The 72,089-nt window shown below is 41.1% G+C and overlaps 2 protein-coding genes and 1 non-coding gene across 4 annotated transcripts; 1 reads left to right on the plus strand and 2 right to left on the minus strand.

The window, feature by feature from the left end:
• Positions 1-1,221: 1,221 nt before the first annotated feature.
• Positions 1,222-1,294, minus strand: trnar-ccu (transfer RNA arginine (anticodon CCU)). Its single transcript has one exon. It is a non-coding gene; the product is annotated as a tRNA-Arg (tRNA).
• Positions 1,295-10,821: 9,527 nt separating this feature from the next.
• Positions 10,822-40,803, plus strand: bmp2k (BMP2 inducible kinase). 2 transcript variants are annotated; one of them, XM_076149500.1, is made up of 16 exons: positions 10,822-11,782; positions 20,951-21,069; positions 22,029-22,134; positions 22,658-22,800; positions 24,149-24,270; positions 25,024-25,105; positions 25,758-25,890; positions 26,561-26,664; positions 26,754-26,833; positions 27,214-27,362; positions 27,695-27,882; positions 28,518-28,646; positions 29,175-29,395; positions 29,643-29,812; positions 30,810-30,932; positions 36,802-40,803. In XM_076149500.1, exons 1-16 carry the CDS (start codon positions 11,632-11,634, stop codon positions 38,241-38,243), a joined length of 3,462 nt encoding a protein of 1,153 aa, XP_076005615.1. In that variant the 5' UTR covers positions 10,822-11,631; the 3' UTR covers positions 38,244-40,803. The 2 variants fall into 2 exon arrangements, with proteins under 2 accessions (XP_076005615.1, XP_076005616.1); XM_076149501.1 differs by having other exon boundaries at positions 29,646-29,812.
• Positions 40,804-40,896: 93 nt separating this feature from the next.
• On the minus strand, positions 40,897-46,889 carry paqr3a (progestin and adipoQ receptor family member IIIa). The gene is made up of 8 exons (XM_076149502.1): positions 46,317-46,889; positions 45,516-45,748; positions 45,227-45,389; positions 44,902-45,057; positions 42,704-42,901; positions 42,357-42,447; positions 41,979-42,167; positions 40,897-41,895 (listed from the first exon to the last, which is right to left on the minus strand). Exons 2-7 carry the CDS (start codon positions 45,707-45,709, stop codon positions 42,025-42,027), a joined length of 945 nt encoding a protein of 314 aa, XP_076005617.1. The 5' UTR covers positions 45,710-45,748; positions 46,317-46,889; the 3' UTR covers positions 40,897-41,895; positions 41,979-42,024.
• Between the last annotated feature and the right edge of the window lie 25,200 nt (positions 46,890-72,089).

Genomic DNA, 72,089 nt, shown 5'->3' on the forward strand with positions numbered 1-72,089 from the left:
ATTTTTTCTCAAAGAACAAAAGCCAGCCGTTGATTTTTGAATTTAGCAGGATCCCCCACTATTTCCACCCAGGTGCGAAACCACCCATGGACCATCATTGGTCGAGTGTGGCTACCAACCTATGATGTCATCATGCCCATAAAACCGGTGGAAAATTGCAAGGGAATATCAATTTTGATATCACTGATAGCCATAACTGCTAACGTAACAGGGAAGGTCTTGCTCCTTGCAAGAGCTCGCTGAATTGACTCTTGCCTCTTAGCGCTAGAATGGCAAGCCAACTCATCCTTGCTTGTCTTGCAGCTGACAACCTTAGCTGCATAGATTGCAGATTTAACAGAAACAGCTTCCTGTATGACATAACGTTTAGTCCAGCCAGGCCATGTGGTTGACACATTGCTTGAACATATTGAACCCTGTATAAAACCTGATTTGATTTAGTGAATACATATAATAGAGCCAAATCGGAATGCTTCTGTTCCAGTTCCATAACATCTAATGCGATGCAGATTCTGAATCTTTTGAAGCATTTTATGTAGTGTATTAATCTGGCCTGTGGACATTTTTTATTATTATTTGTCTTGTTCTTAAGTCCACCGAAGTGTGGAAATTGTATGAACTGCCATTATACCAATACAATTGTCATTCAATCAGCATTTCTGTTTCTTTCTGCTGGTTTCTGCTGTCCGCTCCAACAGAGGCCCAGCAGTGGGAAGGTGACACCCAGGGTAAAATTGCATGGAAGTGAAAGGAGTGAGAGACAGCCGGCTCAGCAGTGCTAAGAGGAGCCAGGAGACCAAAGGGGAGCTTGATTAGACTGGAAACGACATCAGAGTGTAGAGCTTCTCTCAGCTGTTATTGGAGAGGTCCACTAAGAGAAAAAACAGGTGAGTGAATCACACTGGAGAAGCTCTGTGTTACTTGTTCTGTATACTGTCTGGTAAATCAGCTATACATGGGCATGTCTTATCTTGTGTCTCTGAAACCCACAGGTTGTGAATAAAGATCATTGTTACTTGTTACTTAACTCAGACTCATTTTATATTCAATGCTTTGTTTGGTGTGCTCAGCTGACTGTGATCACGCTCAACAGTTTATGGGGGGCTTGGTGGGCAAGGGAAGCTGGCAAATCTCGGCCTGCCAGTCCACTTGGACTTGAAAGGGTGCTCCGGTTACTCTTAGAGTCCCTATGGACTGAGCTACTGCTGCTCCAAAAGAACCCACCCCAGATGGGACTCGAACCCACAATCCCTGGCTTAGGAGGCCAGTGCCTTATCCATTAGGCCACTGGGGCATCTATCAGTGCTTTTAGCAGCAGGATATTTTCGATCCATCGCTCTCTGGGTTATGGGCCCGCTGCACCACTCTGCTCCTTCCTCCCACTAATTGAACCAAGTCTGTTTACACTAAAGTCAAGTTTGATCTGTGTTTGACTGTGGCGGTTTTTGAGATTCCTGATTTTGGGAGACTGAACTAGAATCTGTTAGTGTGTCATGTTGCTGGTGTGGCCAATACAGTAATGGATTGCACGTACAGTATGTTTGCTGCATTTATGTTGAACTACAGTGAATGAATTCATGAAGTCATATGATAGTGTTTTCACTATTACTTACTTACTATTACTTACTTATTTCAGCTCTGCAGAAGCAGCTGGCAGAAGTGTCTCAAAACATTGAAATACTGCTCATATTAAAGACACCTGTCAAATTCTTGTATATCTTGTTTTCTCGGGGAAATCATAGCATCCATGACCGTCTCAGAGGTAGAAGGAGGATCAGATGTGATTTCTAATAAAAGGACACTGGCCTTTATTTATGACTACAGCACCTATTTGGCTCAAACATGCACTCATACTAAATTCACACTAGTAATGACTAAAAAGTCCTTTCTGATCAACACACACCCACACGCATACAACAACGAGTTTCATCTGTCTGCAGACCCCTGTAGTCATACCCAGGCCACATGCATGGAGGCTTTTTTGGTCTTCTGGGCACGAACATTTGCTATGACTGAAACAAATTATCCAATTTCAATGTCAATTGACATGAAAGTTACTCTTTCACAATCTCAGTATGTTTTTGCTGCAGTTCGGGTACTTCCTTCATGGATATCCTCAGATGATAACCACACACACTTATTGAGATGTAGCCATGCGCAATATAATACGCTGACCATGCAATGACCAAAGTATAGTTTTCCGATTTTTGCCAAGCTGTGAAAGACATCTGCAGTGTGGTGTTGACCAAATTCAAAGCAACTTTCAACTCTGTTCCTTACAGAAGCAGCTCTCTGTGACGAACACAGAAATGGACAGCACAGCACCGGGAAGGTTTCAGAACTGCAGAGTTGCCCACTGTCAGTCAGGATAACTTAATTTAGAATACTATAGTTTACAGCACTGACGGAGACTGCCAATCTGTCAAAATACTGCCCAAATATTCACACCATACTGAAAATCCTTCTTATGATGCCAGGGTCTACTGCCTCGTCCCAGCGCTCAATCATTGTTTGAGACGTCTAAAAACAAACTGGAACAACATGACTAAGATTGGATTATATAGGCAGTAATCGACATTCACAATGTTCTTGTGAGGTCTCTCTGGTTTTCCTTTAACGTAGGCTAAGCATGATTTAAATGTGAAAAACTGGGTTAGATCATCAGAATTTCGTATGACTTGACTTGATTTGCTGTCCAAACTGGATCTGTTTCACTGTCGGAATAATTCCATGCATCAAAACGGTCAATGCGGATGATGTTACGGAATGCTCAAATAATGTTCTGTGAAACATCAGCAGTCGAATTCCAATGCTTCCATTCATTCATACAATATGGGGTGTAGTGTAGTGGAGGAGACGTCAAATGTTTGAGAGAGACAGAGCTGAACTGTTTATAAAAACAATCTCTGAAATGTTTCATAACTGAATGCTCAATGTCACGTCAAATGCTTTCTTCAATAAAAATATTCAGCAAACAAAACCAGAACAGAGCAGATTCCAGATAATAGATAAGACAATGTTGTTGTTTTCTGGCCCCCAAAACAAAGCAAAGGGGAAGCACTGATAAGGCCGGCACATGCAGGACCCCCACACTGGTTAAAGACCAGAGGTTCTCTACTATGTCTTTGTTTTGCAGGGGCCCTATGGGCTACAGGGGGTTGAAGTGTGTTTGTACTATAGGGACACTTCTGAATACAGCCTGGGGGCATCAGAGGGGTGGAATACAAAGGAAGCTTAACAAACCTAGGCCTGCATTAGCTGGCTAGACAAAGCTTAAGCGCCGCAATCAGGCTTAATCGGTATCACAACTCTGGTAATCGTTTAGTTAACACCGGCTTTCGTTATGTGGCTACCCTGTGTGCTCCCTGTCTGCGAGTACAAGCCTGTAGGAGAACAATATCGTATGGTCACGTGGAGCATATTACATTTCTGCGGTGCTTAGAATAATAGAATTTGTCATTACAGTATTACCAGAATACAATTGGCCCCCTCCTCCGCTACAGTGTAGACACTTATTCTCTTGCTCTTTGCTTTGCTCTGTATCTTGGAAATCTTGGAAATCAAAAGAGGAAGCAATATCTGATAAGAATGGAGAGAGAGCTCACAAAGAGAAACTCTAACAGATGGGAAAAGGTTGGAAAAACACACACAAGAAGAATCAAATTGAAATTAACCCACCTGAGCAAGCAGTTATCGTGATTGTGGGGGACTCCAATATCAGAAACATAAGCGGCAGGACAATTAAAATGTATTGAAGTTATCGTACATGTGGGGACCAATGACATCTGCAGAAGTGCTAAAGCAGGATTATACTGAACTGTTTGATATTCTGGGAGATCTGGAACCTCTGCCAATAGTTGACAATAAGGTCACCACATTCAGCAGACCTTTGGGACAGTCTGAATGGAATCAACTTCATTGATAACTTTGATCTGTTGTGGGGATACAGGACCCTCTTCAGAACAGATGGCCTCCACCCTCATCCATCTAGAGGCACATTATTAATGTACAATTTTTGTTACAGATATTGTTTTTATCAAGCTTAGTCTTTAGTCCTGTAATTAATTATAATAGGTAGTATGTAGTAGGAATTCATGTGGGTGTCAATAATGGAAGGGACATGGACGGGAAACAGAACATGGAATTCACAGGCAAAAGGGAAACATGGAGGAAGTACAACACCAGTACAGGAATTAGAGCAACAAGGAGTTTGTGACCAAACCAGACAAGAACCAGGGAACAAGAGACGTGGAACAGACAGGGAAATGGCAAGGGGCCCCTCTGTGTGTCTGTCTCTCTCTTTTCTATCTTTCTCTCTCTCTCTCTTTCTCAGATGGAGAATAGCCCAGAATCACATATTTATTAATTTTAATTCATTAATTTTAATTCATTATTTGTGTTTTGGTAGCTAATGTTGCTCTGTCAGATTACTCTTGGATCCATCATCTGCCAGGACCTCAAGTGGGAGCTCAACATCAGCTCCCTCACTAAAATAGCCCAGCAGAGGATGTTCTTCCTGTGGCAGCTGAAGAAGTTTAACCTGCCAAAGACAATGATGGTGCACTTCTACTCTGCCATCATTGAGTCACTCACCATCTGCATATCATCCGCTGCGCAGAGAAGGGGATCGGCTGCGACCTGCCGTCCCTCCAGGACCTGTACGCCTCCCGGACCCTGAGGTGGGCAGGCAAGATTGTGGTCGACCCCTCCCACCCCGGACACAAACTGTTTGAAACCCTCCCCTCTGGCAGGAGGCTGAGGTCCATCAGGACCAAAACCTCACGCCACAAAAACTTTCTTTCCCCTCCGCAGTGGGCCTCATCAACAAGGCCCGGGTCTTCCACTGACCGAACAATCAGAACTAAATTTATTTGTATCCTTGCTCATTTTGGTTTCTTGCATCCATGGATCCTCTGAGACAGCAATGGATCCATTTTTGCATTCTGACCCACTCAATTACAACTACCATACCAAATTCCTTGTATGTGAAAAGCTACTCAGCAATAAAGCTCTTTTGGTTCTGATTCTGATATGTTAGTGCTACAGTTGTATGTTTTGTGGTACTAAAATCCACTGAATGTGTTACAGATGACGTTTAAGCAAAGTGTGGCAATGTCTTCTTTATTCAAGAAAGAAAAGTTGATTGTTAAAATGTCACTAACACTATCATGTTGTATACTTAATGTGTTACAGTCAGAAAGTGAGGAACATCTGATGAAAATAAAACATGTTTTCAAAGTCATTGTTGGAAATGGAATGCTTTTATTAAGTGCTCCTATCTTAACCCGGCTTGTACCCAAATGACAGAACTTGTGTACTTGTACCTGGTCAGAAAAAATGGTATCGTTGCGTAGGTACTTTCAAGATTTGGTCAATCTAGGAAACATTTCAAATTTGTAGCTGCATCTCCTTTAGGTCCGTTGTGTTACGATCACCTCCAGACTCCGCAACCAACTCCAGACCTCTCCGCTCATCTGGTTCTTGTCTACTTTCTGTTCCCAGAAGCAGAACAAAGCATGGTGAGGCAGCCTTTAGTTTCTCTATTTCACAAATATGGAACAAACCTCCGGAAGATCTTACAACTGTAAACTCTTTTGCAATTGTGTTTTTATCTATTTTCAAATAGATAAATTAAAAAATGCTGTGCTGCTTTATTAGCTGAGAACAATATCTTTATAAAAATCAACTGGATTATCTCAAACATGCCCTATCACACGTCTTTGTCTTTGTTGATGAACACACTAATGATGGATTAGATACATTTTCAATACAATTCAGCAAAGGTGTAATGATTTCTATGCAAAATCAAGCAAACCAAGAATACATTCACACTATGCTTAGCTGATATAGAGCTGCTATACAGTGGCCAAAGCCTCACTGTGTGACATGTCTTTATACTGTCTTCTTGCTGGCCTTCTCTCTGTGCAGAGGTAACATATCATACACCACACACTTGGCTCTGGAGAAATCTGGACTCCACTGCTGCCCCGAAACGGCCTCAGTGCACAGGAACCTGTCAGCAAAGTAAATAAGGCTTTAGTGATGTGGATACTGAAATACCACATTCTTCTGAAATGGAATACATAGTAAATAACACGTGGATAGAATATGGAAATAAGTGGATCAAATAAAGAAAGTGACATTTGTATAATCAGTCTAATCACTGAAAATTACAATGTACAGGTGTACTCGAATTTTGGACACCGCATAGGCTTCCCTCTGGCGCCATCCTCTGGCCTCAGACGGTAAACTGCACTCAGGCAATTTTAATGGCTTGGTTGGCATGAAATCAAATAATTCATGGTGCCCTGAACATTCTATTTTATCCTTAACAGACAAGCGAACTGAAATGAAATACAATGAATAATAACTGTCAGTAGCTCTGAACAAGCTTTGTACTAATTCAATGTAAAACAACTATCTTATCGACCAGTATTAGGATCTCATTGAACATATTGTGTTGCAAAAATGTCAATGGAAAATAATGCAGTCTACTAAAAAAGTAATCTGTAGTAACATTTCATTTCTAAGACCGAAGAAGAATTAAGGTCCTCAGCTTCACTCGAAATGTGAGTTTTGGTGAAAAAGTATGGTATCATTGAGACTGCTGACCCCTAGTGGTGTTCATGGTGAATTGATGATTGAATGATCAGATTCTTGGATCTAAACAGTTTACAGTGTGCAGGGCCTAGTTTCAACACAAGCAGGATACCATCTATCCTCCATTTATATTTTCATTTGCACTGCGCTCATTACCAAGGACGAAGTAGGCAGCGGCACTGACAGCAAGGACGATGAGGAAGATGTTGCCAAAACCTAAATCTCCCATGGCACAGGCATTTGGACAAGCACATGGGCTCTCCACCCACATCTGCAGAGGCTTGTCTGGGCTGAGGCTGTGGTCTCTAATAAAAGACACAGACTGATTTGGATTGCAATGGTAATGGACCACTGTCAGCGGCTTTGTGTCGGAAGCTGGAACAGAACAGAACAATTGGTATCAGCAACAAAACAAACACTGACTTGGATCATATGAATTTAGTTTATTCTTACCAAAGTATGAGACTGACAGCATTTTCATAGTGTCATTATAGTGGAATTTATTCTCTTCATGTCTTCCATAGTTGATGTAGCGGGTAAAGTATCTGCTGAACCTGTGATACCTATCACACAAGTAAGACGTCAAATATAAAGACTGACAACTCAAACTTTAACAAACAGGGACAACAACTTCACCTTTCAGTTTGTTTGGATGGCCCCCTGCTGGCCATACTGTACCAAGCAAGGTACAAAGAGATGACGTCAAAGGCCGAGCTGGCTCAAACAACATTGCTCAGCTGCATTAAACTATATCATAGTTAACACCAGACATTCAGTGATTTAATTTTAAATGAGATTACAAGCCAGATGCAAGTAAACTCTTAAGGAAACCCTTTACACTTGACAAACTTATGACTGAATACAAACTAAGTGAACGGAAGGCTCCTCAGCTATTTTATTGAAGCGAATGCAAAACAAAAAGCTGAACAAAGACGTCAACTATAATTCATTTTTGTTTTGTGTATTTCTTAGAACAATTACAACGAACAAAGAGATGAAGAAACTGTATGCAGTATAATAAAGTATTGAAAAGTCCACAAATATCCATTAAAGTCAGTGAAGAGCCTGAAAGTAAACACAGAATAATAATAGAAAGTAAAGTTGCCTCTACACTACCTGACGATGAGACATGCAGCCACGTTGGTACAATCACTCCCAACCAGATCCTCTGGTTGGGAGAAGGGCTGACAGGGGCTGAAAGACAGGAGGCTCTCTGCATAAGCTGGCATATGTTCCACCGAAATAGGTTTCATGAGCCCCAGGAAACCATCTGCATCTCCCATAGCTCTCAGGTTTATCACGCCGGTCCCGTCCTTCATGATGCATTTACAGTTGTTGACCTTAAAGCAGCCCATCTTTTTAGCCGAGTGCAAGGAGAGAGATGAAGACACCATGCTGAAACAAACGGAGAGATTGAGGAGAACAGTTTGGAAGCTCATGGTGACGGTGGACACCAGCGTGTAGGCGAGTGACAAGTTCTGTCTTTCGGGTTAATTACACAGCAGCCAACAGCATGGTGATGATGGGAAAGTAATTAGAATCAAGGTGATTCTCATTCCAGGCATTCCCAAGGCTCACTGTGCTCAGATCAGTGTCTTACCAGTCACAACAATACACAGGCCTTGGTGGTCAAAACATTATACAATACTGGAACAACCTGAATCTTCGGGAATGAAGCCTATAATAAGGCCTTATACCGTATAAGTCTGCTGATTCAGACATGAACAGTACCATATTGTGATATTCTTGTTGATTGGAGGGGCAATACCTTAAGACTATCAGTTCAAATATGATCTAAACATAACCAGTAGGTAGACTTGGTACTCCTTCTTCCAGTGCAGACATTTTTGCACTTTTTTTTGCCCACATGTTGTTGTTGTTGTGGCACGTCTCGCTTCCTCTTCTCCATATGTGTCAACTCTTGGGTAAGCCTGGTAAACGGTTTGTCACGTGCACAATGAGACTAGGTTATTTTCTTTTATATTAGGCAACACACAATTACAAAGTCAAAAGTACATTCTAATGAATGATCCAACGTCGCTTGGAACAGTATTAGACTCAAAAGTTTGTTAAATAAACGATAGAGCTAGAGTGGGCATACGGCAGAGCTCATGTGATACATTTAAAGAGTGGAGAAAGGCAACATGAGCGTCTCCCACTATCTGATAATCTACACTGTTATATATATTGCTATTGATGTCAGCGGAGTAAGTCGCTGTGTAATGTCCTGAGGTTATCTTATACATTTTCCCAGGTGTGAAACACAATTTTTCTGCTATTCTTCCTTTAAATGTTATAGTGACCCCCAAAAACCACGTGGAAAAATAAACCCGATTTGTAATATTGTAAGGATATGTGGCTTGTGGCATCCAGGGGAATACATCTTGAATTAAATTTCACTACTCTGGCCAGAGAGTTGTAATATTCCATGGATAAAGATTTAAAAAAATGTCTAATTTGTTTGTGAATCATACACTGACATAGGCTGTGGTGAAATTAGCCCAAACTCTGGGATATTGGAATTCAATCATCCCCACTTTATAAGGTTCATTTAGTGATCGATTTCACTAATTTCGTCGGTTGTTGTCACATTTTGTTATCTGGATAATTTTGTTTTGAAGCATTGCTAGGTAATGTGATCTAGAATCTGCTTTTCTCCACTTTTCTCCATCAACACTGTCTTTTTTAAAAACTCATCTGTAAATGAGTGTTTGCATCCTTTTCTAAGCACTCATCTGAGTTTTGATATTCTCCACTCGTTTCAGAGACATCAGTTTGTTGTGACTCAGGCCTTCTGATGTCACGGACGGATGGGGTGGTTAGGTTGTGATCTTCAAAGATGGAGGAGGCAGGGAGGTGGGAGGCTCCAGGTTTAGGAGGGCTGGAAGCAAATCATTGTCATTGTCATTCAATCCTAAAAACACACACACATACACACTAAAACGGATAATATACATATACAATGTACCATCTGATATCAATACTTAGGCTGCCTTATGATTTCCAGTGATTGAATGATGATGGTGATTTCTACACAGGGAAGGGAGGAGACCAACTTGCACACTGGGCTATAAATCGCCAAAACAAGGCGTTTCCTAACACAACAAGCGTTGATTCTTTTTCTTTTGGTAGGTTCACAGGTTAGACACTCTGCTGAGCTCGCCAGTCACCCCACTGTATGATACCTGTCTATATGTGGGATCATACATATGTGAATGAGAGGTCGCAGTAGAATGTGTCCTGCCTCTTCTGTGACTAAATTACCTCGCACACACACACAAGCTGCTTTGTTGATGCTCATTCACATGACACAGATACAGGAGGAATCGAGACATGGTCTTTATGGTAGAGTCATGAGACGTATATAGTACATGTCATGTGATTCTCCCTGCTCCTCCTCATCTGTGTTTCCTTTATGTTCATTCGACCTGATTGTGTCTACTGTGATCACTTATTAGCAGAAATATATTCCTCCCACTTTTTTGATGATGGTCCACATAATTTATGCCATAAATGAATGAATCATGTAAGATACGATACGATTGGACGTTTGTTGATCTCACTGATGAGAAATTCAGTCGCCACAGTAGCACAGAAGAAGAAATACAAGATAAATACACACAATACACATAACACACACAAGAATACCAGTATACACAATATACAATGTACACATTATACACAATACACCTTTATATGTATGCGTAGAAAGAGAACAGACTATTATGTTGTTATTATGGTCATTATTATTATGCATATATATATATACATATATATACATACATATTTCACCGTGGAAGTAAAACATGATAATTTCCTCAGCATCCATTCACACAACCTGGACTTCAGAACCAAGCTGGTGTCGCTGGTGTTTCCTTGCAGGTGATATTTAAGGTTAAAGGTTAAACTGATACAGAAATCAATTTACAGAGGATAAACAGTCATAACCCATGCCTTTGGAAAAAATTTTATCTCCAGAGTATGCAACAAAGATATATATGAAATCATGTATGTAAATAATGAATTAACCGTAAGCTGTACTAGCGTTCATTGTGTGATCTCTGCATGCATGCATGCCCCGCATTCTTTACAGTCTGTTTGATGATATTCCTCAACCGAACCGCTCTGACTGTCACTCACGGGTCCCTTCGTCCCATTTTACACCAATCATGACACTACGAGGGGGCGGGGCCATACAGTGTCAGGTTAGGTTGTCACTCTCATTGGGTAAATAACAAACCACCCACTTATTTTGGGCTGCTAGCGAGTCACGAGAGTCCCAAGTTTAACGTCCGAAAATGGGACCCGGGACAGCGGAAATTAGGACGCTGCACTGACGGGGACATTAGCTCTCAAACGTCTTTTTGTGATAAGCAGCGGGTTAATTAATTATCCAGTGACGGTGCTGTTACTTTGTCAACCCACCTGCATTCGGTGTCGCTAGCGAAAGCTCGTTAGCCAGCTACTGCAGTCAGCTAGCATACGTTAACCGCCTGCGGGAACGACGGGAACGAGAATAATTGGGGAAAAGATAAGGACAAAAATTTATCCGATTGGGTTTCGGAGAGCCAACGAGCTCGCTGCCGTCGGGTGATGTGCTTCTCCCCTTGCCCTCAATCGTTGTTGATGTTTCCGGATTGCACACCGCTTCCTTTTAACGTATGCTAGCCGAAGAAATGTGTGATTTAATCTAAAGAAGCCAACTCGTATTTTTGTTTTTATGTTGGCGAGATTTCGTCACAGTGGGTCCTGTCATCGGTGAGACTTTTGGAATAGACTTCCCCAACCGGGACGTGACGTCCTCTTCTTGCAGTACATTCACTGTCATGTCACCCGACAGCAAGTAGCCTCTCCCCAGAGAAGAACCAGAAGAACCAGGCGCAGAGCATGCAGAAAAAGAAGTTATACCAGAGAAGAAGATAGGGGGGACGTGAGACACAGAAAGACGAGTTTCAGTTGGACTGCGTGGGTTCATTTGCACCGAATAAGGATTTGTATTTGGTGGCCTGGTGGACGTAGCCGGAGTGAAGAATGAAGAAGTTTTCCCGAATGCCAAAGTCCGAGAGCGGTGGGCTCGGAGGGGCGTCCGGCGCCAGCTCCAGCTCCGGAGTCAGCAACTACTTCGGAAAAGTGTTTGCAGTCGGGCGATATCAGGTCACCGTGGAGGAGCTCATAGCAGAGGGTACGTGAAGTAGCACAACAGGAAAATGGCACATTTCTGCTGTACACTCTTTGCACTGTACTTATGGCTGAAACAATTCCTTCATCGTCTGTTTATGGGCTGGAAAATGCATTGTCCGGGCACAAAAGTGTTTTTTCCATGTAATTTGTAACTTTCTTCTTGGAGGCTATGGTTGAAATGAGGACACTATGTATTGTTCATCGTAAAACGTATTGGTATTTTCTCATTTAGGTGCGTTGTTGTGTGTTTATGGCCCAAACCACTCAACCGTGGCCCTGCCCTCAGAATAACAACTGTTTAACTCTGCCATGTCAATATGGAACATCAGTTACAGCCATTATGTTCAGTCATACTTTGTCACACAACATACCTATTGAAGTACTTCTGCACTCTGTTCAGTGATGTTTTTTTTGAGAATATATATATATATATATATATATATATAATAATTCTGCTCTCCAGGACATTGAAATGTGATGTTAGCTCTTCTGCCACAGATGGTTTGTGTAATAAGTTTTTGCATTAAAATTAACCACTTTGAGGGGATTTAAGGTTTAAAATGTGACAAAAGTTCATACCAGCTTGATGGCATAATTATGACTTCTGCAATGAACAGTTAGTTTTAGCCCTTCTTTCAGTGCCTTCTATGTACAGTCAGAAATGCATATAATGTCAATTTTATGGTCTGTTTAACCAAAACGAGCTCAAACTTAGTATAGTCCTTAGGTTCATGCTATAGAAGGGAATGGCGTGCTTCCTGAAGTGCTGCAACAGTGTAAATATGCAGTAGTCAATAGTAAACTTGATGTCCCAAGGCAGAAAAGGCAGGACTTCCCACAAACAGTCATGTGTCATGTGCTGTGTCATCAAAAAATCATGTGAAATGTCCGACCACAAACAACACAGGGTTGTATTGTGACTTTTGCTCTGCAGTCTGTTCCAAGGTTACCACATACCTCTATAGGTGCAATATTCAGGGATTTTGTTTGCTGCAGTCAGGAATCGACATTATGGTGAAGTTACATTCCCCAATTAGAATAATTCCTTCGTATTGATTGGACTCAGTTGATCTAATAACTGTGATATGAAGTAAGCATGATGAGACATCGATGAGTTTTTCTCTTGTGTGAAAGTTACCTTGATTCAACCTGTGTGTGTGTGTGTGGGTGTGGGTGTGCGCGTGTGTGTAGTTTAGCAGTCTTAATGCAAACTCTGTCTGGCTACATTCAAGTTTGAGATACTGAGACTTTTCATTTAATTTCATCTTTTTCTTAAAGACCTGCTGTATTCATGCAGTTGACATTTTGAAAGAAACCGCCTTCATCCAGATCAGTTACTTAAACGCCAGCAATTTCCTATGGTAATGTGTACAAACAAGTAAATCAATTGTGTTACTACTGCAGTAATAGTTCCAAAACTGTTCCCATAATTTCAGTGTTGAATTGAGAATTGTTTTTGAATCAAGAAACATTTTTGAATTGAATCGTGTCCGCAAGAATCGGACTCGAATTGATAATTCCCAGAAAAATTCCCAGCCTTACCAACATGAAAATCCTGGATGTTTTTATATATAGAGTTCATAGGTATACCTACTGATATGTGTCCCACGTGTGACCCATTTAACTATACAGGGCCACCAACAATCAACTAACCTGTGATGATTCTTGGAGGACATACTCTTTTAATGTTTTACTTCACTGGTAAAGTATGTGATGGTCCTGTCAAGAAAATGTGCCTTCAGCCTTAATTTAAATTAGAAAACTGGTTTGTCCAGATCTTCTGATTTTAGAATACAACCTCCACATGCGCACTACTTATTAAGTTTAACAGATTGGAATGGAGCAAATATCCTAGGATAAAGAAAAAAAAAAAATCCTTTTCTAGCCAAGTATTTCAGCATTAGTCCAACAGAAAATTGTAACAACATTTGGGTTCTCATGCAGCTTTTTGTGAAATAAATCCAAATTATATTTTACAAATATATTACTGAATGAATTCGACAAGAAAATTACAATTTGCTCAGCTGAGCAATTTCAGTAATTCAGTTTTTGGAAGCTAATATAAGCTAATATAAGACTGAGTAATAGACTGAGGGATGCTATTGTGCTATTATTTATGTTAAAAATGTCTATCTATTGTGTGGTAAGATCTTTTGTTCAATGCACTTGACTAGGAACTTTGGAATTTCCCTTGAGTTCACTTTACTCTAATTTCAGTAGTTTCTCTTGTGCTCCATGTCATGGTTTCTAAAAGAGGAAGACAAAATGACACCGGCTATTGGAACAGGAAGCATCTGTGAATGTTCCCTACTGATCTAATTTTTCCTGTTCTGCCAAGGTTCCTCTTCAGTGTACTGAGGTTTCGGCAATGTATGGAAAAGACATTTCACAATTACATCTTTAAATGTATGAAACATAATTTCAATTGTTTTTTTCCACTCATAAGCCCCAAACTGCAATATGTGGGAGCCTTAAGTCTCAGGCTGAGGAGATCAAGGCAAGACTATCAAGTTGTAGTTGTAGAGCTTTCCTGACTATTACAAGCCACAAATCATGTATACATTAGAAATGCAAACACTGTTTCCATGCAAACAGCTGCTGTGTACACAGTGAACATGTTCCCCTTTTTACCTTGTCCTTTGCCACTTGCACACTCTGGACAGACGGCATGCATTCACCAAACAAGCTTTGTGGAACATAATCACTCCAAATGAGATTATAGCTCATCTTTCTCTCATTATGTGGTATGATAAACCAATTTGAAAAGAAAGCCATAATGTCCTCAGCAGTGATGGCTTCATTCGAATAAACAGAACTGCTCAAAAATAATTCATAAGCTAGGTTTCATAAAGACACAGTATGTCTGCTACAATATAGCCAAGTCCACAATGATGTAAAGTTTAGATAAACTGCTAAGCAGCAAGCAATGTTTTCATCTCATTTCAATTTGAAATCACACCAAAAAATGGAATTTGAATGAAAAAAACTTCTGATTTAAAAAATGGGGGTGCAAAAGAAAAAGTTTGGGAACCACTGCCTAATATACAGTACATATGCAATTATATATTTGATCCCTCCACTCTGCCAGGGGAGCAAGCAAGAATGCATCCCATCTACATTATTAGCATACTGTATTGGTGATGAATAGATGGATTGTGCCCCTTTTGTTGTCTTGTTCTTGAACCCTAGAAAGAATGCTGGTACAACGCAGCACTAGGTCCGCAGCCTTTATGCTTGCTCATTGAGGCCTCTCTGCGTGACCATCCCTCCCCTCCTTTGTGTGTGTGTTTGTACTTATTTAACTGAAAACTTGGCATTTTCACATCATTTGGGAGCACAAGCATTACCACATTTGTGAAATAGGAAGACTTTGATTAATCCCCTGTTGCGTACATGTTATGTTTCATAGTCCAGCGGCATTGGTAAAAACATGTTTGCAGTGAATCTATTAGGTTATTTTTTTTATAACCAGGAACTCCAACCCTAGGTGCTCAGCAAACCACAGTCGTCTCTGCTGCGAGTACACCCCATAAGAAATTGAGAAATGAATCATCAATTACAGCTGTAACACAACAACTCGGATGATACTGAAATGGACACTTCTAGATCTGACAGCCCATTATTCCAAAACTCTAATCGCTAAACCTCCAATTTGACCAAATGCCCATATGTTCTTGCAAGATGTGGTCTGCTAGTAGGTAAGAGTCTGAGGCGACATCCAAACTAGTGCAGATACTTTTGAAAACTCAGTTTAGGCGTTAAAACGTTTCGTCCACTCACACATTTTTGCAGTGTGTTAAAGAAGCTGGCCATCCACACAAAAATGCCTAAAAAGGCAGAATTCCCCTCCTCCTCTTGCACTACGGCAGTCAGGTACAGACTGGCTGTGGTCCATCCTGGCTGAACTTGGCACAATTGGCACAGCAGAAGTGTAATTGGCAATTGGCAGATGCTTTTATCAAAAGCAACCTAAATGATGTGAACACTATGCAAGCAAAGATCTAGTCTGGAGCGATCAACCAGAGTATGTGCCAAGAATCAAGTGGAACAACTGGACATAGATGCCAAGAGGCAGTGCCTGGAGGCAGGTATAGATGAAGAGATATTTTTGTTTGTTTTTAAAATAAGTAGACATGAAGGTGTTAACGAAAGAGTTGGGTCTTTAAAACTGACAGAGTGGATTCATTCCATCACGTCAGAACCACAAAAGAGAAGTGTCACAGAGATTTTAGGCCTCTTTGTGGTGACACCAGGTGCCTTTCGAGAGCAGAGTGGAGTGAGAGAGCATGAACCAGAATGAGAGAATTGAGAGAGGGACTGATGTTGTAGAAGGCAAATCTCCATGACGGAGAGACTCAGGCAATGTGTTGTTTGAAGGTTATTTGGTTATCAATCAAGACACCAAACTTCCTGGCAGACACTGGCGACTCTAAAGGAATCAAGCTGGATGCTCATTGATGGTTGTTTACAAGTATTGGATAAGAAGGAGCTCGGTCTTTGATAAGCTCCTGTATTCAGAATTCCCAGGGGTGTTAAACACCTCTCCTTGGTTATTTTTAATTACATGTGGCCCTCTTCGTCATGTTCCCACCATATATACAGTATATGGCTTATTGACAGTCTGCACAAAATGTTTTATTAGGGCAAATGCAGAAGCACAGGCTGGGAAGCAGTGTGCAAATGTAGTGTTATTGCTTTCGCTGGTTTCCCAAACATGATGGGTGCAATTGATTGTACATACCAGCGGACACTGAAAATGTCATTCTCCATTCTTCCCAGTTAGGGCAAAACATGGAATAGGTGTTTCTGTGTTAATCCATGTGGTATTTGGTGTCATTTTAATGTTCGATTCTCCGCAAAATATGGCATATTGTAAAGAAAAGAAACACAAGGAAGGTTGCTATCAAATCCGGAAGTACGTGCAACATGTTCCACCTCCTCAAACAGGATCCTTTGCATTACAGAGAATGCATGAGACTGCATGGGTCATTGTCTATTCATTTTGAGATGCATTGGTTGAATATCAATGCATATAATAAGGAATGAAAAATATTATGCAGAAACTTTGTCTTTATTTACTTTATAATCTTTTTTGCTATCAAAAGGTAGCCTATATCTTTCTGTAACAGCAATGCTTCATATCATTGTATCATGGCTTAGATAAATGTTGTAATGTGAATATAATCCTCTGTATGTACCATGCCAGATCAAGCATTAGTTATGGTAGAGACATGACTCAAAAGCAGGCCTGCACGATTTGATTATTGTCACAGACACTGAGATTTGATATACAGTGCATCAGTTAAACTCATCCATGCAGTGTAGCGACAGTGCTGTGAAAAATGATTTGCCTGTACCTGATTTCTTCTATTTTTGCACATTTGTCACACCTACTTGTTTCAGATCTTCAAATTCAACTTACCGGTAGTATAAGACAACCTATTAAATGAGCATCTAATTTATAGAAGGAAACAAGTAATTAGTTATTATCTTTCTTACATCTACTAAGTTTCTTCTCTCCTCTGGAATTGCTGAAATTGTTCTATTCTTTGTCTTTTATTCATTTCTGTCTCATCATTCAGATTATAAAAACAACAGTAATCCAGACCAGCGTTTCGATTTTTTTTTTAATGCAAACTAATGCAAACTAAACTAATCTGAAGTTTATGCGAACTAAACTAATCTGAAGGAAGAAGTCAATATTTAAAATGCAGTACTTGCATAGGCTACTTAAATGACGCTCTTAAGGCTTTACACATTTGGAGACTTGAAGGAGGAAGTGTAGTGTTGTATGAGGTAAGGGGGCCCCCGAGGAGGACATGCCTTCGTTTGTTTGAAATGCTCCCTAGAAAAAAATCATTCTCCACTATAGTTAGAGGGGGCACATAACATTGAGCGAGGCTGGATGCTGAACACCTGGACTTCTTGCTTGCTTTATAATGGAACAAAGGCAGCAATACTAACATTGAAAGTGACACATAAAAGATACAGCACAAAGAGGCAGTCAGTCAGAGTGGGAGGGGGTCTGTTATCGGAGATGACATCATACTGCGCAGGGAGAACATCTGCACTATAAATAAACAAATCTCTGTCCGCTGCACATTTTTAAATCTTCTACTTTTCTTCCAGTTATGATCCTTTCCCCCCATCTTTAAAATACACATTTCTTGCTGGATCTCTTTTGTAAAAACATTCATTTTCAAAGCTTTCCACAGGCTGCCTGTGACTGTTATAGACAGCCTTTGCAGAAACCGTTAAAATCTTGCCTTAATATCTCTTCTCTCTCATTTGTTTTCCAAATTAAGTTGTGCTTACGTTTGTCCTTTGCTTTAGTTAAACAATTCTTAACCAAATCACTGTTGCAGCCTAAGAACATACAACAGCATAGCCTCAAGACTGATTTTGTTCAGTAACTATAATGATGATGACTGTACCAAACAGACCACTTGTATAGTATAGCTGTTATACTTCTTTGTTATGCCCTCCTCATCACCTTCAATGAAGACTTTCACGTTGCTGTCTCTCTTTCCCCTAAAGAAGGCTGTGTAGAGCAGGCCATAAGCTAACACAGGGTGAGGAAGGTTGATGTCAACTCGGCCATTCTCTTGACCCTGACCTTTTCTAATGACTGCTAAAGCCACCTTAAGGGAGAACTGCCCCCTGACCAGGGTTAAGAGGAGCTCATCATTTGTCATGTTGGGGAATCCCCTGGCCCTACAACAATCCCACACTCAATCAGCCTGTCTATCATTTGCCCCACCACCACCCTTGTCCCGTTCTTGAGAGGAACAAGGGTAGTGCCGGCTCTCTGTGCATAGCTTGCAGGTTGCTAAGCAGCATGACTGAGCTCCTATGTTCATTTCATGGCCAGGTATTCCAGAGGGTGTGTGTTGGTAATTTCTTAAATAACCCGACGTAGCACTTGAGCCCGATTCATACATGCAGAATGTGCCTGCTTTATGCTGGACCAAGCTCCACCGATATGCCGGGTTATTTTAAACCCAGCTTCACCAGCTCAAGACCAACTAACAATACTGGGATAATGCTGGCATAGGTCTGTTGTGAATGAGGGAAGGAAATGTGCTGGCACATGGTTATGCCTTTAGAACCAATTGGAACCGTGAGTCGTTTGCAGCCATTCTTGTTTCTTCTTCTTCTGTTGTTTTTTTTGGTGGTTGAATATCCACTCAGTATTACGTTTAGTTTGAACTCATGGGAAAAAAGCATTCAAATGATCAGAACTAGCTTCAACCATTGCACGATAATCAGCGGAATTGTTTACACCAGCCCAATTAATATACCCACCAACACCACTAGATTCCCCCAGAGATTGTTTATGAATGCTCTGGTGTGGAATCTCTTGAGGGATGATGGTCATAGGGGATAGCAGTTTCACAGGTGCATACAGGTCGGTGGGCAGGGAACTACAGGACACATGGAATCAGATAACGCGGAGCACATGTTATGTTCAGTGGACATGGACGAACAGCTTTTACAGTCTCTCCTGACTCCTTCCTCCACCCTAACCCCCCTTCCAAGTATTGTTAATTAATGTTAACAAATTCACTCCTAACCCCAGCTTCCCCTGACCCTCCTTCGTCCCTCTTGCCCCACTCCTTAAAAGCGACCTTTGGATGTTTCTACCTTTTCTTGCGAACCCTCCTGTAACATTTTCCCCCTGAGATTTCACCCTCTTCACCCCAGCCCAACACGCCTCCCCTGACCTTCCTTCCTCACCCTGAAGTAGTGTTTACATTAGCAAATCCACCACTAACCCCAGTCTCCCCTGCCCCATCCTTCCTCCCCTACTCGTCATCCCTTAATAGTGGCCTTTGACCTTCTCTTGCCGACCCTCCCGTACCATCTTCTCCAGCCTAACAGGAATCAAACCCTGCCCTCCCGTTTGCTGTTCCGGTATTCTACCCGTTGTGCCGTTGCTGCTGTGTGTTATTTGCTATAACCCAGCCTCATTGGTGGTTATTGAGAGTTTACAGAGAACCAGCTGTGTCTTGTTTTCTGAAAGGATCCCCTTGAACCTGATCGTCAAGTACTCTTCCATGGATTGCTTTATTGTGATCAACTGAGTGGTCACTGCTATTGAAGGACAGGTATCTGTTGATGGGATCTTGGTTGTGGTGATAGTGGTTAGAATGTTAAGTTTAAGTCTTCAGTATGTTTTCCTTCTCTTCTTGGAAATTTTGGTTTTATTGTTTTGTTTTTGAGCCCTGCTCTCATTTGTTTTCTGTTTGAATAAATGGGGGTTTCCCCTGTGAAATTGAGACTGACCTGCTCCCATATGTCCTGGGCTCCATTCTTGCCAAAAGTTTGTACTTTGCAACAGTTTTCAGTCTTAGCAGTACAAAAGGTTTTAGATCTGCATAAGATGACTCACTGGTGACTCTGTACATAGTAATATCATCAAGCTGACTCTGCATCTGATTTAAAATTTCTGTTCACTGTCCGTCTCTTAGATGGCACTGCACTCCTCTGTCTTGTTACAGGAAATCTATTTAAGACACTCCCAGCTGTTCAATATGCCCTACTGACTGTATCATGCAGGGCATAGCTGCATAACACACAGTGTACACACAATGTTGTTGCTTGGAGAGTTTCTCTGTTCAGTTTCCCCTATTGTTAGAGAACCCAAGTACTTTTTGTCTTGACACTCGAGTTCAAAAGTACAGCTGTGCTGATGGTTACTTGAGCTACATGTACAAGTTATAGAGAAGTAATACATATTGTTTAACTTGACCTCAGTTAATGCATCATTTTCAGTCATACATTGACATTGTGTGCAATCGGTGCAGAACACTTTGTGGACAGAACAGAGTCCATAGTCTATTGGAGCTCACTCACCTTTCCTCCCTTGTCCTCCCTCTTGTGGCAGTGGAAAACAAAATGAAGCATTGTAGATATTATCAAACACTTTGCAGTAAGGCCCTTCTTTGTGTTTCCTTTAAACATTGTAGATCATCACTTTTTATCACGCATCATTTGTTTTTATCTAATTAGCTGGCTGTTGACCGCTCTGTTTTGGATACAGGACACCTGTCATCTAATCATAATATCCCCTACCTTATCCAAATCATTTGTTAAGTGTGGACCACTATGTTTAAGTGTGGTGTAAGTGTGTTGATATAACAGTTCTTGCTATCTTTTGTTTTTCCAGGAGGTTTCTCAGTGGTGTTCTTGGCTCGCACACACAGTGGCATTCGCTGTGCTCTTAAAAGGATGTATGTCAACAATGTTCCAGACCTCAACATCTACAAGAGGGAGATCACTATAATGGTGAGTGTGTACACTCAGATAACATTTTAAAACTCTGTACACAGGATTTTTCCTACATAGAGAACCGATGGCACGTGTCATAGAAAGGGAAGCAACTACAAATGACAAAGGAAAGGGCAGAACTAGTGGCATTTAATACATGCTAACATGACGCTAACCAACATATCATATGTATACATATCTGATAACTAAGATAGCAGATGGCTTTAGTAGTAACCCGTGAGAGTCTTAAGATAAATATTATGTTTTTAAGATAGTTTATTTATCATGTTGCATGCAATTCTGTGCATTAAGTTTGTTATTTACAGAGCAAAGATTATCAGATTGGCATTCTGAGACTCTACATGAATGATTTGTGATGTTGGCATATCATACACAAGTCCTGAAACTACCTCTTTAGATGTAAAAATTACCTTTGTTCACACTGTTGACAATGTATTGGAAAAGCCAACCATCCTGACGACAATGCCTGAGAATTTCCCTACTGCTCGTGCGCAGACAAGTACAGAGAAACGCTTGTCCGTCCAAACCTGGTCTAAAATCTGCGCTCTTTGTATGGCTAATAACGCGACTGAGCTTGATGTTATCTGCAGCACAGCAACAAGCTTGTGCTTGTGTTTCAGAAAGCTAAATTTAACACAACAAATGGATCAAATGGAGTCAAGAGAATTACAGCCTGCGGCGCTCATCCACCACTGTTGTTAGAGAGGCCAAATTATACCCTGTGCACTCGCACTGTACGATGTCCTCACATCAGTTATTTATCACCAAATAATTCTCTATATGCAGGAAAAAAACCACCCTACTTCTGTACGGGTTTAAAAGACATCTGGTACTTTGACATTGCTGAAATTGCTGTCATCTTGCCTTTATCTTTTGAACCCAGTTGTGCCCCAAACTTCATTTGCACTTAGGCTGTCCATCTACTGACCACACTCATTGTTTTTTCCTGTCTGCAGAAGGAACTGTCAGGCCATAAGAACATTGTTGGCTATCTAGACTCCACTATCAATGCCATGTCAGAAAGCATCTGGGAGGTTCTCATCCTCATGGAATACTGTAAAGGTATGGCCACCTTTTTTCCTATATTACATCATCAACATTTTCAAACACCCAGAGGGAATCCTTAAAAGAATGTACAACATGCTAAATATTCCCTATGATGATTGAGGCTCATACGTAAACCTGCTCTGATGTTGATGGGTGCACCATTGTAACTTTTACGGACACTTTGATAGGGGTGTACTAGATGAAAGCCAAAACAATAAGCGTGTTACTGCATCTAATATAAGAGAGACTTTTTGTAGTGCTTTCATTGGTTTATAAGATAAATGTATGTCAGACCTGCTTCATAAAAGATGAAAGAATGTCTGTGAAAGACACAGAGTGGAGAGACTGAGAAGAGATTCAGATACACCAGATATTAACACAATTTAAAGAAGCTGAGCAACTGAGTGGACTATGACAATTGAATATCATCCACCAGGAATTTAGTTTGCAAAGGGAAAAATGCTGAACATGCTGACTGACCACCCTGAAGTGGAAGGTACCTACCATTTAAGCTGTCTCCCCCCTCCTTTTCTTCTAGCTGGTCAAGTGGTTAAGCAGATGAACCAGCGCTTGAATGTGGGTTTTAGTGAAGCAGAGGTCCTACACATCTTCTGTGACAGCTGCGAAGCTGTAGCCCGACTGCACCAATGTAAGACCCCCATCATTCATCGGGACCTAAAGGTGAGACATTCATGAGACTTTCATGTCGTCATCTGATTTTATGGTGTCTGGACATAAGCAATGCATCTTGTGCCAGAGACCACAAACTTACCCTAAAACATCACTCAGCTTCATGTTTCACATTAGGGATGTTCTTTTCTGTGACCATGGAGTTGCCATTATCATTTTAGGCAAATGTTGCATTACAATAAGATTGACAGAGTACTATTAGTTGTGGCCATGTCTGTAGATAGCGCCAGGAAGAAAACATGACACACTTACACAATTCACAATCCTGGAAGCAGTAACATCACTTTGTTTGGTATCTTATCTTATTGGGTAAGCAGGTCTAGCTGTCATAGACAAACCTCAAAGGTCAGATAGGGGAGAGAGAACTTGTGACATTGTTGTGCTTCTGTCAGCAGAAGAAAAAGATGTGACCACTTTCAGTTCTTTTTAGCTGCTAACTCTAACTCTTCTACTTCCTCTTCTCAAATGTTTTTGAAAAGCCTGTTTTCCTATTTCATTTCCTCTTATCCAACAACACCCAGCCCCCTTTGTCTTTTGCTCTTCCACCTTCCTTTTCCCTTTTCTCCTTCTCTTTTCAGAGCATCAGTGGACTGCTGTTCTCTGTCCATTTGGACAAGCCTCTAAACATTGTGGTCCCTCCACAGGCCTCTTCTCTGTTCGCTGTCTGCCTTTACAGCCTACATGGCTTATGTAACATTGCAGGACACAAAAGACCATAGAGGCCTAGTCACACTTTGCCAGCAGAAGTGAGAGTGCAAAAAAGTCCCTTAACCCTGAGCTATCAACAGGAATAACACACTGTATCGCTCTCATTAGTTCTATTTGAACAGCCTTTTTCTCTTGATCATTTTTATTCCCTGTCACAGCTCCCACAATTGCTGCCGTCTTGTCTGTTAATATTATCAGATTTGTTTGTTGTTTGTTACTAGGTTCCCAGCCTCTCCCTATCTTTCCTTCTCCCGTAATATGAAGCACATTTTATTATTAAAGACTTTAAATGTGCTGAGGTTTCCATCACAATAGTGAGGCCTCACTGCAAGGAGTTAAATTACATTTTTAAGTATAGGTTAGGAACTTAAAGCAGTACGCTAAAGTATATGGACACACGTCCTAATTATTGAGTTGAATGTTTTTATTTTTGGTCATTCGTCTAATGCGATGAGTAAAAAACGTGTTTGGTTTTGTTGCATGGTTCAATAAATTAACGCTTTTTAATAATTAATTTGTGACTTTGTCTTGCTTTTACCTGTTTACCTATTTGAAGGAGGAACGAATTTTCCTTTTTATTCAAGATGTTTGGTTAAAGAAATAACAGAACATCTTCTTCCTCTCCTACCAGGTTGAAAACATCCTTCTGAATGACAATGGCAATTATGTGCTGTGTGACTTTGGCAGTGCCACTCACAAAGTTTTACAGCCACATAGAGATGGGGTCACTGCCATTGAGGATGAGATTAAGAAGTAAGTAATGTAGGGCCCTATTCTGAGTTGGTCAAAAGATCTATAGGAAAAGTTATTTCTACTAAAAGTTGAGATGTGCAGGCACTTATCTGCATCTCCAGGAGACATTCAGATTATTACAAACAGCTGAGTCCAGTCTAGGCCTGTGAGGTTCCCATTATTCATCGTCTCCTGTCCCTCCCCTTAGAACAAGCACCTGCCTGTAATCTTCACAAACCTGTACGATAGGAAAAGAGCACTGATTCATCAGTTGGAAACGTTTAATATGCAAGATGTTGCCTGCTAATTATTATATTATTATTAAGACAGCAGGGTAATTAACCTATTGTTTCTCCCTGTGCTACAAGCTTGCCCCGTATTATTGGTTTATTTATGCTTAAAACTCATAATAAACAATTATTCTAGACACCTTCAACATGAGATCCCATGAAAAAAAACTCATTATAAATAAAAAAACACGTCATCCATTTTACTATATTTAAAGTATATATTTAAAGTATATACATTTATAAATATATATATATATATATATATATTTATATATATTTGAGAAGTCAAACCGAACCCACCACTACAGTAGTCGTGAGGTGTCGAGCCACCTCAAATTTCCATGAGGTGGTATTAACCAGTTAGCGATTAAGGTGGTCTGACAATTATGTCTTCCATGCAACCTTCACTGCCGTGGGTGAGTGTATTGTCAAAGACGACCATGTTTCGCCATCACTGACCACTTTCTGTTATTGTAACTCATAGGTACACAACTCTCTCATATCGGGCACCAGAGATGATTAACTTGTATGCAGGGAAAGCCATCACCACTAAGGCTGATATATGGGTAAGACTGTGTGTGTGTGTGTGTGTGAGGGTGTGGCTGTGGATGCGTGTGCATGTGCAGAGCCGGTTTGGGTTGGCAGTGGCCTGGATGTCATTCTGCCCAAAAAGGTTCTGCCTCTTTCTTCACTTGCCCCAGGCTGTTTGCTTTCCCCAGCTCTTGAACAGTCTTTTAGAGAGCTACAACCGAGCAACGCAAATCACAGAGACTAGCCTCCTGTCCCTCCTGTCCCTCCTGTCCCTCCTGCATGTCTGCATGTTTTTTTCTCTATTCGTAATAATTACACCATTTGTGTGAAATGTTTTTTTTTTTGCACACAGTTGTTGGAAAATACAAATGATGAAAATACAAATGATGTTGGTAGTTCTGATCAGTGTAAAATAAAGTTCTGCTGCTTTTAAAAAAAAAAAAATGTTTTTGGGAACACGGTTATCACACAACACAGTTGTATTTTCTCATGAATGAAGAGAGACTATTTCTTTTGAGCATTTCTTTGGTAGTCATTCAGCAAGCATGCAATAAATTAAAGTTAAACTTAACAATAGCCCCATCTCCTCATGGTAGCGACATATTTTCTTTTATATAGATAGATAGGTGGATATAGCAACAGAAAATGTTATTAAATTGAGGTGTTGTCCTTGTTTTTTCTCCACAGGCACTTGGATGCTTGTTGTACAAGCTGTGTTTCTTTGCACTTCCATTTGGGGAGAGTCAAGTTGCCATATGTGATGGAACCTTTATTGTTCCAGATAACTCCAAATTCTCCTCCAAATTGCACTGCTTAATCAGTAAGTTTATGCCACACACATTACAGCTAACTGTTTGACATTATTGGTCAGAATAGGTGTATAGGGTGAATGATGTATTGAGAATGTACTTTGTTACTCATACATGGCGGTGGGAGAAGCCAAATCTAGTGTAGCACTAAGGAAAAAAACACAGGAAATGAGTGGTGCAGCCCCACTGTAAACTGAGAGCTGATAAGAAAATGCTTGCTGTGAAACTTGTGAAAGGTTGAGATGCATTAGTGGCCCAACAACTGTCATCATGTGATTATAATGGTAGTGCTATCTACCATGGCTATGCATCCACTACACACTAGGCGGTTTTCCCAGCAGAATATAAGGCACCTTTTACACCTTGCATTAACAAAAGATACCAATATCGGGCCATTGGAAATGTTCCATGGGGCACATTCGGGAGAAAGAATTATTTATTCACAAGTTGAACGTGTTACCCCGCTATGTCTCCCTGTCTGCGCTTTCGTTCATTCATAATGTTATGTGAATAGTTGGTTGAGTTGTTTTAACTGAGTTGTTTTGGAACCAATTCCCTTTTGTCACATTGACTGTAACTCAAAATAAATGTTATTTCGTCGTGTGCTATTTCCTCCTTGTTGTGAGAAGATGATGTTCTGTATATGATGCATTACTGAGTTGTTGACATTTTTTCTTCCAGGATATATGCTCGAACCAGACCATGAGAAGAGACCAGACATATACCAAGTGTCCTACTTTGCTTTCAAGTTGGCTGGAAAAGATTGCCCTGTGCCAAATCTCTTTGTAAGTCTGTTTTTTTTAAGTAATCACCATATTTAAGCCATTCTAGTCTTTAGCTTGAAACAACAAGTTTCCTCTCTCATCCTCTCTAGAGCTCTGACCTCCCTACATCCCTCCCAGAACCACTGACGGCCAGTGAGGTCGCTGCAAGGAAAAGTATAACAAAAGCCAGGTAAGTGTCAGAAATTGTATCTGATCATAACAATGCAAAGGTGTAACCATACCAATGGTACCTTTTAGGAAAGGGGGTGAGCATCAAGATAGTATAGAAGACAGCAGGGTTGTTCTGGGAAGTGGGTGAAGCATGAGGATACCAAAACCTGCAAAGTTTCAAAGAAGTGAGAATGAGGGATTTTAAACTTAAGCATCAGCCCATCAAAACAAAAATTATTATCCCAATAGTAAAATTTTAATTTGATTAGTTTTGAAACTTCGGTGGTGTTATAACTGGACTCACACATATTATTAATAAATCATGTGAAACTTGTCATGATTATTGATTGAGTATTTGGTGAGGGAAAATTATCCTCAATTTTGAATTCTGCTTTCTAGAATAACAGACTCTGTGGGCCCAACGGAAACATCAATTGCTCCTAGACAGAGGCCAAAGGCAGCAAACAGCAACGTCCTGCCCCTCGCCAACACGGTCACTCCTGTCAAGATGTCTGTGCCTTCAGCACCCGTCAGCAATGGCAAGAAAGGTTTGTTTAACATTTGGGGGACTCTCCAAATACATTAATATCAACTGTTGACGTCCCTTTTCATTAAAATCTTTGAGACATGAGCTAATGCTAAATATTTTAGCTTTATCAGACAAATCTAACACGTAAATCCCACTTCAATAAATTAGAGTTGTGGTCTTAAATAGGCATATTTGCCCCATGCAATTATGGATTTAGACAATTTTAGGATTTTATGCTTTTCTATTTGTTGTTTTACTTTGTTTACTTTTTTGTTTGGAATTAATTTGTGCATTGCGTTGTCTGTGAAATGTTGAAGTCATTGAACAATTATCCAACGCCTATTCATCCAGCTCCTACGCCTGGCTCTGGACATCCAGCCCTGCAGCCTCAGGCCAGTAGTCAGCAACACCGAGTTCTCCAGCAGCTACAACCTGGTGACCTGCGTCTGCAACAGCTGCAACAACAACACCAACAACAACAGCAGCAACAAGCAGTGCCGCAACAACACACAAATGCACAGCAAATGCAATACCTCCAGGTAGCTCCTCAGTCTCACATACTGTCTGTACAATGTAATGCTGTCAATGTTGAGCTCAATACTGAAGTCTTTAGAACTGTCATATGTAAGGAAAGCTTTGTTTGGTTGAGAGATAGTAGTATTTTGTTCATAGTGTTTAGATTGTGTGTTTGTATTATTTTTCTTCTAAGTCTTAAGAGGGAAGGTGTCATTTCAGGAGACACACCCTCCGCACAACTAGGCTTTTCCATATACGTCTAAGAAATGTAATCTATGCAGCAAATAAACTAAGGATTTCCATGTTAGTCACTTGATGTCCATTGTAGAAGTGTATTTTTGCAACTCTTTATTTTTCTAATTTTTAGAAATGATGTGTATTATGAACAAGAATATTCAGATATAAATATATAACTTGTGTTTAAAAGCCAGTTATACTGCCCTCTGCTGTTATTCACTTTGAGACTTAGAGAAACTGGAGCATTGTCACATAAAGATGTTGTGGTACTCACACTTAGTCACATAAGATACCAACTTTTAACCTGGACAAAAATTCTAGAAAAAGGTTTGACTGAAATGACAGTCGGTATAGGCGGCATTATTGTCGTACCTTGAACCTTGGCCCTTAAACATGTCATCCTCCTCTTCATCCTCGTCAGTATCAACAGGCAGTACACCAGTCCCTCCAGCTTCAGCAGCAACAGGTCATGCTGCAGCAGCAACAGATGGTGATGCAGCCGCTGTACCAGCAGCAGGTTGCTCATGCTCAGGCCCAGTATGCAGCAATGGTGAGCTCCCATAAATACTGTATATGTGGTAATAAGAAACAGTTTACTTTTCATTGTTACATGATATCTACAAATGAGAATGGTATATAGTTATTGACAGTGCTTGAAAAACAAAAAAGCCAGAGAACACAGCAGTGCTTTAATAACGCAGGTGTCATTGGTGTGAAAATGGAGAAAAACACAAAAAAGACACAAGAACATGAGAAGAAGGAAATGACAACCAACAGAATAAAAACATTGCAGACATAGGCGCCCATCAGTCTTAACCAGCACCTTGGAACTGCTAAAAGTAGATAAGTAGCACCGGGTTTTGTTGAATTCTGTTGCAGTCCTCTGTGAGCCATACACTGACTATGGCTACAATTTGCATCTTCTCATTTTCCCTTTTCACTGTTCTCCCAGCTTTACAACCCAGAATCGGTTTCTAACATCATTTCATCATCTTGTTGTCATCTCTGTGCACCATGATATCAATGGTCCTCTCCTCTTTCCCTTCCTCCTTTTGTCCCTCTATTCCTCCCCTAACAGCTGCACCAGTACCAACAGGCTTTTGTCCAGCAACAACAGCAGCAGCAGCAGCAGCAGCAGCAACACCTCACTCAGCAGCCTCTCCCCTATCACACATCCCCTCTTGAGTTCCAGATCCCCATGAATTCTTATAAAACGACCACACCTGGGTCTGGAACTGGGGCTGGGATTTGCCAAATAGGGGGACCCTCCCCTGTGGACCCTTCATACACTAACTCAAGGTAATGTCCCCTAACCCTTCACCCCACCAGCTGCACCATTACCATGTACCACCACCCACACTCAGACCAGAGTATCATGGCAAAGGTGGATTTCACCTAAGTTCAGTGCATGAGCTACATGTGGCTTCGACAAATTGACAAACTGCACTGATCTTTTTTTCTTTGTGGTCTTGGTACTTTATCATTGGTATAACAAAGGTGTGGGCTCAAGTCTGAAGAACACAGTGTCTTTGTCCTCACCCTACAGCAGAAACCATTTGCTGGGCACAGATGGGATCACCCCACCCTCCCAGTGCGCCAACAATACAGTCAGCAGTCCTCCCGACATGTCAGGCTGGAACCCCTTTGGAGAGGACAACTTCGCTAAGATGACAGAAGATGAACTTATTGACCGGGAGTTTGACATGCTCAGAGCAAGCAAGTGGCACATTTCTCCAATTCCTTTGTGTAGTTAATTATGAAGTTAATTATTTACAGTGAGTCAGTGAAAAACAAAAACATTGTCTTTAGATTTGTAAAGCTACATAATGTATTGTATTGAAGTTACACTACTAATACAATGTTCACCTTTACATTAGATCACATGAGAGCTTTAGTTTAATTTTCCTTTGTGTTGTAGACTCCAGCAGGGAGCTTCACTGTGGAAGGCTAACCCATAAATTCAGGCTCTTCTTCCTGCAGATCCCTAAAGTGAACTTATGTCTCCTCTAAATCTGACACCTCTCACAGACTGTAATGGGTCCAAATATCACATGGCTGGCTGGATCACCAGCGAGGGGCGAGCTGGCAGAGCTCTCCTTGTTCTAATTAATTGACTCCTTCCGCCGCAGTTGCTATAACACATTGTTACCCTACCTACACTATTGGCAAAACACAAACACCTATGAAGGTAAAATTACCAAGCACGTCTGTGGATATCCACACTTTTATAACAGATGTCTGCGAGATCTCAAGTGCTCCAACAGCACCAAATCTCTGCTAGAAATCTCTAGAAAGTTGGGAGTCAACAATTGAGACCTCTGTTGAGCCAAGGAAAAAATGCCAAGCCCAAGCTGGCTCTGATGGCGGGCATAACATAATTATGGTGGTGTTCAATGGCCTGTTTTCTCCTCTTCCGTCTCTTGAAGTACATGGCAAGGCAAGACAACTTTATTTAAATAACACATTTCATACACTAGGGAGACTCAATATTCCTCACACAAACGCATGTTAAGACATTTCTAAGACAAAATAATGCATAAAAGGACATTTAAATTAAGAATAAAACGCACATATCCACCTAAAGTCAGCTGAAATCAGTTTAAAATACACTTGTGTAGCAATAAATATATGTATTGCAGTAAAGTATGTTGATAGATCTATTCTATATAAAACAAGTCAGAATCCATATTGATCAGTGACCCTCTACTTGCAGAAAATCCCGTGGAGAGAATGTCCAGTGTGGAAATGGATCGACCGTCTCCTGCCGCTTCCACTGCCCAGCAGCCCCTTCAACCAGAGGATCTGTTTGGCTCAGTTCCATTTGTAGCCAGTGCAGGCAAGTCTTAGAAGAGTCTCAACCATGAGGACCCAACACTGTGGAGCCACCTTCCCCTCCTCTACCCTCTCCCTTTCCAGCTTCAAACCTCCTACCCACTGTCCAGTCTTACAATATTACTTTTGACAACTCCTGCCAGAGTTAGGAGTTGCTTCCCCTGTGTAGGTCAAGATGCACCATTGTCAAACCAGACTCACGAGCCACAAGAGGCTGTAGGTTTTCTGCTTAACCAGCTGAATATGCTGATCCTTTCTAATTTAGATCGGCTTATAGAAATCAGCGGGTGTTATTGTAAATAGACAGAAAACCTGCAGCCCCTTGACCAATCATGGTACAGGGAGTGATGCATGTGGGACCACACGCCCTACATTTGATTTGCTCATGTTAATGTATATTGCAGATAAGTGATTTTTTTTTTTCTAACGTATGCAACTGGAGTTAATGTTACACGAGCCAAAGCTTCTAACTTAAAAGAAAATGTTGTCCACTAGCGATGTGTAGATGAACAAGTGGTAAGAGAGACTGCAGTTAAAAACAAAACAAAAACACACGGTACTTCTATTTTGCGTTTGGGGGGAAAAACACTTGAACTTCCAATTTTGGATGTTTGACATTTGTTTACATCAATACGCCGCAGACTTTTCTTTGGTCATCGGAAAAAAAACCTGCAACGCGAAGAATTGTGAAAAAGCTTTGTCTTTACTTGAGACAGCCTCAGATACTGTTAGGACTGTGCACTTTACTGTGGAGGCGGAGGATAACCGCCACTCAAATATAAGGTGACAATTGGTGTTCATTTTGGATAAACTAACCACTTGCATGCATGCAGTTTTATGCGTCAGTGATCGTAGCCTTGGCATAACTGTGCGACTAGGAAAATCCAGTATTTCTCTAAATTACGTATACTGCATTGGTGGCAGCAATAAGCTTATGTGCCTACGTACTTCCTGCTCCTTAAATGTGAATTGTTACTGTTTTGATAGGCAACCTAGGGGCGCTATTTGTAACACATAGACTATATTTAATTAATGATAAGCGGTATCAATGCTAAAACACTTAGGTATATTTTAGTGGCAGAGACATTTGTTCCTGTACTAAATCATGGTGTGTGTTCTTTACACACAAACATAAGGCTTCATGCAGTAGAGTGGCTACAGTAGAGTATCATGAGATGTTGATGCAATATAACCCTCAAAAGCACTTGAATGTAAGTGTGCAACTTCTATCGTCTTCATTTGGTACTCACTATAAGAAAGACTTCTGGATCAAGGTTTTAAAAAATAGTAACCAAATTAATCTTATAGACTTTTGTACTGAATTTAATATCCATCTTGTTTAAACCCTACTTGGTGGGTTCAGGTGTCATTCCAAAGGGCCGGCATGAGGAAATTTGCAAGAAAATTTCCGATCGGCCCCCTTTTCTTCCCCAGCTTCCTATGTTTTGTGCCATGGCAGCGTGTCGGGGTGTTCTATCGTTTTCAGGGGATTCTGTGGTGGCTCTATGCGCAGACACACCGCCAGCAATTTATGAAAGCTGCCAGCTATCATCAGGTAGCGATCGTTTAGCTTTTTACGAATGAGCGGACCACTTGAACAATGTCTCTGTGTCTTTGTTTGAAGAACATAAACGGCAACATTAGTATTCAATCAGCTGTTTTTTTGCTTTTGTGTGTCAAGTTGTCCCAAATCTGAATGTTTTCTCCATATCAGATTTGGGCCACTATGTCTGATTCACATCATATCTATTGCTATAGAAACCTTTTTTCTTTTGTATCTCACTTTAGTGATCGGTTCAGTCATGCCTCCGCTTAGTGCAGAGCAAATATGTTTCTCTATAGAAGGTGCGTGTGTGTGCGCGTGTGTGTGTGTGTGTGTGTGTGTGTGTGTGTGTGTGTGTGTGTGCTCCGTTGGCTTCTGCTGTAACCAAGCAGATTATGACCACCTTTGACAAAAAACTAATTTGATACTTTGGCAATGTTGTTTGCATATACAGGCAAACTCATACAGTCGTTGCTGGTTGGTCTGTAAGCCTTTTTTTTATTGATAATCCTTTATACGTTGTGATTATTATGCATTTCCTTCTGACACTTTCCAAGTCTCTTTTTGTTGGGAATCTTTCTAATATCCATTTGAGATTTTGTTTATAAAGAAATGTGCCTTCGTGTGGCATTTTATCCACCTGGCCAGCAATATTAACACAACAATACTTTTTAAAGGATATCAGTTTCTTACCCAATCGTACTTTGCTTCACTACGATTGGTCAAGATGGTGAAATTGAGCCGCAATTCCATTTTTCAAATCCAGATTTTCTCCATTGAAGGAGGGCAATGAATGCATGTCTGACACCTGAAGGTAACACGTAGCTAGGGCGGGATGAGTAGCAACTTGGTCTACTCCAGAAATGAATCAGGTAACCAGTGAAGACATTTAAGAAGGAAGAAGTAAATTGGCTGATAGACAAGTTTACTCTCCTGCCTTGTTACGAGTGTTACACTAATAGTACAAACAATTTCAACACATGCATTCAACACTTTCATTAGTTGTCTGTTGTGATATGCATGGACAGAACAAGTAGGATTCTCTCATATTGACTATACATTGTGTATTCACTATATGAGGCTGGGAAAGCCATGAGGCGATGATATACTCTGATTAAGACACAATACATAATCAAGATCTGTGACATGGAGTCGACATAATTCAACACACACACACCACAGGTCAATCACGGCGTAAATGCAGCCTGCATGCTGAGAGGAATGTTCTTTTGTTTGTTTTTTTTGTTTTTTTTCCATGGACCATACAATCCTGAAGGGCTTTATGTTTGCTTGGCCTCACTGTGCTGCTGTGATTCTGCCTTAGTACAGCAAGTGAGAATGTGACGCATCTCAAGACATTCGTGCAGACATAAACCTCACACACATTTTTGTATGGAATTAATAAAAGCAAATGTCGTGTATTTAAGCTACGGTAAGTTTGAAAGGAACAAGGTTTGCCTGAACCTTTATGTGTACGATGTTTTGCTCCATTCCATCGCCTGCTTTTATTGGTGAAACCGCATTTTACCTCCAGTTTTTGTTTCTATTATTTGCCGTATTTGTCATCTTCATTGGGTAAGACGGCCATACTCAGAAACATCTTGTTCATGTGTATCGGTGGATGGATCAAGCTTAGCACAGGCAAAGCCATTTCTTAACAACAAAACAAAAGGGGCAACTAGATCTGTTAATTTACACTTTTTCATTATTAAGTGCAAGGACAAGGATTCCCCCCAACATTCCTGGGATGAAGACCATGCCATTTGTTTTTGAAGCATAGATTTTTTAAGTATGTTACGTTGTTTACATTTGTAAGTTTTCTGTGATTGTTTCTCTCTGTTGCATCTGTTAGAAGCCCCCAGAACACAAACACAAGAATGTCCCAACTCGTAAACTTAGGTTTTAGCTGTTCAACACACTGTATCAGCATTTTCTGGCACTTCTCTTGTGGAAACTCCACACCATTGAGATGGAAAAGTTGTCTAATACATACCCTTTTTTTTTTTGCAACAGACTGTAACAGCTATTGTATCATACTGTGAGTGTGAATGTATTTCTTTATAGAATGTTACTGATAAATAAAAAACATTTAAACCCATTATACATTTTGGTTCCTTATTTGTAATTATTAAAAGTAGATATGTTAGGGACAAAGCAGTGCTTCTCCACTGCTACCACACATGAGCAAGATGTTCCTGTCGTTACCATGGCTGTCTGTACATGCAAGCATTTTCTTTCACAGCAGATGATTGCAAGGATGATGGACAATAAGGATTTGCTGTTTTGTCTATCAAGAAAGGGATTGTCTGCAGCCTGACGGTTATTAGTGCTCTCAGCTCAGAGGTCCAGTGGGCTGGGGTTATGTTTGGTTTGACCCAGTAAAGATCTGGGCCACTTTTGACCTGCAGTCTGAACATAACCAAGGTTAAAGGTGAAAACCTGTGACCTCATAATGTAGCAGTGTAGCATCATGCAGTACAGTTGTTCACAATTTCTAAAACACATTTCTTGATAATACATTTTCTCAAAAGCAAATTCACAAATCACCTGAATATTCTGGCAAAATCGAACAATCGCTTCAAAACCTAAAAATAAACAATTGCTGTACCTGTTCTCTTCTCTGTATGTCGTTATTATGGTGGCCAGAGAATCTGCTCAGAATGGGCTGATCGGGTATCAACATTCAACACACCTGTGCACTGTTTAACCTGTGTTAAACATTTTGCAACACCTGTGCGTCACAGTATGGAATGTGTTTCAGTGAGTGAGAACGCGTTTAGGGTTTTGCAAAAAGAGTGGATGAGATTTGCAAATTGTGTCTAACATCCTGAACATGTTTAAGGGTTTTGCCAAAATACTGATTGATTTTCACAAATGGATTTAGAACCACTGAGCATTTGGTTCAGAGACTGCGGTTTTTGTGTTTTAGCAAATCCTGCAAAACTGCAAAGGTGAGCAGTGTGTCGGCGCGTAATCATACACAGCAGAATGTGTATGAAAAATGTAATTCAATATTTCTACTCTTGGTGGGAGCATTGTCCTTGCAGTGTGTCACTAATATAGTATCATTATTCATTGTGTAGTTGATGTAACAGCATTGATGTGTGTAGTTATATTCACCTCTGTGTGTAAGTTGGCTACACAGCAGAACCCAGATGTCCCCGGTTATTGGAGCAGCTTCTCAGTTCTAAGCTGCTCCTTAGTCACAGTCGCACTTAATTTAATTGTTTCAGATTTAATGTAACACACATAGTACACACATACACACACTCACATATGTACTGTATGTACAAAACTGAGGCCAAAATGTTCACTGAAGTCTATCTAACTTGTTTGTTTGGATTTTACATCAGATCAAATAATCTACACTTAAAAACAGTACAATTATTAAATGATACAATCTTCAATCATTAAACATTGTAGTGATATTGCACATGGCTGTACTGAGTCTTGTTATAAACTGTATACTGTATATATATTTATAGATAGAGAGTTGTTGCTAGGCAGCTCCCGCACACTGAATCTGAGTCTGAATCTGTTGGAACATTTCTTCCTTTCATCGTTTCTATTGTTTCATTCTTCATCAACAGTGCTTTGGCTAAACTGTCATCAGGGCCTGCCAGTTTGGATGGTCTAACACGTGGAGAGGTTTCCATTTTAGTGTTCACAGCATGGGGTTCTGCTTTGCTTTCAAATGTAGGACATCCACTAATAAGGAGCAGTAAAATTGGCTCGTTGCACATGGCACAATCCGTCTTTGATAATATTGGATGCTACCAACCTGCTAATTAGACTAATTTCTAAATCACCACTGCAGATTTCTCGAACATTTGAACAAAATAATTGTTGCTTTTTTGAAAATCCAATTCCAGTATGTCTGAAACCATGAGGTCATGTTTAGTCTCTACATTTCTTTGTCTTTTAACCAAGAGGTCTAAACTGAAATGTATTTGTAAAAATTTGGACATATTTCTTAATTGCCGGATAATATTAGAGCAGTCGATCTGATTTAAAAGAATATGAATTGGGTGGGAGGGTTTTCACCTCATGTGCAGATTCTATCTCGATGATTGTGTCGATTCAAATTGTACGAGCTGTGTTTACACCTGGCTACTTACGCAGGCTGGATCAGATATCACTATGATCCCAATAGCATCTGCAAGCATTTATCATTGTTATAATGTAAGTGTGGGCTAGGATTCTCACCTTTTTGGTATTTAAAAAATCAAATTTGTGTATTGTGTTTTATGAATTCAAAAGTCCCCTGTGTGTTAAGTTACAGTATTTAATTGCAATCCCTTTTAATTGAGGTAATTTTGTGTTCTTGCAGGAACAGATGCGATCGAGACTGACCAGACTAAAGAGGAAGTCGACGTCCCTGTTTCCGTCTCGACCGCCACAGAGGCTCAGCAGCCACAGGTAGCCAAGGGGCACAAAGCAAGCAAAAAGAGTCACGGTGCAGGACTACAGAGCCGCAGACCAGGGGAAGAGTCCGACAGCGACTTTGAGTCTGACCCTCCTTCCCCAAAAAGTAGTGAGGATGAGGAGGCTGAGGAAGATGAGGGCCTGAACAGTGAACACGGAGATTTCAACGATGACACTGAGCCGGAAAATTTAGGACAGAGACCTCTGCTGATGGACTCTGAGGAAGAGGGTGAGGAGGAGAATGACAAACACAGCTCAGATTCTGACTACGACCCAACTAAGGTCAAGGGGCGTTCAAAGAAAGTGACCGCTGGCAAAGGAGATCCTGCAGCCGAGGGTGATGTCGCTATGGCTCTGATTTCCCTTCCTGACTCACCACACGGAGGTGCTAGAGCTCCCCCAGCAGTCGAGTCTGTGGATGTTTTTGGTGCTGTTCCCTTTTTTGGAGGGGCCTCACCTATGGGGACCTCGGAGAGCGCTGACATCTTTTCCGAAGCTCCATTCAGACAAGTCAGCCATGAGCAGCACGTTGTGGAGGAGTTTGATATTTTTATCAAAGCGCCATTCAGCAGGAACCTTTCTAAGCCGGGCAAGAGTGGCGGTGATAATCCAATGAGCCAATCCCCGCCTATTTCCCCTGAGGATATTGACATTTTTGGTTTCTCTCCCTTCCAGCCAGGCCCGACTATGCCACCTCCGACCACTTCTAGAAGTGCAGAAGATATCTGCCAGCCATCTTTTGAGGACTCTGCCAGCCCGCAGCAACAAAGGTTGAAGCAGCGCAGCCTCCAGAAGCTTTCCTCACGTCAGAGAAAAACCAAGCAGGAGGCCTTCGCCGCAAGTAGCAACGGTAAACGCCACCACAGTACGGCAAGTGTAGGCAGGAAGACCAACAAACCCGCTTTTCGCACACCTGAAAAAGTGCGCAGACATAAGAAGGTCGGCCGCAGAGACTCTCAGAGCAGTAACGAGTTCCTTAGCACTTCTGATTCTAAAGAGAATATCAGTGTTGACATAATGAGTGAAGGAAAAGACAAAGGAGCTTCACTTCCTGTGGACGATCCTCTCTTAGACCCGTTTGGAGCCAAACCCTTCCATCCTCAAGATGGTAGCAAGTATGGCCAATATCAAGGTCTGGGTGAGAGCAGGGGTGACATGGGCACGGCCAATGTGAAGTCCAGGACAAGTTCCTTTCATGGTGCGCTCGCTGAAAGCAAAACCATAGATGATTTTGGAGCGGTGCCCTTCACAGAAGTCGACGTCCACGATGGACCCCAGCAGCATCAACCCTCACAGCCGTTGGAGCTCGATCCATTTGGAGCTGCACCCTTTCCTTCAAAGGAGTGACTCCCTAGTCTTCCCGCGACACACACAAACACACACACAGCGACATCTGTATTCCAATGGTCACTGTTGAAATAACCTCTAAACGTTTAGTCTGGGAACATTTTTAGTGAAGCTGTGCCATAATACTTTGTAAGAACATTTGAATACATCGATCGGTTTGAAAAAAAAATTGTAAATCCTGTGGAGAATGGCTGTTTATTCCCGACTGTGTATGAATCTGTTCCGCCTGTAGGCGTTTGCCGAAAAGCCTTTTATGCTGCATAACGCTTTGTAAAAGTGTTGCGACAAGTATGACTCGAAAATGGAAATCCACTCAAGATTGTACTGTGATTCTAAGCTGGCTCTGTGTTGGACCGACCGCTTGACACTTTGCAAAAAAGCTTTTTAATGGCCTGCCTTCTGAGTTACCAACAATGTTTTTAGCACCAAAAAGCCTTACCCGAGCATGGCTCTGCCTTGCTGCACAGTACCTTGGAAATCCTGACACTAGCAGCCAGTGTCACCTTTTGTGTCAGTAGGTTGTTTAGGACTAGTTGTTAACCACTTCGTTTTAAAAGTTCTCTATGCATAACTTCACATTAGTCAACACAGCACAATGTGGCTGTGCTTTGTCTTGCATTCCACTTGGAATGCTAGGATTTATTTTCATTGTACTTCCTTAATAAAAGGAAAAGTTAAAGGTTGTTGGATTTTAAGTTTCTTAAATGTTTTATGCTGTAAACTCAAAACATTCTTTTATGAAATGAAGGAAGAAGTCCGTAGAAGTGCAGAGGCCATATTCCATTACTAGTGTAGGTTTAGCGTTTGATATTTGCCAAGCTCAGACTGCATTTACCATTTTAGCTCTGATGTTCCAGTGACAGACAAACCTTTATGGACTGAGGGAAAAGGCCCTGGGAGCCAAACTGCAGAGTCACAGCCTGATCCAGACTTGGAGCAATCCTAGATGGCCTGTGTTTTCATGTGTGTATGAGATGATTGAAGTTAAATATGAGATCACTCATTTAGGGCCTTACTCAGTGTTGAGATGAGTCGATACCCAAACTGGTTTCCTCATACAGAGGAGCGTCTGCAGATATCCATCCATGTGCATTATATTAACCATGGGCCACCCAGACATGCAGGTGTAAACCAATGCAGCAACTCTGACTGCATGTCACTTTACCATCTTTTGACTAAACCAGTCGCACTCAAATCACCAACTCTGAATACGGCTCCTAATTTGAGCAGAAGTTCCTACAAGTACAATTGGCAAGAGCCAATGAGAGACGAAGCAGAAGCAACTAAACATCTTAACACACTGACTTGACTCGTGTTTCATTTTGTCTATTTATTTCTTACCTGAGATCCTGCGATTGTTAGATGTTTGTCGTTTTCTACCAGGCCAGAGACCTTTCAATGTGTACACCTTTCCTGTGCTCAGTTCTGTAGTGTGCGCACCTCAACATCACACAGGAGATCACAGGAAAGATTGTTGTGTAATTTCTAACTCTGAGTTTAACATCAGAGAATCACAACAGATTTTTATTTATAAATCACTCAAAGGGGAAGTTCAATTGTTGAATAAATTAGGTCAAACTAGTGCACTTTTCAACACTGAAAGTCATACAGTCTATCACACGTCTGCCATAGGCTACTGTGTCTGTCTGCTGTATATCGGGTGGGGAACCACCGGCAGATCGCTCCGCAAATTTGGAAGCGCATTGTCACATTCTTTTAAATTAAAAGTACAGGTTGCTGCGTTTTCCATCCTTTTTAGGCATCATGCTGTTATTGACCTTGTGCTGCAAATTGGCCTCTCTTCACTCATGTGCACAGTGGTGCTACAGTAAAGGAAAGATGAAGTGGCTAAATGTTATTAAGCATTGAAAACTTTCAAAAGAAATCCAGAATGAGATTAACGTTTAAAATCTGTAACAGACATGACATTTAAAAGTCTCCCTGGGATTACCCACTATTAGAAAACAACTCATTTTTCTGTGTGTGTGTACACAAACCAGTTTATTGAACATTTTCCCTCCACATCTTCACTTCATGGCTACTTAAATTACATAAAATAAAATGGATACAGACACACAAGGTTTGATCATCAGTGAGTGATAAAGCAACAGAAATCTTGTTTGATAAATTACTAATCCTCAAAACATGTATGATCTTTCCATGGATGATCTCGCTGGATCCTCCTGTGGCCGGACGCTTGAGAACCCTCTTTCCTCGTCTCATTTCCTTTTCCAGTGAACATGCCTTTGTTACCAGGCCTGAGAGATTGGACCTGCTGGTGCTGAGCCAGGTTCTAAGCCTTCCAATGGCAGAGAATAATGGTGCACACGCATGTTGTAGGCATAGGTCATACAGTAATTGGAGAGTTTTGGCCTTGTAGGACCGGGTTGGAGACCGCTGCTCTAGATCATCAGTTCTTCTGAAGGCTTCTCATGATGACATGTCTGTAATGTTAGGTTAGCTTTTACCCACTTTGACCCCATGCTGCACATCATCTGCCAGCTCGGGTTAGCTGCTTGAGATCTGTCAGTTTTAACGTCAGTGGAGGATGGGGAGTACTTGGTGGGACCAAAAGTGCCAGTGCACGCAAACACACACACACACAGAGGCCAGACTGGAGCCATTTCAACCCCTGACTATTCATACACATATATTTCACTCACTCAGACACAAATCAAAGAAGTCTGGACCTTAGTGACCTCATTGCACGGCCATGATTCCAGTACAGCATAATAAGCAACTAACGCAACAGGGAGCAAATGTGTGGAAATATGTGCGTCCGTTGCTTTAAGAGCTCTCCAGAGACGAGCAGGCAAACGCAGGAACAGTAACTGCGCCCCTGCTCGCCACTTCACTCTCCTGGTATATCAACTTTAGTATTTATGTAATATGACAATAAAGAAACAACACATGGTTTGTTACATCTTTGGCTTTTGTATCTCAACAGGAACTGAGTTGCAAAGATTGACTTTTTTTAGGTCATCTAAAAGGTCATCTAGCTTTTAGGCAGCTGTACGTGGCTCACACCAAAGGAACCTCCTCAGACATAATTCAGTGCTTATCAACAATTGTAGCTTGACACATTTAAAGCCTCTAATGTTCCCTATAATAACTTACCGATCGGTGAAAGAAACACCAAATATTTCTGCTTAATACCTTTTTTAAAAACCCTTTAAATGAACCTACCTGAAAGTAAAGCATATTTATTACAAAGCTTAGTTTGTTCAAGACCCAAAAGCGATCGCTTCCCCTCAGATTGACTTGAAACCTTTGAAAAGGAGTGGACAAGGTCAATATTACAACAATATTTCACATAAATAAGCATAACTTAACAAGAGCCACACGGTTTCATGTCGTACACACAGATTACATCTGTTAAATGAGCAATTGTTACATAACCTCTATAAAACGTGTCCCTCTGCCCTCTCAGCCGCTGTGACACTTGATTTGTTTGATCGATCAGGCAGGCTGTTGTTTCACCTCTGAGCCAGAAGTCTGCGATCTTGACTCTTGGTTCCAGACTTGTCCATCTGTGTTTGTTTCCTCCCAAAGAGAGAGAGAGATTGTCTGTGGAAATCCTACGATGGACTGTTCTCTGTCTCCCTGCTTTCCTCCCAAAGCATGCTGGGATAGGCTGTAGCCATTCACCACCCTGCATGAAGAAGAACCCGTTTAGACAAACACAAAGAAAGGAATGGTTCCATTTTACAACATGCAAGAACCTGTGCTGCCTACAGTGCAGTAAAGGCGTGTTGGGTGTGCCGGTACGCTCGGGTCGTTGTTATGTATGTTGGGGGGCGACGGTGCAGGGCTGGCTGTGTCTGTACGCCATGATGAACCCTGTGGCTTGATGCCACCAGTAGAACATCACCACCAGCAGCACATGCCACACCTGGTGACTGGCACCCAGGTAGTTGAGCTGACCTGGAAGGGAACAAAGGCAGGGATGTGTCATCAAATATCATCAGCAGTGGTGAGTGTGAGACAGATGGTTTCCACTAACAACAGACCTCTAGGTTGTTCTTTTACATCCCCAAACTAACAGTCTGATGAATGAATGACTGAATGAGAGCAAATATGAAAGGAAGGTTAAATATAAAAAAGGGGGCTCACCTGGGAAGTAACGTTCAGGAACCTTTGAAACATAAAAAATAAAAGCTAATGCAGCGATGAAATACATCCCCAGGATCCGAGGAAGAAACGCCTGAAGGGAAAGAAATGTTTAATGAACCCAATGATTGAACACACATCATTAGAGCCCCGTGAACCCACCGCAAGGAACACAGACTTGGCATTTCGCTGGACAAATGCACTGGAATAAGGAACCTTTTTTCAGGACAGCAAAGAATCAGGAGCCATTTTGGTTTATTTACCCTTTTTGCTGACTGCAGACACACAGTTTGTTTAAATTGTGGGTTATGGGACACTTAGTGGTTCCATGTCACCGCTGACTCGCTCACCTGAACCAGCTCAGAGGAGAAACCACCGGTGAGGCAGATCCAGTGGATTGTGGGAATGAGGCCGTATCCGGCCACAGAGCAGAACATGAGCGAGCGCAGCTGCTTCCATTGTTTGCTGAGATAATGTGGGTGGATCTGAGCGAAGAACACCGCCAGGATCATGGCCAGAACCGTCACCAGATACACCTGACGCCAGTACTGCGGGAGAAAAGAGTCGGAAGGTCAAAGGTCAAAGGTCCTGCTGACTGCGAACAAAAACTATTTCCTCTGAAATAAGTTTAAACCGACAAAAGTAATTCTTAATTCCATCTTTCATGGAACGGCCACTTTGCTTTGGATTTTATTTTTTTATGACACACACACACACACACACACACACACACACACACACACACACACACACACACACACACACACACACACACACACACACACACACACACACACACACACACACACACACACACACACACACACACACACACACACACACACACACACACTTTTGGATTGATCCCTTAATCGCCGCTGCTGATTCAGTATGTGACTAAAATCCTACAGTTTGAGACAAAAGAGAGAAAGACAAAGACCCTAACTCACACACAACTTAATCACCTTCAATCTTAAAATAATCCTTTAGTTTCATTATTCTTCTTTTAGCGGTCATTTTAGAAGAAGGAGTCTTATTTATTCAAAATGGGAAAGAAAGGTGTGAATCTTTTCTGAATGTACAGCATTTGTGTTTAAAAGCAGAAGCAGTGGGGTGTGTGTGCATGTGTGTGTGTGTGTGTGTGCATGTGTGTTGCTGGATGTGAGGATTCTGTTAAATGTGTGTGGGCACAGCCTGGACCGCCTCATCTCCCATCTCTCTCTCTCTCTGGCCATTTGTGTGGATGTCGGCCTCTGGCCAGTCACACATCCTCACGCAACCGAGCAGTCCTGTTGAATTTCACTCTGAATAAATTTGCACCGGCAACAAGGTTCCACTTGGTATTAGTCAAATTTCTTACAGCTCTTTCTCTCTCTCTCTCCCTCTCCCTCCTCATATTCATCACAGATACTATTTTCCAGATTTTCTTATTTTTCAAAAACTCGGACAAGACTTTTTTTCTTACCGGCTAAATATAAATCTGTTTGCTGAGGGAGTTTGGCTAGCCGTAGGAAGTAGCCACCCAGAAACAGAGCCCTAGACTTTTGGCAGGAGCGAGGAAGGCCCCCCCCCCCCCCCGCCCCCCCATCCCAGAGACGGCTCTCAGACTTGCGAACGTCATATGGTGGGGAACAGGAGTGACGGACCACACTGTGAACGCGGCCATCTGGTTTAGGCTGGAGCAGATTTCAGCTGCGTTCTGGGGGCAAAATAACCCCGACGCTTCCAATATGCAAGAGGGAGGGAGGGGGGGGGGGGGGGGGTGGGGGAACTTCAACAGTTAGCGCAGGAGCAGAGAAGGAAAACTGGCAGAAAAGGGGGACGAGAAACACGGGTGGGTGGCTGGAAAAGAAGGAACTTGAAACTAGCTCGCATTATCAAAAGGCTATTTTCCAAATCATTAGCGCGGCTAAGGTGTGATATTGTTTATTCACTGGCAGCGGCGGCGGCGGCTCGATCAGGAGATTGAGACTGTGAGCTACGGTTCACTTTATTCAATTACCGCTCGGCATAGGTCGCAAATGTTCTTCTCAGCGCTCTCTGGGGAGCCTGGTGAGGGGGAGATGCTACTGTGCTTTATACAACAACACACACACACGGAACTGTGTTTACATTTATACTACAGATATGATGAACGCCGTAGTAACGAGCACTTCAGTCTTTAGATCAACAACATGAACAGGCCGTTACTTAGGTTCCCAGTGGCACAGTCCATGGGGGACTCTGCTTGGGAACTGGAGGGTGGCAGGTTCGAGTCCCCCTCTGGACCAAAAAGTGTGGATTTGGCAGCTGGAGGCCAAAGAGTTGCCAGTTTGCCTCGGTTTGAGCAAGGCACCGAACCCCAACCTGCTCCAATAAAGGTGTTCGGTCTTTCCCGGGTCTCCTAAATATGTTTCATGAATTAGATGTTGATTGTTCCTCTTTATAAAAATACACACACACACACACACACACACACACACACACACACACACACACACACACACACACACACACACAGTTGAAGTTAAAGACCTTTGTTTTGTCGTGCAGCTCCTTATTCACTCACGTTGTTGCAGTAGAAAGTGTAGAAGACTCCGGGGACGTAGCAGCCCAGGATGCCGATGGAGACGCCGGCGTAGTCCAGCGCCATCCAGCGGCGACTGGTCTTCTCTGAGCGGTGACAGCAGAACAGGTGGTAGCCCACTGAACACAGCATGCACAGCTGAGGGTCCAATTCACATTCAGACCAGAAGGGAAGACGGAAAGAAATGTGTCAAAATTGGAAAACAGACTGAGAGGAAGTTTGGTTTGGTTTGGAGAGTTTTTGCTTTATAATGATTGTGTCTCTTTGGGTGATGGAAACTGTCAACACATGACTCTGTCCTCTGTACCTGAAAGCAGAAGAGCCCGATGGAGTAGATGACGTAATCTTCTCTGGAGGCGCCAATCACTGGGAGAGCCGAGATCATGTTGTACAGGCCCAGAAAGAAAAAGAGCAGAAAGCCCAGCAGATGGCTCCAGATATTCACCGTTTCATTGGACAGGATGAAGAGGCTGAGGGGAATGAAGGACACACACAAACAAAACACGCAAGGTAAAGGCAAAACCAACACAAATATGAAACATTCTGTGTACTTTGAGACTAAAACACAGCCCGAATGATCTCCTGTTGCCACTCACCTTTTGATGCACAGTCTGGAGGGCAGGTAGGCCCTGTATCCATCTGTGATGTATGGGTTCTCTCTCAAAAACACAGGGATCTGTTCATAGGTGTACAGTCGAATCCCCCGGGGCACCAACACGGGCCAGTACTGATATCCTCCCAGCTCTATGTAATGGGTAGTTTGGGGACTCTTCTGGAGTTTCTGAGGCATGGTGTCAACAGTGAGGTGGATGTGCTTTAGGAGTGTGATCTGAAGATGAAAAGAAGAACAAATCAGGTAAGAAGATCAATCTAATTCACAAGTAAGATGCTACAATGTTACATTTTGGTCAATCGAGACTCCTGCTGCTCTCTAAACTGTGGTTGAGTTTTGTTTTGTAATTTGCATACAGCTCTATTTAAGTTTTGTCAATGGTATATTCCACACAATGCATTTCTGTTTGATTCAACGTGTGCTGTTGGTAGTAATAGTGAGGTGACAGTGTTATTAATTGAGTTTGAGTTGTTTTAAATGGTTGAGAAGCAAGGACTTGAACGCATCATTTTGAGTTGACACTTGTTAGCCACAGGTTAGCATCGATCCGTCCTCTTTCCGTAAACATTAGACCAAACTCCACTCCCAAGTTAATAATTTAGCAACAAGCTGCCCACACACGCTTCCACGTCAGATTCCTCCAGCTAAATTAAGTTGTTGGGAACAAAATCAGATTTCCCAGACGGGTTTTTAATGCGAGCTTCTTCTTTCTTTTGCCTGCGCCGAGCTACAAACAGCGTAATTAGCTTCTGTCAGAGCCACAAGTCCAACTACACACACTCACCTTCTACCGTGGAGTATGTTTGGTTTCTGCCATTTAGACTCTCAGCGACTACACATGGGAATAAATATCTTTTAAACGTGAATTTCCAAAACAAAATCAAGTTGTTAAGTTAAAGCCTATGACAGGTTCCAAATCACCACAGACGTCATCAGTGAAGGACCTGTGATGTGCCCGAAGAGTGCCTGACCAAAAGTAACTAGTGGGACTCTGAATTCATGGGACATGTTTCTGTGGGAAAAAAGGAGAAAATATATCTATATCAATCCAACTATGTCAATAGAAGAAGAGGAAGAGGAAGAGCAACAACAACAACCTTTTTTTCATCCCAGTAACTGAGAAATTTCTCTTCCAAACACATGATATTTTTACATTTCAAAGTTACATGCAATGTTTCACAGTTTATACATACATGCCGTTTTACATTTTACATTTACATTGCTTCACAATGAAAGTCTTGCGCTTGTTTGTGTTTCTATTTGGCATCAAAATGTAAAGGTCAGATTCCGATGACATTGTAACAGGATGAATTTTATTTTTTTATCACCCCACTTTTTCAACATGGTGAGCTAGGGCCTTTTCAATTGACTAAGACTTGAAAATGTGTTCTCTGACTCTAACTTTGACTCTGACTTTGACTCTGACAAAGGTAAACAACATGAACCTCAAGCAGTATGCAAGGATTTTCAAAAGAAATCATCATGGTCACCTCTTTGCTTGCCAGACGACGCCTGCTCCTACATTGGAAATCCCTCACCCCTCCCTCTATTTCGCAATGGCTTAAGGATACAATGTACTTTCTTAGACTCGAGAAATTCAAATACACTATGAGGAACCACACTGATAAATTCTATCAGAGATGGCGACCTTTCCTCTCCTATTTCACAGATCTACAGGCTATGCCAGACCAGTGACTGAATACCAGAACACAGATCAGTTCCTTTTTATTTTATTTTATCATCTTATTTTGCATTTCAGGCAGTCCAGGATGGGGTTGTGTGAATGCGGGGTTGTGTGACTGTGGGGTTGGGTGGGGTTTCGGGGTGGGTTGTCCTCTCTCTGCTTCTTTTCTTCCCTGTTTGTTTCTCCCCTATCTCATTGCTGTTTGACATCATCCTGTAAGTTCTGTATGTACCTTATGACATCATTGCAAATCCAGTCCACTTGTACTCTACCTCAGGGTCTATGTATAAAGTTCAACAACAATAGTAGTGATAACACAACCTTCCTCCCTTCTCTCTCTCTCTCTCTCTCTCTCTCTCTCTCTCTCTCTCTCTCTCTCTCTCTCTCTCTCTCTCTCCCTCTCTCTCTCTCTCTCTCTCTCTCTCCTCTTCCCCCTCTTTCTATATATATAAAAAAAAAAAATGATACTACGCCTGTATGCACAATGTCATGTTCAATGTCTGCTTCAATGAAAACAAATTATAAAAATAATAATCTCTTTTGTGAGCTGTTAATGAGTAAGTAAGAGATTAGGGAGTAGATTTAGATGAGAACACACTTTTACACTGGCCAACCATCAGCTTCTTCTGCTCTAGTCAAAGTAGAGTCTAGACACAAAATAAAGGATTAACTCGACACCAGAGTGACTAAATGTGGCACGGCAAAAACTTGATAGCAGAAAATGATCAGCTAATGTACAACAGATTTGAAATGTGTGTGTGTGTCTGTGTGTGTGTGTGTGCAGCTCACAGTATGTCCACAAAAGAGTCACTAATTGTCAGCATCAGGAAGAGTTTGGGTAAAGCTCAGTTTTCTGTTCTGACGCCAACTTTCTGTGTTCAAAGCAAAATATTCAAAAGTTTGTCGTCGTCATGATTCTGTGTTTTTCCTTGTGTTTCTCTCTCTCCTCCTTGCTTGTCAGTGTGTGTGGGTGTGTCTCTGAGTCCTCACAATGAACCCAGTCCTGTGACAGTCATGCCTTGGCACAAAGGAACAAATGAGCAGACACATGCACCACTTATGTGCTCCTGTGCGTACAAACACCCAAAGAACATTGCGTCAAATAACACCAATATCCCTTTTGGCCTATAAAGACAGTTCAAGGTTGGATTTATAAATCTTAGGGTCCGTGGAGCGAATGACCTTGCTATGTGACACAGTGATGTCATAGGCAATATGTAAGGCGCATTCCCGACTCAGCTAAAAAAAAAGAGAGGAGGGGACGGCCTCCTATGTGCCGGCTCAAAAAAGGATTTGATGACCAGAATGCAGTTTTTGTGAAAGAAAAGCAAGACCAATGCCTGTTTACAGACATAAGGACACCTTCTCCTCTTTCTCCTCCTTCGTCTCCTTCCTCTCCTCTCCTGTCCCGTCACCTTCATCCTGACTCACTGTGATTCACTGTGACAATCTGTCCTGGGTCCTTTTTTTCAAAAGCTGTCTTTGATTTCTGTATGTTCATTTTTCTGTCAGACCCTAATGCTGAGGAATGTGCCCAGCTGTAATTGTGTGCTTTGGCGGCGTGTAATGGAACATGAAATGAAAGTGCTCCTACTTACTGTGAATGTTCCTCACCATGAAAAAACAGGAGGTGATTTGTGTAAATGTTATTTTATCAGTGTCACAATATCCCACTTTTGATGATTGTGGTTAAAGTGAGATACTAACTCCACCGTGTCACGGCTGACTTCTTTCATAAGCTCTAACTACGGAGGCATTCTAATATGAAACGCACGATAAAACGCCACTGTGCTACATCCTTATTGAGACTGTCTATGATGTCTTGGCAAGTCTCTCCTTTCCAAACAAATCCCTGTTAGACTTGCTTTAAGAGAGTCAGACGGGGCCCCAAGGCTACCAATGTCCTCTGGGATTGTCAGGGTCATCAATGAAACACAAGCCTACACTGCAGTGATTCTCCCTGACTGTTGCACCACATTTAATGGCACATTATGTTATGGTAAATACATTAGATGTTGCGCTACGTCTCGCTGAACTATACGTGTTAAATTGGCTACATGTTTTTGCGCGGAGAAGAAATTAACAATGCATGACATGTTTTGGACTGGATTTTTTTTTCCTTTCCCCCCCTCAGGCATCTCTCTCTCCACCAAGCACTGCCTCTTCATCCTCTTCTTCTACTATTCCTCTCTCCCACCTGCCTCATTTAGAGAAACCATTGATACAATTTACTCTGAATTTTGCTTTAAAAAAAGTAGCACTCAAAGCTCACAGGCATCAGAAGCTTCGACGCAAGGGTCCGCCAAATGTTAGTCCGTCTGCCGTGCCAACCGCTAGCCAGGCCCTCTGCGGTGCTAATACAGCCTTGCAGTGGCCGGCTGATCTCATTGGCTTTATTTATAGTCTGCACTCGGCACCCCAAGACATCTGCTAGAGATGAGCCTCTGTCCTCTGTGTCCACACAGCTCTACGCACAGGGAGCTTATCAACATTTTTTTTCAAAGGAAGTGTTTGCAAGGACATCAGTCAGAGATGAGAAGTGATGCGGGCACAGAAGCCTCCTCTAATAGGATCCATGTCCTCTCAAATCGCTTTCTCAACAGCTCTGAATAACAAGACCACAAGACAGAGGGAGGCTTCACACTTTGTTGTGTCTCGTGTGTTAGCCGATGTTTACTTGATCTGAGAGCTGTTGTTTGTTTGCTGTCTTCAGTCTGGGTTGTTACTTGCTGCTATTTTGGGAAACTGACACTTGGATTCAGCCGATGCAGCTTCGAAGTCATCTGATGTAGCCTTTCCCCTCCTCGTCCTCTCCCCTCGTCTCTTCTCCTCTTGTCTCCTCACCTCTCCTTTACTTTCCCTTTTTCATATCAACAGCCTTGGACCTTGATAGACCTGAGTGTGTGTGTGTGCTTGTGTGTGCAAGAGAATGAGCACAAGGGAGAGCGCACGTGTGTGTGTAAAAGAAAAAGGAAAGTCAATGTTTCTATTGAAAAGAGGTTGAATATTACAGAGATCGTCACTTGGCAGCTGTGAGCGTGGTGAGTAGATAAAAGAGCTTTCATGCTCTATGAAGAAGAAGAAAGGTTAACATGCCTCATGTCTGACACTCAGTGTAATAGCTGTGTGTGTGCTGAAGGACCTTCAGGGGTTTCTTCGGGTTGCAACTTAATTGGACTTTAACCTACTTCCTCCGGCTTTAAATGTTCATTTCTGTATATTTCTCTCCTGAAGAAGAGGAAGGAAGGAGGGAGGGTCAGGGTAGGACGGGGATGAAGGGGAGGGGTGGGGAGGGGGAATATCAGGGGCAGGATGTTCAATTTAATAGGAACAAGACACTGATAGGAAAATGTCCGTACCATCCCACCCCGAATCTACGTATATGATGTACAGTATGTTATTATTTTATTATTATGTTTTCCATCCTTCTATTGCGACATACCTTGTTACCTGTTGGCCATAACTCACTCCCCACCCTGTGCCTTTGTGTCAAGGAAAACTCAACCTGCACTCAACAAAGTCAAAAGGGTTTTCATTGTGCAGCTATCAAGTCAAACTGTAAAAGATTAATGAGAAAATACTGGGATCATTTTGAAGTCACTTATTTATCACTAATCCGGTGAAGACATAATTAATTTGGATCTTACTTATGAATATGAGAGATAACACTTCCATCAAAAGTTCGGAGTGTGGGCTATAAACATCGGGAGTTGAGCCCCGGCAGCCTCTTCACTGTCATCCATCAGTCTCATCGACATTAACTGCTGTGTAAATCTAACTTGGAAATGAAGTCAAGCTGACGCCTCACTTGAGATTAAGAGAGAAACTTATTTAACTAAACAGACCATCCACTCATTAAATCCACTGCTGCCACTCCACCTCATCCATTTAGTGTCAGAGAGTTTTCTGAACTTTAAATCTTTCATTATTGTGATTGAGGTTTGACTTGAGATACAGGGGGCAAGCGTTATTAATCACATACTATTTCTCAGCGGTGAAGTAGGTTGCAGTTTGCCTATTGTCCTATGGATGTCACTCTGTACCTGTCGCTGATAACAACAGGGGAACAGGAGACGAGGCCTGAGTTCCTGTGGGTAAAACATTGCTGAACTGATGAACTGAATATGAAACAAGTCACATTTTGAACCAAGAAAGAGCAGTAATGAAATCAACATAATGTGTATTAATTCTATAGCTAAAACAAGCTTGTGTATATTGGTTGCTTCAGTTTGTTCGTCACCTTAGATAAACGTAAAATATCTATTCACAGACAAATGTACCATCGTAGAATCTATTATCTATTTAGAATACAAATATCATAACCATGAATTTGGAATTCTGTGTCTGCTTTGCTTTGTGTTGTGTGTGTGCATGAGTATCATCCCTCACCACTGAGCAGTAACATTTCATTTTGTAGCACAGATGTTCATAATTAGTGCATTAATATGTGTCAACTCTAATTTTCATATGATTTTATTTTTCACATCCCTTTTTTGTTGATTTGATTACAATTGGATTTATTATCACTGTGCTTTTAGCGCTTGGAAAATAAACACCACAAAAGGAACGGAAGTATAAATGTCATCTTATGAACAGGCATCTGCATAAATAGCATGATGAGTCAAATAAATCACCGGCTAAATCCATTCATTTTTATTATCGGCATTAGTGTGTGATTGAACAAAAGGCTCACAGCGAAAGAGCACTGAATCACACACACACACACAGGACAAGGGGGGAAATTAAAGCATCACTTCTCTGTATGGACAGCAGATGGCGATGTTGTATCTCTGTGTCACTCATCCGCCGTGACGACAACTACCTTCAGTTTAAGTATGTGAAAAGTGGTGCACCTTCCTGCAGCGGGCCAGTGACAGGTAGCACACCATTTGGGGCCTGTTGCAACTGGTATGATTTATTAAAAGTCACCCCATTAGAGAAGGGAAAAGGAGGGGGCAGCGAGGTATTTGGCACAGATTCCTTTTGTTTCCTGTTATCTCTGTGGCTTTGGAGCTGGTGCGACTACAAAGAATATGTATGCCCCGACCACAGAAGATGCAACGGAGAGAGAAAAGAGAAAAACCCAGCAGAACCTGTATGATTATAGCATCTTTCCAATCACGATCCAATCTATGAGTCTGGTCATCATTACTAGTGTCCCCACATATCATTTAGTGGAAATATTATTTGCTTCTGTAAACAAGGTTAATTCTGTTTGATTGAAGGAGGGTGTGGGTGATTAAAGCATCTGCAACAGTCAGAACATTTATATGTGCTTTTAAAACTTGTTGAAAATTGTTTAATTTTCCAAACCAGCAAACCATCATTACACTGGAATTGGCATACATCAATGTAACTTGACTGTGCATTTGAAATTCAATTTACTTGGCCATCTTTTCTTTTACAATTGTACTATGTACCCCCCTCATACTTAAGTGAAGAGTCATGGAGGTTCAGTCAACACTGGAGCCCCATTAATTCCCTTCATGTTTATGTCAGTATGGACAATAATCCAGAATAGAGTGCGTGTGCAAAGACATCTTCCAAGGCTGTTGATGCAATAATTCAGCCTCTATAGGAGTTCCTTTGTGCAGGGCCCCCAAGGAGACTTTTTTTTGTTTTTAGTTGGTTTCTATTTTGCTGGCTATTTTACTTGTGGTCACTCCTGCTCCCATGTGGGCAGGGAGTAAGATAAACTGCACTGCACTTAATGCAGTTGAAACGATGGTGAATCACCATGACTTATGAATTATAGCTTTGCATGTGAAATCCTATTTTGCAATTAAATGTAACTAAGTAAATGCAATCGTTAAATAAAATTAACTTAACTTACTAACAGATATAATACATAAATGGCTAGAAAGGAAAATCTGTTTCTTTTATTCAAATTTAAATCCCAATAGGCTATCGGCAATCCATATCAGCCATCCCTCTTCTCTTTACAGGCTAATGGATGGAAAACTGGGGCAGAGATTTCAGATTTGATTTCAGTTTGATTGAATGACACCTGAACCCCAAAATATACAACCCTTTTTTATACAAAACCCTATTGTATATTTTGAAACTTAGTATATATACCAATGACAGCCCAGTGAGTGATGCGTAATGAAATGTCAGAGGGTTTATTTTGATGTCACCGTCACCGTCACTCATCTAATGCACCGCCTTCTTCAGCTGACATCTGTGTGAAGCCAATTCATCCAAGGCGTCACAAGACCACAATAAGAGCAGCAAAAAAATCATGCCAGTCTGTTTAAAATAACAAAACAATCAAATGAAGTGCTCACGGTTATAGTCTGAAAATTTAATTTCATTTAAATTATCTTTTTTACTTGCATAGATAATCATCAGCTGATTTCCATTTGCCTCTAAGCAAGAAGGCGTGTCTTAAGGTCAAAGGCAAAGCGACGAATTGGGGTGGAAGCAAATGAGTTTTTCGTTTTCTCTCTGCCCCAGACTGGTGGCATCGCCTTGCACTCTCGCCATCCCCCCACCCCCTTCCCGTCTTTAAAAGACGACAGAGAGAAAGCAAGAAAAAAAACTGTTTATTTCTCAACAGGCCTCTTAATCTATTTGGACTGGGAGTAATAGGACATTTGCATGGTGAGCACAGCGAGGTGTCAGTGATAACCATGGGGTTGTGACATCCCCCCGAAATATGCTGAGCTTTCGCTAACCTCTCATCAAACACGCTGATCTTTATGGACTGTATCATATTGTGCCGTAATGTGCTTTATTGTCCACAGAATAAGCTTTTCTTAAAGGTAATTGGAAAGCGGGAAATGGCCGCTATCGGCAGACTTTTTAAATACATTATTCCTGAAATGCGGCTTGTGTAATGACCCTGTCGGTGTAAAATGTGAGATTTATCTTGGCAGCAGAAATTGATCCATTTCACCTTTGTCTAATGGAAATTTTTATCAAGGATTATCTGTTTATGTAAATGAGTGTTGCCCCTGGAATGGAGGGGATAAAAGGAACTTGCGAGGGGGGACAGTTAATCTAGGGCCTCTTGACGTGTCAGTCTGGACATAATGCATACAGGATTCATCGCTATGGGGGTGGTGTGTGACTGTGTGTGTTACTGTACATCTATCTATCTTTCTGAGAACCAGTTTGAGTTGTAGACCTTCATGGTGAAGATATTTCTTCAAATGATTTTATTTGAGCTTTTTTTTGCCATTGAAATTAGAAGATTAGAACATTATGGTGGTTATGGTAATGGTGGGGGTGATTATGATTGTTAAGATAGGGGCAACAACAACAACAATACTCTCAACAATACTACTACTACTACAACTACGACTGCTCGGGGCCTTAACTACAACGCGCGTTTAAAGGGTTAGGTAGCTAAATCTAGGCTCAAGTCTGAATATTTTTTGTGTCAAGACAGTAATTTATGCTCAATGTCTAGCCTGGTACAGAGTGCATATGTTAGAGCTTTGTAGTGCAGAGATATAAAGCATCGCCTCTTGACCAATGGAAAATAGTGTCACCAGTCTTGCAGGATCCCTTTGATGTATTGTAAGGGGGTCTCCAAGTATAAGGCAGGGCAAGGGTATTCGCTTGAATTCCTTGAGGATATTTTCAAATCCAGCTTTATTTAAAGTGCATTTGACATGAATGGCTCTGTAGACTTAACATAGAATCATAAAAAATAGGACAATACACACACAGAAGCTCCTCTGACATAGCCCGCTCCCATCTTTGCAGATGGGAGCGGGCATGTCTCTGCATTAAGAAGGCCGGCGTTAGCTAAGTGTGTTGATTAGCAGCATTGTGAAACTAATTAAGCCTGATTGCTGGGTTTCGATTATGTCAAGCCAGCTTCTGCAAACAAGGCTGAGATCTGTGGAGCTTCTTTCATAGTACAGGCACCAGATAAGATTAGATAAGGCAGCATACATATACATTTGACAACTATGGCACAGATCAATAAATGGCCTGTCTGTCCTCTCTCCGGTACTCTGCCTCGCTTCGAAAAAATTTAAAACAAATAATAAGAATGAAAAGAAAAAGATAAAGGCCAGTCTGTACAGATAGGTTTTAAGTTTTAATCAGTCCACACTGCTGGCTGACTGAATTTATTATTATTAGTAGTAGTATAAGTATAAGTATTATATTAAAGGGAATGTTAAGTTAGCACCTCCCTGTGTTGATTAGCTTTCATTAGCGGTGTAAGTGATGTGTGTGTGTGACAGCTTGGTGCCTTCTATTGGATCTTGCAGTCAAGGTATTTGGACCAAACTGCATGCTCAAGGTTCCCATCAAAAAACACAACAAAGAGACTATCTGAACAAGTCATATGTCAGGGTTGGTCTAAGTTATTAGCATACCTTTTAACAATATGACAGCAGTAGTCTCTTTGGAAACACCTTGCCTCATGATATCCCCTGTTGGACAGAGATTCCAGTGAAACAAAGCACGCACAGTTTTGTATTCAATTATTTATCAATTATTTGTATTCAGTATTATCAGTTATTCAATTGCACAGTCTGCTGTTCTGCATATTTTCATATTCACAGACAGACACAGTATATTCCGTATGACATTATACAGTAACAGAAACATTTGGACATAGCAGCAGCAAAATGGATCTTCAGGCATGCCTCATTATGATTGTGGGCCATAAAAAAATAATGAATGTTATGGAAGTTTGCTGTTGTGCTGGTGGGCTGCAGTTGCTTAGTAGAAGGGCTTTAAAGATGTCCAAGGCCTCCCCTCACTTGTGTTTTCATTGCAGTGGATGCTTTTGATGTTTTATGGGAGAGGCCTCACCTTGTTGCTGGCGTCTCTGCCATGACAGCTCTGCAACGGTCTTGAAATACAGCTGGTTTGAGGGGAATCCCCATGGAAGACAGCAAATGGAGCTTAACTAGAAGCCAGCGTACCCGTAGTAACAGGAACAGGTTAATGCACTTGACAAACTCAATAACAATATTTTTTCATATTGCTCTTTTATTTATGAACTGACATTACTATTACATATTCTTGCTTCTCCACCCAACTGTCTAATGTCTGCAAATATCTGAAAACACTGTAGTATGAACACATTAGGGTTAACATCACATCACTGCTGTTGGGTTTTGTTGTAAAACTTGTTCGATGCATATTGCTTATGTCTGTTTGTCATGAACATTAACACTATTTAAACTTTGTGAATATACATAAAAGGGTAAAAGAAATTGTGAATAATGGAGAAAAACAATCAGAAAATTTAAGAAAATAACTGCAGCAAAATCAGTCAAAAATCACCCAAAAAAGGTAAAATCCTGGGGGGACTGTCTAAGGTCAAAGGGGGACAGACAAAAACACCAGAGAGGGCAGTCAAACAAGCAGAATACTGTTGGGATCATATCAGCAAAACTACTTACAAAAGATGGTAGGGAGCAATGGGGAAATGCCTTTGGTTTATACTGGGACAGTTGGCTCAAAAAGGTGAACAAGTGTGGGAATTAGGTGATCTGCCAGAGGAAAGATCTGGGAGTCAGTAAGTAGTCAGACCTTGTCCCATATGATTAGGCTTTCAGTTCAAAGACTAAAACCATGACAGAATCCCAAAGGGCTCCTTGAGCACACAACACCCCCTCTCAGCCATGCACACACTTCTCTCTGTTCACACATGCACTCTTCCAAAACCACCAACCCAGACACAGACACACAGACCTGCACACACAGACACACACCAACCTTTAAAACTCAGTGTCAAAGCCTTCTCCTGTCAGTAATTTGTTGCTAATCAGCTGTCAGCTCAGAGGCAATGATGAGGTGATCATCTTGGGTGGTGGAAGGTAATGGCCTTAAAAGTCACAGAGTCAATGTCAATGGGATCACTCGGATTCAATCAGGAGCAGCCCGATGAAGGATGGCACCCTCTGACATTACCACTCATTTTGAGCCCAAGCATCTGGGCCCTAGTAAATAACCATCAGTGGGTGTGTCCAGAGGACAGGTCATTAGCCCTGAGAAAAATAAATATCTCCTCTCTCATGAAGGCTGCAAGTCATTTAGCACAGACTAGGAAATTTCACCCTAGATTAAGTATGATGAGCCAATATCAGTCACAGGAGAGTCCGTACTGAGTGGAGCGCCCTGATGAGACATGCAGAAAATATATTTGTAGGTCAGCAGATGTAATATGATTTTAAAGATGAGAATGTGTGGGGGAGATTGAACCACTTGAAACAAGATTCTGACTGATTTTTTTAGGTCTTTTAGGCCTAAGGGTTTTAGGCCTGGTGAGTGGAGCTGTTTTTGGAATATTAAATGAACATCTTTAAATTTGCCCAATTTCATGACACATTTTTAGTAGTAGAAGTAGCCATTGTTTCCTCTTGATCAAACCATAACCATAACGTATCTCACCAGATCCAAACAGCCCGTAAAAACTAACCCTAAATCTACCTCAGACATGTAGTGATTTGCAGATCCTTTTATCCAAAGCGTGGACATACCTACATAGCTACAAAAGGGTAATATTAGCTATGTGCTTAACATTATATTTTGCTCTTTTTGCTTTTTTGCCTATTTCACATATATCCTTGTATCACTTTATTTTTTACACATTTGCTGTGCAGACACTTATTGACACCCAAGCCAGGTCGTCATGGCCTGAGTTTGACTTGTTGGCAAAACATTTTAAGGACCCAAGTGGGATATAAAGTTTCAGTAACCACAAGCCGAATACATAAAAATGAGGATTTTGCAATACCTAAGGTGTGAATATAGTTTAATAAGGCAGGATATAGGCTGAGACATAACCGTGGGAGGAGAAGCTCAGCCAGACAAAGACATAACTCATGTATGAATCAAGGTCACAGTGATGAGGTCACAATGATGTCATGTTGCCTGGCAATGAAAAGGAAGAACAGTAATGTCTATCATTATCTCAGATTTTAAGGAAAACAAACATGTGTACTAAGTACTTAGGGACAAAAATGACAAGAACTTGTAAGAATTAATAAAATAAAATAAAATAAATAAATTGAATTGTGAATTTAACTACATTCAGTCTCCGCTGACGTTTTTGCTTCGTTTCACCACATATCTCTCACCACTGCTGTCTTCTTGTAGATTTTAACTATAAGATACCATATAGTTGCAGGCAAAAGAAAACATCATGTCCCAGAATGGTTTGGTAGATCCTTGGAGACTGCATAATTCCTCCTCGAAAAAGTTTTCATTCTTTCCCAGCTAGACCTTTCATACTCGAATAGAATAGATCATTTTTTCATAGACAACAGTCTCAGCTTGTGTTGCTTCCTCTGATTCCCAAACATTCTAATATCTGATAATGTGTTTTAGTTATTTAGTTATCTACACACAAATCATCTCCTCCCCTCTGGAGATTCAACTAAATATTGTTGGCAAAACAAATTATGAAAAGATTTCAAACTCTATTGATGAGTTTCTCTCTTTAAATCAAAATGATTATTTCACTCACTTATTGCCTTGGGAGTCGCTGAAAGCATTCCTTAGAGAACAAATGATTTCTTATTCATCCTACTCTAATCAAAAATACAGGACCAGGCTAACAGAACTCACATCTGCTATCACAACAATCGATCAGGAGTGTGCAAGCGTCTTAATCATCAGATGGAGTTTGATCTTATCTCTACCAGAAGTGCTGAGTGACTATTAGTATAAACCCGAGGTACTTATTATGAACATGGTGATAAAGCAAACCATTTACTGGCACACTGGTTAAAACGTCTTGTTCTTGTCTGATACCCCGTATTAGCACTGATTCCACCAGAACTACAACAATAGAAAAAACATTTTAATCTTCCCTTATCTTTGATCCTCTCTTGTTTTGGGAATTATACATTTTTCGTAAATTAAGCATTAAGTAAGCGATGCTCAGTTCTAGTCGAACAATAGGACATAAGTGCCAAGATCTAGTGCCTGGAGCCAGGTATAGATTTATATAAATATTTTTTAAATGGGTAGACATTAGAATTGAAGGTGTTTAGAAAAGAGTTAGGTTTTTAACCATTTTTTAAAGACAGGGAGAGACTAAGCGGATCAAACATTTGGTAGTTAATTGAGATTATCGACATCGAGGCCACAAAAGAGAAATGTCTGGCAAGAGGATTTAGGCTCCATTGTGTTGGTGGCACCAGGCACAGTTCGTTGGAAGAGTGGAGTGAGCGTACGGGAGCATAAACCTAAATGAGAGGGTTCGGATAAGTGGGTGCCATATTGGACCCTCTTTTGTAGGCGAGCTACAGGGACTTGATGCAGGCAGCAATGGGGAGCCAATGGAGGGGTATGAACAGCAGAGTGATGTTGTTTTGGGCTGGTTGAAGTTCAGACAGGCATCTGCATTTGGGATAATTTGTAAAGGTTTGAATGCACAAGTCGGTAGACCTGCCAATAAGGTGTTGCAGTAGTCAAAGAGTGAGATGACAAAAGCCTGAAGCAGGAGCTGTGCTGCACACTGAGACAGGTAGGGTCTGATTTTCCCGATGATGTACGGGGCCAATCTACATGACTGAGAGAAATTCCATGTCCAATATTGGTCAAACTCTCATGTGACCTAAACGAGGCCAGTCAGGCTGATCTTCATCCTTCGTGGACTTTCATAGTTCATAGATCTCTCACTCTCTCTCACTCTCTCTCGCTCTCTCTCTCTCTCCCCCCCCCCCCCCCCCCCCTCTCTCTCCTCTGGGTTGTGAGCCATATATTTCCCTGTTCCGTCGCCCAATGCCCCACACTCAGCAACTCTTGTCGAGGCACCATTAGGTGTAATATAGTTTCCTCTGCTCTCTCTCCTCTCTCTCCCAGGGGTGTTTTGGAGTTGGGAGAGTGAGCTGACCTTACTGAAGGGCTTTGCCAGCTCTCTCTATCTTTCTTTCCTCAATTCCCTCCTTGCCCAATTCATCCCTGTCATCTCTAACAGTGAGTGCGGTAACGCATGGTAGCAGAGTTAATTCCTATTTCAAGATAAGCAACCTTATTACACCTATACCAATCAGAAATATGCTGGTAGTTACTATTGCCTTCATTAAAACCAGAACTTAAATAAAACATAAATCCAATTACACATAAATAACCATCTTCATTGTTTCCAATGTAGTTTCCTGCTCTCACATGAAACCAGCAAACAGTGGATGGGTTTTATACATAAGGGGTGACAATTTAAGAAATCCAATTATAATTTCTTCTCCATTCAAAGAGAAACACCACAGCTGCTCTCGAGACAGAAAACTGATCCTAGTTGTGTTGACTTCAATGTCCAGAATGAAAGATAATGTGTGTCTCAACTACCTTATTTATTCATGATACATGGGTTCTTCACATTTTTGAGGTTTGCCTCAGTTTATGCCTCGGTGAAATTATATGTACTGAATTATCTCCCAACAAATTCAATTTTTTTCTACTCCCAAGATTACATCTGGCTAATACAGCTGGCATTCCATCATGACAATAATTACAAGATTGTGGTAACCCATGGTCATAAACAAATAGGAAGTATGATGTCATTTTTTTCACAAGTATATGGGCCAGTGAAGTTTCCACTTCTGTAAAATAAATTGTTTTTTTGTTCATCTGCCCTTCAAGGTGTGTTTGTAATGTAATTAATTGGGCCAAATAAGCAGTTATACAGGTCACAGTTCATGGACGTGGATGTCCATTTCAAGTTCTCCCATTGTGCAGCTTGAACTGTTAATGTGTAACTCGTGAGGTATACACAAATCCTTCCAACATTTCCAGTGAAAGAGACAGGTGCTGGATCCAGGTGGTCTTGCCAACAGACAAAGCTGGCATTGAGCAGCAGGGGGTCTGATCATGGCAGGAGTTCACTGGGGCTTGTACCATACATCCAACACAGCAAAACCTGTTGCCAACTTCCACCCCATACAAAATAAACACTGACATACACTGTTGGCTTACACAGTGAACTGGGAGGGTGTGGATTTATGAATGAGGTGATTGTTCTCTTGAAATGATAAACTGTAGGAACAAATTAGCCCCAAGTAAGCATTGAGCCTGAATGTGTGTCTGCATTGAAGCTGATGAACCACGCCTGGAAGACAATCATTAGAGAGTCAAATACCAGCACAAATGGCCGCTTGCGATAATGGCTGACATTCATCCATGTCTGAGTCTGAGTCTTGTCCAACTGACTGCAAAATGTTAGCAGAATGAGAGGGCTGATGTCAGAGGGGAAATAAAAAGTGTATTTGTGGCAGAAAGAAAGCAAACCCATCTCAATTCAGGTGTATTTTTGTGACTTATGACTTGTGACTTATCTTATATTATAAGTCACCAGTAACCATGTATGCTCTGCATGACCACTTAAGTCCATGCAGACCCAGTACTGATTTTAATGTGTCTAAAATGTAAATGGTCATTATAAACAGACACAAATAAAAAACAAATCAGTAATGGAACTTTCAGGTTCCCTGAAGTATACCATGACCCACTCCAACTGCCTTGGGCAATTGGAAGATATGGAAGGAAAAGAGTAACTGTCCCTAACGAGGAGAAGTTCCTCCCCATGGTCATAAACAGAGAGAGAGACCAGTAAACAGAGCTGGAGGTCTGCTCTACACTGGACGAGGCTCGTACAACCAGCTGTTGCTTCACTGCCAAGCTGCCCTGTTAAACTCCCAGAATCCCATTGGTGTCTTGAAAGTGGTTTTGCACGTATCTTTCTCCTCCATCCCATAACCAGGCACAGACTTACCAGACGGAAGATCAATAATAGAAAACCACATTGACCCTCTTAAGGCTGAGAAAGCTTCCTCTCTGTTGGGTAAAGCATATGCATCTTTGATGGTTTTTCAGTTCAGTTTGCTTAAGTTGATGCAACTTTACAACATTGTCAGCAAGTCACAAACCTATACTGACAAGAAAAAAAACTTCCTTGTGACTGGAAAAGAAAACACTTGGGAAAAGGTAAGGAGTGGTGGAGGGAAAGTCTAAGTGTTAGTACTGAAAAGTGTACGGATTCAAGGTGAAAAAAGTTCCAACAAAATATTCTTCTCAGTGTAGAATAATCATTTAGGATGAAGCTGTGCAAGGGAAGGAAATAAAAGCGTGTTGCATAACATTTTAACACTCACCCACAGCCGTGTACAGTCCATTCCTCTGCCCCCATCTGTTGAGTGCTGTCCGTATAACAGGCGCCTGTCAATTTCTCCTGCTTTTTATTGACTCATCCTCTGAGCCAGTACGGGGCTCCGATCACAATTATCATTTTTTATGAATACATTTTCATGAATATATTAGCATCCACCCCACCACCGCCATCCACACACTCACACACACACACACACACACACACACACACACACACACACACACACACACACACACACACACACACACACATTTGATGGAGTGTTGTTTTCTCACAGTTAATCAGTGGCCAGATAAATCAGGCCATATTTGCAGTCCATCTGTTGGGAAGGTGCAGTGGGTTCCAGATGCCATTCAAACACGCTGGACAATAACAGGAAGTGGGAAGACATCACGTAGACGTTGCAGGCATCACACTTCGATGTTCACTATCTTCTCACAATACAGATTTCAGACAAGGAGTTGTTTTTCCTTATCAGTGTATTTGTTAACTACAATACCATAAGTATACACCCAATGTTTGGAAGGCGAATGGTTAATGACAGTATAATGATTCTATTATATATACATGTAGGAGTATGCGTGTTCTCCCCTGTGTTTGCGTAGGTTTCCTCCGGGTGCTCTGGTGTTTCTTCCACCTCCAAAGACATTGACAGGATGTACCTTGGCTCCAGCATGTATTATACAGTACATATATATTAACATATCTTGGACATACAGTATGTATGTGTTTATTGGTGGTGTGAAATGATTGACATTCACACAGACTCATATGTACATTCTTGTTTCACTGTCTCCAGAGATTAGAACATGTTCGCCATAGTTCTCAGACCTCTACTGTTCAAGTATTCCAATACTATTTTGTTACATTGTATTTATTTTTCTTTTTTTGGACGAGGTAGCTTGAGCTGAAACAGACCTAGAAGTAGAGGTAATAAAGATTGTGTAATTTACCCTTGGTTAATGCATATGTTACTGTCACATGTCCATGTTTTGTACAAGTAGTATACACACACATGAGTCTGGAACCAGTTGAGTCCAGTGAGCTGTGTCCCAAAGTCCTACTGCATGTATACACACACACAAATACCTGCCTGTGTGCTGGTGTGACAAGAATTATGAATGTAACTGCTATGTGCCACACTTGCTGTATAAATTAGACCTATAAGTGTTCCTCCTAGAGGCAGCTGAGATGTCAGTGGTGCTCCTGTCACGAATCATTGTTTACCTTTATAAATCCAGTGCGGAACCAAGCAAGCTGTCCAACATTGTCCAAAGTTTCTCCATGAGCAGCTCCTACCTTTACGCTCTGTGTTACATTGTGAAAAACAAGTGTCTATTGTGAAAATATAGACATACAGACAAAGCAATGCAGTGCGTTTTCATATTCAAGCTTTTCTCCAGTTTTAATTTTACCTTTCAAGGATCTTCTTTTGATAGTTGAGCTTGAACACTGTTTTATAAAAGGATCCAGCCTGCACAGCAGCATTTCTCTTCTGCAGTCTAGAGCTGTTCTTACAGCTGCGTTGTAAGTAATTCTTGACCCGACAGAGTAACACATTTTTTCTTGTGAAAATCTGGACATTTCTACCAAACCCCTAAAGGAGTGTGAGAGCCGCAGTCAGAAATTTATCACATGACAAGTGAAAAAAGGGAAGAGCAAAATAATAAATGGGAGCAAAGGCTATATATCCACTGTTAGCTCCAAGAAACTCTGAATAAAGACCCTAATAAGAGCTGGGTGCTTTCTTATGCCAGATGGCTTTATAGGTAATGAAAGAGAGATTCACTTGTCACATTAAAAGTGCCCATCACTGTCCTGCCGTCTAACCACTCCTCTTTTTAAAACTTGGGAAAACCCCATCAATTATTTGCTAAGCAGCCATACTGAAGATCTCATTTTGAACAGTGTGTGGGGACAGCAGTCCTGTCAGCATGATGATAGATGCACTAGAGGCTCACGCAGTCCCCAGCACGCCTCTTTGAGGGTCAGCGGTTGAACAAAGCATGAGCTGTGTCTGTCTCTCACAGAATCATACACGCACGCACGCACGCACGCACGCACGCACGCACGCACGCACGCACGCACGCACGCACACACAGTGCATTTTTAGTATACTGACATAAAAATATTGACGGATAGATAACCTATGCACATATTGGAAAGGCAAGATCACAACACAAGAACTGAAGTAATGCTTAATGGCAAAAGCAAATACTGAATACAGTTTTCAAAAGTACACTATAGGGGAGTAATTATTTGTCTTATAAAATCAAATGTGGTAGAAATAAATTTGTCTTGACTTAAATCTCTGATGGAAACTTTATTTTCAGAATAAAACACTTATGGAGAAAGGAGTGTTAGCAGAAAGCATGCATTTACCAGGAACAACAGCAAAGGACAAGACAAATCGGGAACTATTTTGAGGAATAGATGGGAGAGCCTGAAGGAATGCTACATGACAGCAGACTTTCTTGTGGCATTATGGAGTTACTGTGCCATTATAGCCATTCCCAGCATCATTATGACAAGTGACTGCATCTTCTGCTCCTACAGTGTGATGAGCTTCAACTACAATGAACAAATGAAGGAGGAGTACTAATATTGTTTTCACAGAAGTTCTATTCTCTAGTATATGGCTGGTGGAAACACAGTTGAGGATGTTGAGTTGAGGATGAGTTTGAAGTGTTCCCTGGCCATTTGTCCATGCTAACAAGAAATGATAAAGGAGGGTTTTTGTGTAACACAGGTAGCATAATCAATTCACAACATTATGAAATACTGTACTTGTGATATTTACTGTCACACATAAATGATGGATCAATTTTTTACATAGGACTCCCAACAGCATTTGATGCAACAGATTTCACACTCAACTACAACACTGGGGGAGCATGGGGGAGACTTTGTGAATAGAAAATCAAATAATCAATCAATCAAATCAATTTATTCTTTTTATCTGTAGCTACTTTGCATGAAAAATGGCATACAGACAAAGCATTGCAGTGCTTTTTAATATTCAAGCTCTTCTCCAGTGATCTCGTTTTTACCTTACCTTTACAGGGTCCTCTTGTCTTGATAGCTTTTTATGAAAGGATCTCAAACTGTGAGATCCAGCCAGTGTAGCAGCATTTCTCAGAAGAGCAATTAAGGAAGCAACAGCACTTACCTTTCCCCCTTTCATCGACTCTATTGAGTTTTATAGCCCTATAGTTTATAATACAGTGGAAAACGCTTAGCGTGATCACGGATAAAGTGATAAATCTTGTGTGATAAAGCTTCTATGAAATGAAAAAAGATGGTGAAAAAGTTCAAAACAGAATAATTCTTAAATGCTGTTTAAAGAATCAGCTTATAGTAAAAAGTAGTCCACTTATAGTGTTTATATTCGGTATTTTCATACATGAAAACATATGGGAAAAATTAAACTACGTTCATGTTATTATTTGTTTTAATCCCATGATACTTTGCTTTGCACGTTAGTTTGTCTCTTTCCACTGCTGACCGCATCTCCACCTAAGGCCCACTGAGATCAAGAGGGGAAAAGTCAATTTATCTCCTTGAAAAACGTTGTCTCCTCAAAGCTTAAGACAAACTGCCAAAAATGAGCCAATGAGATGTAGCAGTGAAGGTTGATGTCCCTAAGGCTTCTTTATGTAGTCTACTTAAACAACAAGAAACAATCATGGATAGCAAAGGAGAGAGAAAATGTCCGCAGCCCAGGAAAGCACCTGTGGTTGAAGCGATTTTAAGAACGAGTCTGCTGCATGTGGGAAGTGAACTTGGTTTTGGGGAAAACCAAAAAATAATATTTTAAAGTAATCAACCACTTATAGTGATAAATTTGATCTGGGACAAATGTGAGAACTATAAGCGGTTTCCACTGTCACAATTCAACAATTTAAGTTTGTTTCAATTTATCACCTTGATAGTCAGTGTCTTAGTACCCTTAAAAGTAATTGCTGCAGTTAGGGTTTGCAAAGACAACTCTATCAATTTGTTGGCAAACCTTCCTTTGTAGTATAACCCCAGGTCTACAGCATAATGCTTTGTCAAAGGCAATGGCAGGCATACCCAGAAAAAAAACTGTACAAACATTAAACAGACATATTGAATGTATTCAACAAAGTTAACAAGGTTCATTACAGTCTGTGAAGATCCCAGTGATCCAGGTCATGGTGTCTAAGGAAAGTTAATCTTTCTAGACAACTAAAGAAGCCTTTCTGATGAGAGGTGAACTGTCTTCTAGCCTTCGCCAGCAAGTCCAGTTGTCCAAGATTTACTTTGCTTGGAGGTTCTTGGAGTCAGTATGAGAAATCTGGAATTGATTGGTAAAACATCTTACATCTAAAACATCTGCTGCACCACAAGCGCCTTCACTAATTACCATTTTAATGTCTAATGTAGCCACTGAGCATTAATGTGGGTCTGATAAGAATTAATAGAGCATTAATCAACATGTGTTAATTAGCTATTAACATGGTAATTAAATCAGGTATTTAAGGTTCTTAGACGTGTAATATGTATTCCACCACACAGTCCCATCTTCTCTAGTAGACTCTGGTCTGTACACACCCATAGTAAATGGAAAGACAGTGAGTCAATACCAATGACATGTTGACCTTTTTATTTGAATCCATTATACCCCCTGCTTGACCCTTGACACTTCACACAAGAAAACACGTTTGTAATAGCAGATCAATGGTGCTGTTTACGTTGCCATACGTTGAATGCTGCTCCCCCTCAGTCTGTGTTCATATATTCAACTGAGGAGAATTGAAAATGGCAGGAACCCAATAGCTGAACCTGTCTTTAGGGTGCAGATCAGTGAATTACTTTGATACCATGGAGCCTGTTCCAGTCTTCTTAATGTGAAATCAATACCACCTCCCTACTAACCATTGTAAAACGCTTGACCTGGAAATCGGTTTTTGTTTTTTTCTGTGCTCTCTCTTTTTCTTCCCCTTCTTTCACTTCAAGGGAATGACTCCATAAGTTTGAGGACAGCTTTTATTTCTGTAGCAGTACAATTCAGCTGAGGCTGCTCTTCCAGTTTAATCACACAGACTTCAACTCACTTAAAAAATCCTTCTTGAATTTTTACAGTAATTTTACTGCTTCATAAAGTAGAGGAACTTGTCTCTACAAGCCGGTTTGTTCTGTGGCATCTTGGTCTGTAAGTTGTAATTCTGAACAAACATAAGAGTAAAGGAACCTCTTCTATTGTGTTTCCATCTTAGATCAGTGGCTTTTGTGAACACCGTCGGGTCCTGAACAAATCAACCAGTCGAAGAACCCCTAGAGAGGGTGATCTTAGCATGCTTGCAGTCGCTCCACGGAGTGTTTTGTGTCACTTGCTGTACTTTATACACTATTAAAGAGAGTTTGCTGATAATAGCTAGCCTTATAAATGTAAATATCTAAGCATTACTGCTGTTTCTTCATCAAGACATTGTTTTCAAGATGTAGCCTTGATGCTTGTTCAAAATTATGTCTGGGTGAAAAATTGACTGACTTTTTTCAGGTAAGGTTTTGACTTTTGTGAGCAATTGTGATCAATCGCAAAATGTTTGTGCTGTTGAATTAGTACTTCCTTTTCCATAAATGTGCTTCCTTTCTTACAGTAATGCAAGGCATTGCAGTTGCTGTAAATGGTAGAATCTGAATTACAGAATTAGATCTGAATTTCACCTATTCAGCAGTAGCACAAATTAACTACATGTGTTGCATCACACTATCACCTATCAGAGGAAAATCCTGCCACACCACAGATTTCTTTGACGTCTTCTTTCTGCTTTAGTGCCGCTTGGACTGCCTACATCAAAAACCCTAGATAAATATTTACCAAGGTTATATACTTCTAGGGCATTGTAGGTCAAGCTACTTAATGCTCAATAAAAGGAAAAAAAATAATACTTAGAATAGTAGTTTTGTTCTTGAGTACCAACTTAAAGAACAAGTATTTAGATACTTGAACAGGAGGGGCCATTCCTCACTAAATGTTAAATACAACAAAAGGCTCAAAGTCCCTGTTGGTTAGGAACACCTAATCATTCCTCGAGACTGCTTAAATGATTATTTATTTATTGATTTACCATTGTTTAACCGGGTACATCTAAATAATTCAATTGTTTCTTGTCCACATTTCTTCAAGAGGGATAATGTTTTAATAAAAGCCTCCATGTAATGCTGTTGACCCCACCTCATCACTGCCTTCTCCTCTTGTCTGTCCCCAGTCACCTCACCTTAAAGCAAGAGGCCACAGATCAATACGTTTGATGGGGAGTGCAATAAGCAGCCCTATTAAGTGACAAAGGTTTACTCTGTAACAGCTGGGCTGGCGCGAGAGCCGAGCTTGTCTGACTAATGAATCGTGAAACAATCAGGCAGTAGCCATTTGTGTTTAGATCTGTAAATATGGCGCGGTACAAGTGCCAGACCATCGCTGGCACTCCAGCTGGGGCCACAGATGGTCTGGATTGGAGGCGAAGCGCAGGCAAACCGTTAGCTCCTCCGGCCCACACTGCACCGCACCTCCTCTGTCTCTGAGTGACAACTTCACTTTTGCGCTAACTTAGCCTGCCTGCCCCACATTGGAAGCCAGGATTTGGTGAAAAAAAAGAAAAGAAAAAAAACCTGACAGCTCCTGAATGGGAGCCCAGCCGATGAGCAGTCTTGCTGCAATCCGGCACAGGGAACCAGGGGGAGTAGAGAGGCCAGGCAAAAGAGAAGAGCAATGATGATCCTGCTATGTAAAGACACAATCAACCTAATTAACCTTGGGATGCCAATGACTAATTCTGAAGTGGTTGGTCTACTCCCATAAATCTCATTAATAAGAAGCTCTCTCTCAAACAGGAGTAAGACGAGCATACAGGATGATCATTACTTGGTAAAGGATTTAAAATATGTATTGTGCTTATCAGTCAAGCCGGGGGAAGAGGTGGTTGGTAATGCTGCTGAGTTGGGCTGTAATTCATGTGGTGACAGTTGAGTAAATACAGCAACATTCAAATAGACAAATAAGAATTCATTTCAAAGGGCTTTTGTCATTTCCCTGTACAAATGATTGAAATGGAAACAGAATGTATTCTATGGTTGCAGTTGCAGCTGGAGGGGTGGGGGCGACCTTGAAGAGGAGATAGAGCTATGAAAGAGATGAAAGGTTTATTTAATCTATTCTCAAGGTAAAATGATCTTCCAGACTTTATTCTACGCATTTGGTGCAGTGGATGTGAAAGCGGTACAAAGCCATTAAGATGCCCCCAAGTCCATTAAACTGAATGACAGACGTTGTTTACAACCCCAATTGCTTCTGCAACCACACCATTATCACTGAATACTGATGCAACCATCAGCAGCAGGGCTGGCATTATGGAGGAACAGCAATGCATCTCAAAGCAACGTTTATCTGCATTTATAAACAATTTATAACCCGCTAATCACTAGATGGCAGGTTAGTTTCATTATATTCACAATTATTAGATTTATTCATTGGCTTCTTCCTGCTGCATGTTCATATATTGACTGTCAAATTCTTACAATATGTCTGCTCTGCTGTAAAAAGAGCAATTTGGCTAAAATGTCAATTTTTTTGTAATAGGCTGTTAATTCTATCTGCATTGCTTTAAATTGAGATTTAGAGGTTATTTGTCCGGCTCAATGAAACCACGCAAGGTAAATGAAGGATTGTAGACATCTTTAAATTTTGGAATTGAAACATTTTTAGTATAAATCTAACACTAACATGCCTGCTCCTCCTGTGACAGAGCAGCCACCTGCACTCCAGAGCCTCAGTTTGTATTTTTCAGGCTGGACACATAGAGGGGCTGGACTCTCCATCTCCCAAATACATTATAATAACTAAATCACATTTGCTAACACTGTTATATCCTCCCTACCTAACCTATGTTCATCAATTGAGTTCTTTAAAAAAAAAAATAGGTTCACAAAACACAAGTAGAACAAAGTTGGACTGATATAACCTTGAATGCACAATTTAAAAAAATATGACTTAAAAAACTTTAAATGATCGATCTGCAAAAAAAGAAAAATAAGTCATGATCTTCCAAACTGTTACATAAGGCTGATTTCCCTCTGATTAACACACAATGTGCAATGTGTGTATATGTGCAATTGGTCACATATAATTGACCTCCTTTGGGTTCTCTTAGTTGTTTCATGTTGTTTACAAACACACAACTTAGAGCTATTTTAGAGTTGCAGAGTGGCATTCATCCTCACCTTCAAAGCTGACCTTGTAATTGTTATTTCCCATTGTCACAAATCTAGATTTTCTGCGTTTCCATTTTTCACGCGTTTACATTATTTTGTACATCTTGTTCCTCATCCCTAAGAACTGCTCTATAAACCGGAGCGTTCATTGACATTTAAATGTACATCTTAAATACTTCTTTCCACTGGAAGTACTGCTCCGCAATGTGCTGTGTGGATATTTATAGGCATCTAAATGTGCATGAGCATGTCTGCAGACCCTTCATTGCACATTGGTAATAATGCCGGGGCCAGAACTACTGTCCTTGTCCCTCTGGACCAATGAATACAAACCTAGGCAATGGAACTTTTTGCACAACGTTAACTGTCACGACCCACAGCGGTAGCAGAAAATGGCTTAACTAAACTGTCAGATCTAATAAAGCCAATAAAGGAATCAGATAAATGTTTATTACATAGTGGGAAAAGATCATTTCTGGACAGAAATTGAGGATGACCTTTCCAGATAATTCCTCACTGCCTTTCCCCCACTTCCTCTGCTGGATAAATCACCGGGTCCTTTTTGTTTCACGGCTGATGGAGCCTTGCTGACATGGCCTTGTTAAAATCTCACTAGCTCTTCTTTCTTTGTCTCTCCAGTTACAGGAGCACCCCAAGTCTGAATTCTAGCACAAAACACAGACAGGGGCAGGCTGCTATGTTCCTGCTGTATTACGACTCAGTGGATATAAAATCTGACAACAGTGCAGAGAGCTCCGTTTCATTGCGATGTCTGCTGAACCACCGATGTACTTCTACCCTGTGAGGAAATTATTTGGAAAGCTGTTTATGAGCTGCTTGTGTGCTCTTTAGCTTATTATCCTGCTTTTATTAGTTGTGTTTAATTGGTTTGCTTTAATTTGTTTGTGTTAAATTAGTTTGCATGTTTTCTGTCAGTTTTATTCTACAAACCCGACTGCTATAAGACACCTGAACAAACATTTTTATGAAGGTAACACAATGTCTGTGTCCCAATGCCGAGTGAGCTGTCCCAATTCTTAGACACCTTAAATAGGCTGTCCTCCTTTTTGACTGAATTTTAAGGCATTACAACAGAGCTTTGGTGAACAGGGAACAAAACAAGGTGCAAACATATGTTGAAATGTCAGATGTAATTTTTTTAAACTCATTTTTTATCAGTAATACTGTAGTTCTCACTCTTCTTTGATCCCTGAACTGGAAACCTTCATTAGTGCTTGCATTGAGAAACAGAGACTCTACCTGGGGAAAATAACTCCTGCTTGTGTGCTTGGAAATGAACTATAATTAATTTATAGTAATAGTGTTTTTGTCCCTTTTGTATGACATATGTCTTGCAGGTTTCCTAGAAATAAACATGAAATAACAATTGCACATGTTCTGATTGAGTTTAAATGAATGTATCCACAGTTATGAACCAAAATTCATTGTATATCTATCCATAACATAAAAGCCATGTCCGGTATTACCAAAGATGACAAGTAATGTGTATATTAACAAAGTCAAAAAGTATAGTTCAGTATTTATTATAA

This window comes from Genypterus blacodes, unplaced genomic scaffold (assembly GCF_046128005.1).
Source record: "Genypterus blacodes isolate CSIRO-AG114 ecotype Tasmania unplaced genomic scaffold, CSIRO-AGI_Gbla_v1 ptg000045l_1, whole genome shotgun sequence".
Lineage (NCBI taxonomy): Eukaryota > Metazoa > Chordata > Actinopteri > Ophidiiformes > Ophidiidae > Genypterus > Genypterus blacodes.

Coding starts and splice junctions, on each gene's coding strand:
- paqr3a (XM_076149502.1), bottom strand. CDS start 45,709: ATGCCTCAGAAACTCCAGAAGAGTCCCCAAACTACCCATTACATAGAG. Junction 45,058..45,226: donor TCGGGCTCTTCTGCTTTCAG/GTACAGAGGACA, acceptor TTGGACCCTCAG/CTGTGCATGCTGTGTTCAGT. Junction 42,448..42,703: donor TCTCCTCTGAGCTGGTTCAG/GTGAGCGAGTCA, acceptor CTTTCCCTTCAG/GCGTTTCTTCCTCGGATCCT.
- bmp2k (XM_076149500.1), top strand. CDS start 11,632: ATGAAGAAGTTTTCCCGAATGCCAAAGTCCGAGAGCGGTGGGCTCGGA. Junction 21,070..22,028: donor AGAGGGAGATCACTATAATG/GTGAGTGTGTAC, acceptor TCCTGTCTGCAG/AAGGAACTGTCAGGCCATAA. Junction 29,813..30,809: donor GTTTGACATGCTCAGAGCAA/GCAAGTGGCACA, acceptor CTCTACTTGCAG/AAAATCCCGTGGAGAGAATG.